Source organism: Parasteatoda tepidariorum, chromosome 7, assembly GCF_043381705.1.
Source record: "Parasteatoda tepidariorum isolate YZ-2023 chromosome 7, CAS_Ptep_4.0, whole genome shotgun sequence".
NCBI classification, from domain to species: Eukaryota; Metazoa; Arthropoda; class Arachnida; order Araneae; family Theridiidae; genus Parasteatoda; species Parasteatoda tepidariorum.
Window position 1 is genome coordinate 43,049,273 of NC_092210.1, and position 53,135 is coordinate 43,102,407.

Below are 53,135 nucleotides of genomic sequence, written 5' to 3' on the forward strand. Positions count from 1 at the left end.
TATCTATCTATCTATCTATCTATCTATCTATCTATCTATCTATCTATCTATCTATCTATCTATCTATCTATCTATCTATCTATCTATCTATCTATCTATCTATCTATCTATCTATCTATCTATCTATCTATCTATCTATCTATCTATCTATCTATCTATCTATCTATCTATCTATCTATCTATCTATCTATCTATCTATCTATCTATCTATCTATCTATCTATCTATCTATCTATCTATCTATCTATCTATCTATCTATCTATCTATCTATCTATCTATCTATCTATCTATCTATCTATCTATCTATCTATCTATCTATCTATCTATCTATCTATCTATCTATCTATCTATCTATCTATCTATCTATCTATCTATCTATCTATCTATCTATCTATCTATCTATCTATCTATCTATCTATCTATCTATCTATCTATCTATCTATCTATCTATCTATCTATCTATCTATCTATCTATCTATCTATCTATCTATCTATCTATCTATCTATCTATCTATCTATCTATCTATCTATCTATCTATCTATCTATCTATCTATCTATCTATCTATCTATCTATCTATCTATCTATCTATCTATCTATCTATCTATCTATCTATCTATCTATCTATCTATCTATCTATCTATCTATCTATCTATCTATCTATCTATCTATCTATCTATCTATCTATCTATCTATCTATCTATCTATCTATCTATCTATCTATCTATCTATCTATCTATCTATCTATCTATCTATCTATCTATCTATCTATCTATCTATCTATCTATCTATCTATCTATCTATCTATCTATCTATCTATCTATCTATCTATCTATCTATCTATCTATCTATCTATCTATCTATCTATCTATCTATCTATCTATCTATCTATCTATCTATCTATCTATCTATCTATCTATCTATCTATCTATCTATCTATCTATCTATCTATCTATCTATCTATCTATCTATCTATCTATCTATCTATCTATCTATCTATCTATCTATCTATCTATCTATCTATCTATCTATCTATCTATCTATCTATCTATCTATCTATCTATCTATCTATCTATCTATCTATCTATCTATCTATCTATCTATCTATCTATCTATCTATCTATCTATCTATCTATCTATCTATCTATCTATCTATCTATCTATCTATCTATCTATCTATCTATCTATCTATCTATCTATCTATCTATCTATCTATCTATCTATCTATCTATCTATCTATCTATCTATCTATCTATCTATCTATCTATCTATCTATCTATCTATCTATCTATCTATCTATCTATCTATCTATCTATCTATCTATCTATCTATCTATCTATCTATCTATCTATCTATCTATCTATCTATCTATCTATCTATCTATCTATCTATCTATCTATCTATCTATCTATCTATCTATCTATCTATCTATCTATCTATCTATCTATCTATCTATCTATCTATCTATCTATCTATCTATCTATCTATCTATCTATCTATCTATCTATCTATCTATCTATCTATCTATCTATCTATCTATCTATCTATCTATCTATCTATCTATCTATCTATCTATCTATCTATCTATCTATCTATCTATCTATCTATCTATCTATCTATCTATCTATCTATCTATCTATCTATCTATCTATCTATCTATCTATCTATCTATCTATCTATCTATCTATCTATCTATCTATCTATCTATCTATCTATCTATCTATCTATCTATCTATCTATCTATCTATCTATCTATCTATCTATCTATCTATCTATCTATCTATCTATCTATCTATCTATCTATCTATCTATCTATCTATCTATCTATCTATCTATCTATCTATCTATCTATCTATCTATCTATCTATCTATCTATCTATCTATCTATATATATATATATATATATATATATATATATATATAATATACACAGAGAGATAGTCTTTTTTTACAGAATTTTGCTAGAAGAATATCTCAAATAAACATGCTCCAAAAAATATTTAGCGATAATTTGAACTGAAAGTGGAAAAAGGGTACAAAGTCAAGAAAACCTCGTACAATAAATCTTTTAACTTTTCTCTGGAAAATTCAGTATTTTTTCGCAAGTGTAAAATATCAAGCAAATCTATTGCATCAAATTTTGCTGTGACATTAACAATAATGAGTTGCAGTAACAACAGTGGAAAAGATAGTTGTAATATTTATCCATATCTTAATATATTTGCTTATTCATCTTAGTTTGCAAAGAAACTTTATAGACTTTGTTAGCAGCATTAATTTCAACATAAAAAAACTCAATTAACTTCCTAAAATAAATGCTTTTAAATTAACTATTTTGTAATAAACAATAGCAACCTTTTTTTAGCAATAATTTAACATACATATTCATTCCACGATATTCTGCCATACGATAACAAAAAAAAACACTTATTAAATTCTTAGAAAATATAGGTTTTTGTTGACTTTATTACTTTATTTGATACAAAAGAAAGGAAGAAATAAAATTTAATACTGATTTCAAAATGCAGCAGCACTTTTACAAAATTTTGAAATCTTGTTTTCGAGTTATACATTAAAACGAAAAATAAATAGATGCCGAAAACTTTTCCTGTTTGAAAAATAAAATCTGAAATTAGAAATTTCTCTGTCTAAGCTCGGCTTTAAGTGTTTCACTTTTTCTTTTTGTTATTTATAATAGCTTAAAGTAAAATGATGTTTTTTTAAAAGATTATAAAGATACGAAAAACTTTCTCCCAAATTTTATATCAGAACGCGCAAATTAAGCAAGAAAGATCACTTCTACAATTTCAAAAAAAATTCAAAGCAAGTTTTCGTTCTAAATCAGTCTATAATTCTGTAAATTAAGGACAAATATTACTTAAAGCACGGGAAAGTTTTTTAAAAATAATTATATAATTTCTATTTTAATATGCTAAAGTATTAGGGTCTATTAAACGCGAATTAGGAACTCATTCACGAATAGGCCCTAATAAGTATTATTTGAAAATTAGAAATACATATGTATTTGAACAGAAGAAAAGGTAAAGATTAAGAACATTTTATAATATTAAAGAAATCCTTTATGTCCCAATCTTTATATTGAAGCTTAACTATTAATCAACGAGGGAATTAACTATTTATATGACAACGAAAGGTTTCGAATCATATCCGCATTGACGCTATGACAACGCATATAATATTGAAATATTGGTACTTAATTCATATTTAAGGGCACAAGCTGATGACTGGATTTCGGAATTTATTGCATCATAATATGATTATAGGGCTTGAAAATTTAATCAATGATGTAACATTAACTTATCATTTAATTTTGTTAAATACCCTAATAATTATTATATTACAATAAGTAAATATTCATAATAATAAAAATAAGGTTAAAACTTTATTTTGGATTTTTTTTATCTACTTAAAAAATTTTAAAAAGTCAGGTAACATAAAAAAAAAAAATTGTATATATATGAATAGTTTAAGTTGAGCTAGAATCAAGATTAAATTATTTTAAGGTAATTAGATTGTCACAAATTCCTCTCCAAAAAGTTGATAACTTTGTGTCACAGAAAACTATTTAAAATTTTCTTAGAAAGTCCATTATCCTATTAACTAAGAATTAAGTAGATGTATTTCGTGAAAGTTCGTTGCATCTCAAAAATTGATATCGCAAAAAAGCCTTAACTAACACGAAGTTATTATCGAAATACATAATTTCAAAACTTAGTCAAATTTAACTCAATATAGCTTAGTTAAAAAATTTATTCCAAATTATTTTACATGTGAAATTAAAAGAAACTCCCTTAGACATTAAACTACACTGGTGGGCAAAAATTAAGGACGAAATGGTTTTTCGAATGTAAGTTTGAACAGCAGTGTTGAAAATCGATAAAAATCATACCATAGGATACTCAATGTAAAAATATGGGAAAGTAAACAACTTGCAAAAAAAAATGTAATCTACAGAAATAATGAGGAACTTTATTGAAATATGGGCTTTAAACACAATTGTACAAATGACCAAAAAGTCAATGTTATGCGTGATTGGTAAGGAAATTCTAGCCCTTAATATGAGATATGATCACCTCAGACTGCTATGCGGGATTGATATCGTCAGCCCATGCTAAAGACCAGGTTGTTAAGAAGGTCGTGAGGATTTGCTGCCCATTCCTGTGGTAGTGCTTATCGCAACTGCGGAATTGTTGCTGGCGGCTGGGGAAGCGGTGCCACGCGTCTAGCTGGTGTCCCACACGTGTTCAATTGGGTTAAAATCTGGAGACCTCACTGGCTATTCCATGCAAGCCATATCTTCACTCTGTGTGACAGAAACTGTAAGATGAGTTGTAACATTATCGTCCATAAAGATGAACTCAGAATCCATAGCACCTCTAAAAAGACGCACTTGAAGATGGAGAATCTTGGTACAATAGCGGGCACCAGTAATTGAACCACCTTGGAAGATATGTAGATCAGTACAGGTACTAAGCATAACGCCCCATACAAGAACTCCACCTCCTCCAAATCTGTCTATTTCCATAAAGTTAGATGGGTTATTGCGTATTCCTCGCTCTCTCCAAATGTGTATGCGTCCAGTATCACTGGTCAGACTAAATCTGCTTTCATCCGTAAAGAGTGCTCGGCCCCATTGCGCGTCTGTCCAGTTTTTGTGTTCCCGGCACCACATTAAACGGCGTCTCCGGAGGGGCGTTAATGGAACACTACGTACTGGCCGTAGTGCAAATAGATCACCCTTGTTCAATCTCCTGACCACGAAAAAATGAGATATCTGGCATCCAGTACTTTGCTGTGAATCCCTAGCGATTTCTCCTGCTGTCAGCCGTCTATCCCTTCTAGCCTGTAAGACTATATACCGGTCATCCGCTGCTGTAGTTGTGCGAGATCGACCTCAACTATATCTCCGGACAGCTGTTCCTGGCCTATGAAATATGTTCCAAGCTCCTGAAATGATACTGTGGGCGATTCCGAACTCCGCAACCACACTGGTCACATTTCAACCTTTTTCCAACTTCCCAATGATTCGACCTCGCGTAAACCCATCCAGATATCGTCATCTGTGTTGTCTGTTGGCCATATCACACAATGACAACAAATTCACTTCTGTTAAGCTGATATATACCGTGCAAATATCATTCACATAAATACTGACCTTCCACCGCCAACTCGTTTAATTTCCTTACAATACACCCCTCAGTACGTCATCGTGCATATACGCAAATTTCCTACTTTACCTCACCATGATTGGTCTTCTTAGTGACCGATCCCTCCGTTGTAACTGCCTGTTTTGTTGTTATGCTAGCTCTTCCATTTCGTTCTTAATTTCTGCACACCAGTGTATTCCATTTATTGCTTTATCGATTAGTTTTATGTCCCGCAGTAGATTGACCGATCGTTAAGACACGGTTCCCAGCAGATCACAGAAGTCAAGCATCACTGGCTACGGTCAGTGTGCTGGTGGGTGACCACTTGGATCAGTCTGCGTAGGGACCGAGGGTGTGTGATATTGGTCCTCGTTAAACTGTTCTACCGTAAAGTGCTCGACTTCGAGTGCAGGTCGTCGGGTTACCGAAGAGGGGGTGCCATCCCCTCTGCAGAGGATCAAAATTGTGATAGCATGTATTTGGATCATCCTCAGGGATGTTTCCCAGACAGTCGCCCATTGTGCAGGTCTAGTGCGACGTAAATGAACAACAACAATTAGTTTCAGAGCAATAATAGTCTCCATAATGGCAACATAATATTAGTAAAATTCTCCGAATGTAAAAGAGGAATGAAAATACAAACCCAGAGTTATAAAGTAAAATTTATGAGCATTTCATACAATGAGAAATTGGAGTATTTACTTTACCATTTTATTGAAAATACAAGACGCATACCATAAACTTCATTAATTAATAAACTCAAGTGAAACATTTTATCACAATATTTAACAAACATTTTTGCACGAAGGCTACACTGACATCCCCACGAAGTCCCAAGAGTCAAATCCTATACAGCAAAGGTCTTCTTCAGAGCGGAAGGAGCTGAGAAATAGAAAAACTGCATTATTTTTTCGTTTTGGGAACTAAATAGTTTGATCTTTTTAGCGTCTTTACTGATAAGGCATTTTGAGTAATTTAACTCATTTTACCAACCAACATTCCATAGTTTTGAAATTTATACAAATTTTTATTCTTAAATTAACCAATGTGAGAAATATCTATGGCGCAAGAAAAGAACACCTCTCATTGTTAGTTTATATAACGATTTTTATTAATGTTTGATTTCATTATGTACATCAGTTATTTTGTTTCTTCTAATTAATGTTTTGAAGGACGTAGTAACATTGTACATTTTAAAATATAATATATAGTAGCGGGACCGATGCCCAGCATATCAGTTGGTACCACATGCTGAATTGGTAACGCTTGCAAACTGGTTTCGATCCGCGATTCGTAATTTGGAAAATTCTGTATAATATGATAGCTAATCGTTAAAGAGGGACGTTAGCGATGGTTAAATGTTCTCGTCAATTCGAACTCCAAACATAATATTTCCTGATTGAAAACTTCATTCTCTTCCAATGAATACAAATATGAGTAATTGGAATAATTTCAAGAGCTGCAAAAATAGGCGCCCATTTTCAAGACTTGCTTGACGTGAAGTCTTACAAGTCTTGAAAATATGCGCCTATTTTTGAAAGGCTTGAAACATGTCGATTGTTTTTTCATATCTGTATGTTTTTGAAGTAAATGAAGTTTTCAATCAGGTAATATCTTACAGCTTCAGTTTCTTGGGATTATTTATTTAACCAAATATAATAATCAATCAATAATAATTGCTGCTTATTATTTTTAATAAACAGATCATGGGTTAGAATCCCCTTACCGTCGAGCTAATCTAGGGAGATTTTCGTGGTTTTCCTTTCCATGTAACACAAATGCGGGTTAGTTCCACCAAAAAGTCCTCCCCGAAGATTAGTTAGTCTCCCAATGCTTGATCCGGAATTTTTCTTGTCTCTTCTAGATTGAGTTCAAAATAACAAGGCTACGGAATTGAACATCGATAGTCGTAAACTCGGAATAGGGTCAGTTGTTCAACACATAGAGTCGATATAGTATCTCTATGGTTCAACACCGGTTATAAAATAAAATGAAATCTGATTGATTAAGAGATGTGTGTACCATTGCCGGGTATACTCTACATTGATAATTTTTAAGGTTAAATGCCACTGCCCGGTGATACACCTAGCCATCAAAAATATTTTTTAAGGTTAAGTGCCATTGCCCAGTATACCTTACACTAATAGTTTTTAACGAAAGTACCTCTGCCCGATATACCATTGCCCGGTAGTATTCTCTACACAGATGTATTTAAGGTGAAGAGCCAATGCTTGGTTTGCTCTATACTGGTGTTATTTTAAAGTAAAACGCCGCTATTAAGTATACCCAACGCTGATTTTTAAATGTTAAATATCATTGTCCCTGAAATTCTCTGATAGCTGTTGAGATAAGGGGTTGTCTTTGCAGCCCCGAATTCGCTTACTGCGATATTTTTACGGACCTTTTAGCGGGACAGGTAACCGCTAATTTTGAGGGATGAGCAGATTTTTTTTTTCGAATCTAATGGATAGTAAAATGATTAATTGATACGTTGCATTTATATAACGAAAGTTCATCGACCCATTTAGGAATATAATAAATTTAAACTAGTTAAAGCTTAAAGCGATTGACTCGGTTTTCTGCGTAACATTGTTTTTAATTACTTAAATTTAGACAGTAGTGTTTATCTTCTATGAGAGATCAATTTTTATTTTGCTGCAAATGATTGTTACAAATACTTATGTTACAAATTTCACATGTATGGCCCTAGAAAATGAAATGCACACTTCTCCCTCCAATTTTAAATTCCAATTCTCATCTCAATTCAAATCTAAGTTCCCGAATCATAACTCATTCTATTCACTCACAGTTTTTTTTTATCCATCCATTGATTTATTCACTTGTTCAATTACTTTATCAGTCCCTACACTTAATGTGCTATAAAATCACGTCGCCTTAAGGAAACACATTGAGCCGACTTTTGTTTTTCCATCAAATCAGTCATTACAGTAAATAATTTTTTAGAAAATGCTCCCCGATTTGGATAGGATTGATTGAAAAGAGAAATATAGCCATTAAAAAACGAATTATAATAGTGTTCAAAGCAAATCCAATTTAAAAATAAATAATACGAGTTTTGATGAAAATACATAATTAAATAGCCGTATCATTTTCAAAGACGTAAAGCCAGTGCATTTGCAATATCTCACAAGTCATTTATTATTCGCATATCAGTATGCTAAATAAATTTTCAGTTTCCTTTTTGGAAGAGAGAAAAATAGTTACCCCTTAGTGTAACCCGAAGTTATCGCTAACGAAATTTGGCTTTCTTTTCCAATAACAGCAGCACGTACTAGAATTTCTTCTTTCCAGCAACTACTGTAACGACGACACAGAAGAAAAAGCAGATTATCAGATAAGGGATGGCTTTTTGCCAAACCAGATACGGCAAGGGGCAGGAAATTGAAATATTCTTTCCTCTACATTTTTTTTTTTTCTTCATCGAGAGAAATATGATTTTTGTTCATGCGAACTTTGATCCAGTTTTGAGAAGGAGAAAAAACTGTTTTAGTTTCCACAAAGGGAATTTCTCAAGCAAAAGATTAGTCAAGTGGAAGCTTCAAATATATTTTAAAAACCTTAAAATGCTTTTATATCTTATCAAGGATTCCATACAAAAATAAGTACTTCTACAACTTCGTAATTGTCCATAACACTTACCAATGAATTTTCAACTAGCTTCACATTTTGATTCCTAATTCTCAAAGTAAAAAAAAGAAAATAAGAATAAATACCGACAGGTTTACGCAGAGCTAGCCGATCTATCCTAACTCCATTAAAGGGATAATGTGACTTTAAAAGAAAGTGGGAAAATCAAATTAGAATTTCCAAACTCGACCCACAGGTTCGAATTTTTAATTCTCATCGATTTCATTCAGATTTATAAAAACACATTTTAAAAGCGTAACTATAGATAATTCAAATAGCTTTCAAAATGCTAGTTCAAGAAAATCGTCTTTACACGAACACTATTCACGTGCTTTTATCTGTGATCACCTGACATAAAAATTAAGAAATAATAATTAAAAAAAACGTGTAATTAACTTATAGTGAAACTCATTTTTAATTAAGTATCGCTATGAGCTATCAGAAAACAGATATAATTTAAATAAAAGATAACCCACAGTGCTGACATAAAATATCCTAAGTGGTAGACGGATCATGGGTTAGAGTCCCACTGCCGCCAGGCTAATTGTGGGAGGTTTTCGTAGTTTACTTCTCCATGTAATGCAAATGCGGATTAATTTCCTCAAAACCTCCTCCACGAAGGCGAATTTCTCCAAATACTTGATATATAAGAGTTCCCTTGTCTTCTGGATTGGGTTCAAATTTGCAAGGCTACAGAGTAGAACATTGGTAGTTGTAAACTCAAAATTGGGTTGACTGTTCTACGACGCTTATAAAAAAAATTTTAAAAAAATATATTAAAAAACGCTGTTTAGAGTGACGTGGGGGTCATTAAAAGTTGCAAACCCGCTTCGCGGGTCGCCTGGCCATCTGCGGTGACCAAACTCTGGTCAGGAGAAAATGCTCTACACTCCACAGTGATCCCTCTGTGCTTCGAAACTGTATGTGTGCTAAATTTCATCGCAATAGGATTCATGGGTTAAGAGACAAACTTTGAATATTGCAAATAGAAGTGAAACAAAATGTCTGAGAGGTGATTTCTTATTTGAAATATCCAAAAACAGCAGACACTATTAATTCTTTAAATTTTTATCTGATTTGCTTCAAAGTTTAACTGCTTAACATATTGGGCACGGCATGGCACAATGAATGCCTCAGCTCATAAATTCAATAAGACAGTGTGACTCTCCTGTGCCACACTATAATATTGAACACATAGACATTTAAAATCCACAGTATGTGCCAACTACTTACATTAACTGCTAAAAAAAAATTTGCTCCTATACCCACGCTTAATATGTTATACAACATGGATGTAAAATCCATTGAAATAAGGATTATTTTTCTTTTGTTAACAGAACGTCAACACGTTGAACAATAAATGCGATATAAGTCTGTGCTTAACATTTAATTAATTAAAAACAAGAAAAAAGTAACAGAAATTACATTAGTTGTATATAGGTTTTTAAGTGATTCAGATGAAAATTAAAGGAGTAACAGCATCTGAATTTTTATTACACGAGTTTTGAACATGCGTCATCTATTGAATTATATATTAATAAAAATAAGAGCTTTGAAAATTACACAGTGATGTTCTCTCTATCTTCCATGTAAAATCATCTAGCAAGATTGTGCTGAAATTACCTTAATGTACTCTATTTCTTTTGTGGGAAATTTATCAATCAAAACAAAGATAAAACTATCTCTTAGAGGGTTAAAACATATTTTTTCATATGATTTATCTTATTTTTTTAATTTGTCCACCTGCCATCATTCATAAGTAATACACTAATTAAAATATAAAATAATGTAGGGCAGTGATTTTTGTTTCGTTTTGTGGCCCCTTCTAAAAATGCAATAGAATTGCCAAACCTCTAGTGTTAAAAAAAAAAAAAAAAAAAAAAAAAAAAAAAAAAAAAAAAAAAAAGAATTTTTTTTTTTTTTTTTGACAAAAGAGGTCAATTTATTTCTAACACAACACAACACATCTAGTATTGGTAATCGAAATGAACTGCAGGTGATGCATAACAGAACTCTTTACCAATAGCAACATTAAGCATGCTTTCACCATTAGCATGTGGATAGTTATAGGAGGAAGATAATTTCTCTCTTGATACTCAAATCGATTAAAATTTTCGATGCAGGGAATCTATATGGAACTCAACACTACACTAAACACAGTGCTTAATTTAAACACCATGGAAATTTTAAAACATATTTTTGATAATCTAATGGCGAAAAATAATATGGAAGTGGAAAACATCATAATACATTCCCATACATCTGTACTGAGGAGGGGGAAGGAGGGCAGTTCCAGACATGGAACCAATCTTCTCCCCAGATGGTGTTGTAGTGGGAGGAGTTATCGACCATGCCAACCTTCATCTATCAAAAGGTACCTCGTGATTAAATCAAGTTAGCATGTCTTATATACCAGTGAATTGATGCTTAATATTCATAGTGGTAGTTACGCCACAATACTCCCCCACCCGAGTTTCATCCGGGATAGAATTCGATGAACGGATACCACTAGTTGCTGTATTTGTGAAAGATCGGGAGAGTTGGTTTTAAGGTCACCGGGTTTTTTAATGCTGAATGTGAGAGCTGTATTAACTTCACAGTCGCTCCTGTGTTGCCATTAGCAGTCGAGTGTATGCAGGCAGACGTTGTGTTTAATCGAGACGAGACTGAGTAGCAACAGAGTGAGGAGGTGGATAATGATGCAGTCCCAAGTAGCAAGTCAACTGTTCAATGTGGATCATTCATCAAAGTAGGCGTTACCAGATCGAAGTGGGCGTTACTGTTAAGAAGGCGTGATCATATCACATCAGGGTCACCAATGTATGGGGAGGAGTTATCGACCATGCCAACCTTCATCTATCAAAAGGTACCTCGTAATTGAATCAAGTTAGCGTGTCGTATATACCAGTGAATTGATGTTTAATATTCGTAGTGGTAGTTACGCCACAGTGTATTCTAGTGTTGCTTTTGTGAATAGAGAAATCTTTAAAAATACCTTCTTGAGATTGATCACAGCAGGGCTCGAGAAGTTTTCTTCTTCCTGATAATTTCAAAGAAAAAGTAATAGTCATTTTGACATATCAAGTTGCTTGATTGGAATACATTGCTTCTATTTGAGAAATAGTAACCAAAAGTCAATTGAAGATGCATCAGATGTTCATTCACATTCGTTTTAATGTTTCCATCAATTTCTAGCTGAGAGATTAAATCCAGATGCTGAACTTTTTCAGAATGGCTTAAAATCTATCATGTCAAATGAAAATGCAGACACCTATGCCTTATAACGACAGATTTAATTTACAAAAATAAGTATGCAAGTTCTGGAATCCATGGAATATTGAAAATACAACAGAACAAATGAAATACAGGATCAAGAAAGGACAAATTAGCATTTTTGAATTAGAAAAATAATTGTTGATATATGAACATAAATTTATTACTTAGTAATTTTTTTATGTAATGAAAAATTCTACCATTGCAATATTTCCTCTAAAGGGTCTGAGCCCTTGCAAGCCACCAAATAAAATACAATGGTATTAGAAATCTGAATTTGTTTAAATAAAAATGTAACCCTAAGCAGCGAACTGCAAAAGATTTTATGAAACATACTTTTAATCCACACACGATATTCAAGGCAAACAATGATAACTTGTTTAAACTTATTTTAAGCTTAAGACAATGAATAAGTGCAACAAATGCATTTTACTTCAATTTAATTGAGTCAATAGAAAAAAAGTAATTTATATTCATTATTTAACGCTCTTAGTATGCTTTAAATTAAGACAAGGGATGCTCAGCCATTTTTGGATAGAAGTTACAAAAGCTTAAAATACAGTGTCTGAAGCCAAGATAAATATAATTATAAGAATGCAGGGAAAATTTAGATTCTGTTTGAAAGTAATATGAGTAAGTTAAAGAAAATAAATAATCTTTGAGTGCAGATAATAAAATTAATGTAAATAAATCTAAACAAATATACGAATTAATTTAAAAGCAAATTATAGTAAATATATAAGATTACGAAATTTCACATTTATCATAAAAGTTTTCACTGTTATTCAGAAAACAAATTTTGTTACAAATACAGTCTTAGATAAATGTGATGATTGTTGTAGAAAATTTGGAATTATAATTTAATTTCTTTTTTATTTATCTCATCAGCTGGTGAAATTTTTTTCTTTTCTTCATTTACTTTATTTAAAACCATTTAATAAATAGAACTTTCATGTCACACTCCGATACTTTGAGAAAGGTTGTGAACTAGATCAGTAACTTACTGAGACAGAGCATGGCTGAAAAAAATTTCCTTTTTTTTTCCATTTCATATATTTTTTATTTCAGACAGTTCAGGGACCAAGTTAAAGGCTACATTGTACACCCATGATTGATACAATAAGTTTTTTTACGAAAACTAAAAATTATGTTGATCAAATTATTGTTTATATTTATTGGGGTAAAAATAACACTATATAGACCAGGGTGGCTAATTTAAATACAGATTCACTTAATTACACAAATTTACTTACATTTTGTAAATTTTTTTATTTGGGGTTTTTAAAAAACATATAAGAAAAATTTAACTAGGTATAAGAAAAATTAAACTTAAAATTTAACATTAAGAGCATAAAATGAAGTTAGGCCTGAAAACATCCTTAGCAGACAATCTGTCCACCATGGAAGTTTTTAGATATAACTGAAAACTGCTTGAGAGAACTTTGATAATATAGTTGCTCCTCTTTTATTTGTGCATATGGTTGACAAGAGTGTTATTATTTGGTTTATTTTCCCATTAGTGCAATAATACCAGTTTATAAAAATTCTACTGCTTGATGATAAATCCAGGCTTGAAACAACGTAGAAACAAAAAACAAGACAAGATATTATGTAGATATTTTTAAAAAAATATTCTCAGTTAGGCTTCATATTAGAGGAAACTAAAACAAAATGTTGTTGCTATGTAAAACAGATTGCAAATTTATTCAGTATGTAGAAAATAAGCCTAACAAATTTAAATTCTAGATAACTACGAATCTCAAGATCAAATACATTTGAATGATATTTTGAATGAATGGAATAAAAGAAAAGATGAACACAGGGACAAAGGTATGCAGTTTGGTGAAGATGTCCTTGAAATATCTGGATTTCATTTAAAATGCATAGTTTTTAAGAAATTTATCATGTTCTGATCCCTGTCAGCAAATTAAGATTGCAAAATTGATACATAAACAAAAATATCAATGTATTTCTGACCACTCAAATTACCAAAAACATATGCTGTTAATATAGTTTCAGCCAAAAAAATAAATTGTTTGCTAGACCCTAAACCTATTAGAGGTATACTGATAGATCTCTTTTTCTTTGTAAGAAAAGTGATGTCACAACAGATAGTTAGTTTTTTACCCAGAAATTTGTAGACTTTTTGCAGGCAAAAGGAGATTCTACTGTCAGTACAAGGCAGCTAAATAGAAGAGAGCCCATCAAATAGCAATGTAGCTAAATAGCACTAAGGATATGTTAACCCTCTGACAGTTCATCCCGCGATTTCCAAGGGCAACTCAATTGTAGCAAAATCTGCTCATCCCGGGGGCATGTGTTTTTCTTCCTTTATTGATGAGCGCATCCCGTTTATTCCCCGTTTAAGCAGTATTAGACGTTTAATTTACGTTTTGACCAACAGATGTCGTTAGTAAATTGCCGTATTTAAAGGCGTGTAGCGTTACCGTGCAAACTTCACATTTTGCCGCTATTTTCTTATCAGAAATGGCTGCTAGAAAAAGTTCAGCGGTTGTCAGAGTGTATATTCCTGATTCAGATTCTGAAAGCAATTTTAGTGTGCTGTATGCTGTTCAAGAAAAGATGCAAATGGCAAAAATATTCGCAAGGAAACACGAATCTGGTTTAAAGACTGTGGAGTTGGACTTTGCCTTGAACCCTGCTTCGAACTCTATCATACTAAACTACATTTCTAAGGTATTTTTTTCTCAGTGCCTTATGTATTCTTAAATTTTATACATTTTACTTTTTTATATTATGCAATAAATAGAAATTAACAGTAATTTAATTGAAATTTATTTTAAAAATAATTATTTAGGTGATAATTTCTGAAATTAGTTTTTTTGGCAACTTAATTTCACATGATAAAAACCTACACAAAAAATATTTTCTAGAAAGAAAAAAATGCACTTTTCAATTCTCCAATATATATAGATTTGAAATATGCAATTAAAAAAAATATGCAATTTTTAAAGCGATTTTGGTCCAAAAATTGAGCAGTCAGAGGGTTAAACTAAATTTCCCAGATTCACATTGTGACAAACTAGCTAAACACTAAAGACAATAAAAAGTCAAGAATAAGCAAATAAATAATATTTTGTTTGATCATTGTTTATATCTAGAGTGGAAAATTTAGACACTGAAAAGATAAAACTCAAATTTACAAATTAAATAAAACTATTAAAATTTATTAATTGTTTTATTAATAATAATAAAAAATTCCTGATTGGTAGAATTATATATTTGAATTTACATATTTGTACAAATTGAGTATACAACCTTAAACATTTTTTAACATTCAAACAATATAAATGGAATGAACATTTCATTAGTTCTTTCAAATCACCATTATAATCAACTCTGCAAATACTTAAAAGCAACCATTCCAGCAACTATTGCAGTCATCCCAGCAGTTATAGCACTTAATTTCAAAGCCTAATAAATAAAAAATTTATGAGGTTATTCAATTTTAAGATAAATTTCTTAAAAGTTGATTTGCATTTTTAAAACATCCTATGAAAATTTAAGATAAGAAAAATTTTAAAGTAAGTCAACTTATTTAAAGTCAGTTTATTTTTTAAGAATCAAATTTAATAAAAATATAATAGTGATATTCTGAGCCATAAAAAGGGAAAATTAAGAATTGTGACAGGGAGAACGATTAGACTTTTCTCCCGAGAGGGGAAATTGAACAAGAATTTTTTTTATTTTCTATTCTTTTTAGATTGGTAGAGGAGTGTTTAGGTTGTGCTTGCATGGAAAAATCGTGTTCATGATTGTTACTTTTGCATTATTAAATTTGTTGTGTAACTAAAAAAGTAGCATCAATAATCCGTTTTAATTATAAACACATCAAAATCCTTATTGGCGTAGTCTTGCAGATTTATTATTTGGAATTTTATTAACAGGAAAGTCAATCTGACAGAATGTTTGATTTGATGAATACGATAAGAGCACCATTTCTGTTATATTACTCTTTATTTGTTTAATTTCCAATTTGTTAGAAAATTCATTTTCGGAAATACATGAACTTTAACTGATAATTTAAACATTGTTTTATCAGAAATATTTTGTTCTGATAGGAATAAATTGTAGAATATATCATTGATATTCTGTTTAGTATTTGCTAGAATATATATGTCATATATTCAATAGTGCATAAATAAGAATAGAGCAATGATATTTTTTATTGCATTTTTTTTTGTTCCATAAGAAAAAAATTTTAATCATTTTGTGTTATATTTTGAAACAATTTAAAATGGTTAACACATTTCTGTGTTTAAATGAGAAGCATATCAAAGTCAAATCGAAAAGAATACAATGTTATACTTTAGCACGCCAGTGCATATAAATTAAGGTACACCAGTATATTGAAGTATTATGTGCTCGTCAGTGCATCTAGTTAGTTTAAAAGAAATGCTAGCACATCAGTGCAGTTAAATTAATATACATTAGTACGCCATAGTGTTGTGCACATCACTGCATTTAGTTAGATTTAACAAAGTATTAAATTACTTTTGATTTGAAACATGCCAATGTAAGTAAAGTTAGAAGTGTTTTTTAGAATAAGATAATTTATGCACATCAGAGTATTAAGTTTAAGATGTATCTAGTATTACATTTATGTACATCAGTACATTAAGTGAAATTGATTTTTTCCCCATCAATTGTGAAATTATATAACTACATCAGTAGTTTTGTTAGCATCCAACATTGTTTATAAACATGTTATTTTATTAGTGTTCTAAATGGTTTTGATAAACATGAAATTGTTATCAATACTAACAATAATGATCTATAATAATTGAAGACGAAGTTATAGACTGTTTATATGAGTGATCTGATTCAAGTAAATGAACTCATTGTTTATTTTGAAATCGTGACAACCTTGGGTTAAATAGTAATTCGTGTAATTTTCCTTGCTGAGGACATTTACAATTTTGTGTATTCTGAAAGATTATTCTAATAGCAAGATTATTCGGAATATTTTATTATATATTCCTAAATTTGATTGACAGATAAATTATATTTTGACGCCAATTTACTTTAGATAAGATTTTTTTTTTCTCAAGTACAAGAAACATTCATACATGTTCTAAATAATAGAATTGCATCAAATTATTTTTCATTAAAATAATAGTAATTTTTTTTTAAAGAGAAAAAAAAGGAGAAGCATTTACTGAATATAATATATTTTAGAAGAAAAAAAAGTTTTTTTATGCAATTTTAATATTAGTATTCATAATTTGATTTTCAAATAATAGAAAAGGTCATTAATTTTGATGAAATTTATTCTTATTGAATTTTTATCATATTAATTTAGTTATTTTTTAGTTGATTTATATAATGAAATGGAAATTTGATTAATTATTACTAATATTTGGTATATTGTCATATTATCATACAATATTTTATGAAATTTTGGAAGAACATTTTTTAATATTGAACGTGGCTTATTTAGGGTGTACACCTAAAGCATTAGCCATTGAGTTGGGTCATGATATTTCTGATAATGTGAAAATTAGCAATTCATGTGAATTACTTTAATTCACAAATTAAAGTAATTTCCGATCATAACCCACTCACCTATTTGACAAGCAGTGCCCCACATACTGCAGAGCTAACAAGATGGGCACTAGCACTTCAAAGATATGTGTGTTTTATTAAATTTGTAGTGTTACTAAAAAGGTATCTTCAATGATCCGTTTTAATTATAAAGACAACAAAATCCTTATTATAATATAAAAATATTTTTAAATTTATGTTAGCAATTTACAACAACTTAAATCAAGATCTTCTATACTTTAATAAAACTTTAGTTTTCAGACATCATTGAAATTTTTTTTTAATAATTAATTCTTTAACTGAGTAAAAGCATTTTGAAACATCCATTGCATGGATTCACAATATTTTATTAAATTAAAATTCTTCTTTATTATTAATTTATTAAGTAGCACACCTTTATTGGTATTTTCATGATTTTAAATAAACTATCCTGTTTTGCATTCATGGAATTTAAAAGCCGCTATCATGATTCGTGTTCAAGTGAATTAAAAATTATATACATCTGAATTAATATTCATGCAATTTTAAAATGAAACATAGAGATTAGTATTCATGCAATTTTAAAATCAATCATCGAGATTTGCATTAAGGCAATTTTAAAATTATTGAAATTTATTGAAATATTATTAAAATTAAGCTTTGTATTTGCGTGATTTAAAAATCGCACATAGAGATTCCTATTCACACAATTTAAATAAATAATAAAATCTCACATCGATATTTTTATTGAAACGTAAATAACATTCTGTGATAAATGCTTTCTACATATGCTTTTTTCTTGATTAAATGGTATTTTTTTAAATATTAAAAAAGGGTTTTTATGTATGACATTTTTAGATTTATATTTTCAGCTTTTTTAATTTTTTACCAAACTCATCCCTATGTCATGAAACAATATAAACATTTTTAAAAAAATCTGCAATTTTCAAATAAGTTTCACCAAAATGAGGTGCTGATGAAAGGATTGAAACTAGTTACTAAAGTTAATTAGTGCATGCAAAAAAAAAAAATATTAACTGAGATTTTATGTTTACAGAAAGTTTTTCATTTTATCTAAGTCTGTTTCTGGATATTTATGATTATGGATATTTATTATTTGTGATGAATAGAAATTTTTTACAGGTAATTTAAAATAAAAATTTATATTAATTGTTAAGTAACAAAGAACAGCTTCTATTGCATAGTGATTTTTTTTTAAAAATAAGTAAGTTTAATTTGAATATAAGTAAGCCTCAATCTTTTAACTGCCCCATATAAGAGAAAAGTTATAATTTTGACTGTAATTTTTTTTATACATTACAACTCAAACATGTATGGCACCAACTTAAAGAGTGATATATGTAGAAACTATTTATGGCAGAACAATAAAAGCTTTAAGATTCAAATTTGTGAAATAAAGTTTTTAAGTGTCAATTACACGTCTACCCTTATGATCACTTTTTCAACATTTTTAAAAAAATTAACAACTTAGACGCAAAGTAATGGCCCCTATATGCTTAGTGTGTAGATGAATTAATTTATTATTATAAATATAAAAAGGCAAAACTTACTTTTGAAAAAGAATTAACTTTTTTGGGTTCACTCTGAGGAAACATTCTTTTGTACATGGCTCTTTGAGATTCTTCTTCTTTTCGTTTTTGATTCTTTAATTTAATAAGCTCCGATTGTAATACCTAAAAATATTTGCAAATAATGATATTGTTGCAAAATCCACCTCATACTTTAACATAAAATAAAAACTATAATTTAATAATTGAAAATATAACATGAGAAAAATCACTGTGAAAAACCAGGAAATATTTATTTTAAAGGAAGCTAATAATATGGAATTAAAGAAACAAATTGAAATGTTATAGACCTGCTTTTACATGCATAAATATTTACTTTATCCCAAATAGATAAAAACTTTTTTTTTTCAAATTTATAAAAAGCTTGAAACAAATAGAAAAACAAGTAATAACTTCTAAAGACAGCAATTAATGATTTTATTATAGTGTCAAAAGTAAGAAAATTAAGTAAATATTTAAAACCCATCAACAAATTATTTACAGAAAATAAAATTAGTGTGAATATTTATTTATATACTTTTGAGCCACTAGAACTATAATGAGAATTTCAAACAGGAAATCCAAAATTAAAAACAGAAAAGTTTGGACCTACATTGTTTAGTATGCCAAAGCCCAGTGCAGACCATATAAAAGAAATAAAACTTTTGAAAATAATACAATAGGTATGAATTTTTTTTCTTCATGACACTTCTTTTTTATCTATGCCTAATGAAAAAAAAAGGATTTTCACTGGGCTATTGAAAAGATAATGCACCAGAGAAAAATTTTGATGTAAGAAAACAAACTAATTGTAAAATATAATAGTTAATATAATAGTTAATAGCAAAATATAATAGTTTTGAGTTGTAACATAAAATTTTAGCAAAACTCTTACACTAAAAATTTCTGGTACAATCTCACAGATAACTTTTTTCCCTTATATTATTCAGTGGAGGAATAGTGACAACAAACAAACAGTGGTGGCAAACATTTAATAGAAATTCATCAAAGCCATGATGTTATTTAAAGAATTTAAAGAGTGGATTGTTGGTGACTGCTGCTATTTGCAATTTGAGAATGGAAAAGACTTTATCAAAATATCAAAAAACATTTCGCCATGGCATAGTAATATTTTATACGTAGATACAAAAATAAAATTTCATAGTAATCTTACTTTTGTATCCGGTTCCATACTTATTGCAACTTTTAAGCAATTTATGGCTTCATCTGTTGATCCTTGAGCTCCCAAAATCTGTAAATTGGAGAGAGAAAAATATTTTAACATAACTTAATACATTAGCATAATGTAAAGAATAATGTGCCATTACTATAATGGACAAACAGTCAAATAAAAAGACTTTTTACACAACATATAAAAATTCCGAATTTCATAAAAAAAGTACAAGATTGCCCCTAGAAAAAAAAATAGTGACTATCTTATTGAGTTGGAATAAAAAATACAGATTTGATACATGATTGTAGAAAACATTTTGTAAGTCATCTTTATTATTCCATGGAGTATTATGAACAATATCAATTTATCTAAACAATAAAGCATATTTGTTTTACATGAATTATACATATAAATAAAGCTTGAATGCCAATGGTTAAAGCACTGAATTATCTGTCGGCAGTTTCAGTTCAAAGACTACAAATAGTTTGAAAAGTATTAGGAAATAAAGGGGATCTCAACAATGCTGACCACATTTCCACTATTCATGTCATTAATCTAGATATAGGGAAGCCTCTGGCTAAAAATTCGATGCTACTGGATTATTTTATTTTTATGTTATCTAAATTATTAAATTTTATTATAATTTAGTTGTTCCATCAAATTACAGTTTATTAAAGCAGATACAAACTTTATGTTCATTATGAGTAAAAATCATATTCTAATGAATAGGGACACTCTTATATTGGAATAATTAATGTACATTGGTTTTCAAAACAATTTCATATTACCTTTATAAAAATATATAATTTAAAACTACAAAAAGAATACAGTTTTATCAAGTAAAATGCATTTACTATTTTTGTAAAAAGTTAATTTTGCTGAATGAATGGTAACACCTGTTATTATGGTTGAAACTGTTATATCAGCTAGAATATTAAATTTCTCCAGAAGTTTTTTTTCTTTTTTAATACATAATATGCATAAAAATCCAGCTTTTTATAGTTACTAAGTTTGTTTGTTTTTCTCAGAAATCTTAAAAACAATTTACCAATTCCCATAGTTTATCTACATTGAAAGACAATAAATAATTTAAAACTCTATTTTAATAGTTTCAATTCATGTTGTCTAAATGCATAACAGTTAGCAACAATACATTAGATAGGATTAGATTTGTAGAAAGATGCTTTGAAGACTTTGCCTAAATGTTTCAAATAAGTAAGTGCCAATAGTTTATCAGTAAACATTTATAAAGTAAAATTTGCTTTCTAACAAATTATGTCATAATAATAACATTATAATAAATTAACTGCCTCTGAAAATATTATTAACGCTTTCGTAAGAAAAGCTGATATTTTAAGTTCCTTTTTTTAAGTATATAACTCAGATCAAAAGTGTATAGCATAGTTTTAAAAATTGGTTTATGTAGAAACTAATTATTAACTCATAACATATTAAAAGTTCCACAAATTTGAGAAATAAATTTTTAAAAAGTTCATTGTATAATTACAATTTAAGCCAATTTTTCAGGAAAGTTAAAAGTTCTTTCTAACTGCTATTTTTTTTAGAAAAATGCACAACTGCAAGGAAGTACAACATTCATTCAATTACAAATTAAAGGAACTCACTGGGCCCATCAAAATTCCAAAAACTAACATGATTTATTTCAGTTTTAATCTATGGAAAAGTGTGTTTTATTTGAATGCCAATAAACCATATTGCCAAATTATTCAGAAGATCAAGAATCCTGCATTTCCTCCTCTTTTTTCCAAAAAATCTTTTTACCTTTATATTCTTTTTTGTAACTTGTGATTTTTTTTAAAGGCGATAAAAAAGTTGTCTTTTCTGTTCCTTGGCATCTTTAAAAAGAGGCCCCCCTCTTTTACTCGCAATTGTATAATCAAATTATTCAATGAGGGTTGAAAGTAGGAAGAACCAGAAGAAGACTTCTCTTTTAAAGAAAGACTGGATGCATTTCTTAAAAAATAACACACACACATGTTAGAGTGCACTGTATTTCTCTAATTAGTTTTTTAGGAGCCGGGGGTGTTTTGAACTATGCCTAAAAGTCACAAAATAGTCATGTTACTACTACTACACCAAGAAAGAAAAAATGTTAAGAGATTACGAAACTGCAAAACAGAAACTTAGATATCAACTGCATCAAACATTTAAAAAAAGAAAGAAAAAAAAGAAAAACTGCATTTGTTACACTACAATTGCCAGTCATATTGCTGGATAAAGTAGTCAGGTAAGAAATGTTATGTTGGCTGTGATTATTATTTTTTTAAATCAACTGTATCTTTCTTGCAAGTCTATATGATTAGGCTGTCTTTGATCTAACAGTTTTATAACAATGAAGATTGCAAGCTTTAACTTATTTAAAATCACTATACATAATGATAGATAATAATATATTCAAATAGAATTTAAAAAATAAATTATTTTCAAAGAAAACACAGTCACTAAATTAGCAAGCTAGAAACATTGCTAGAGCAAAATTTTAACAATTTCATACACAAATTGTCACTAAGATATAGAAATAAAATAGAGTAAGATAGAAATTAAAACAATACACCTAAAGAAATACATACACCTAAAGAAATACATACACCTAAAAATTTACAATGTTACACCTAAAACAATAGGAAAAAACAAGATATTAAAAGCAGAAATAAAATTACTCTGATCAATATTAAAAATTAATTCAATTAAACATTTAATATTTGTCCAGGAAAATTTTTATTGCATGATCTGAGAACATAATATCTGATAAAAATATTCTATTTAAAATAATACAACAATTATTTTTCTATACTATTAAAAAAAGATTTAAAAGTTGATAAAATTATTTCAGACAGAAGTTGCAAATACTGAAAGAAAGTATAGCTTGTAGCATAATATAGTTTCAAACTTTAAAAGTTTTACCTTAGCTTTTCTAAACAATGCTTTGACATTTTTTGGTTGAATGTTTAAAACAGACTCCACGGCTTTAAGAGCAGCTTGATAGGCACCCAACTACAGGAGAGGAAAAAACATTGTTATAGAAAAGACTAAATAATGCAGTAGGAAAAAAAAACTAGTTTGAAACATAAAACTAACATTGGAAAGAAGTAATAGAATTACAGTAAACACATTTTTTACAGCAAAAATTTTAAGAATAAGGCCAGACATTAAGGCCTTTAAAACTGAGAAATTTTTACACTACATGAGGCCATATATTTTACATAGGATAAATTTTAAAGTGTATATATATATATATATATATATCNATATATATATATATATCACAGTAATTTTAATTAATAGATAGACTTAAATTAATGTGTAATAAAAACTAATTTTTTCCCAGTTGAACAAACATTTAAAAAATTGAACTTTCTTATGCACAAGGTAAAATTTTCTGCAATGCATAGATTGAAACAAAAATAGACACTTATAATTCAGATCAGCTATTAGATAGTGATACATTTTACTTAACATGTTTTCACATATCAGTTACACATTGTATTAGTTATCAGTATTAGTTATGAAAATTTTATAAATTTAACTTTTCTTGCATTAACAGATCTGTTTAATATAATACCTTAAGATGAGATGCTGCCATATTATTATATACTTTGACGATCATATCAACAACTTTTTGTGATTCCTCAGGGGTAGATCCAGAACTCTGAAATGAAAGGAAAAAAACATAGAAAATAGGTATGCCACTAGGGATAAATTATTAAATATATTAAATAAAAAATTACTAAAAGAGCAAAACACAGAGAGCAGATCTTAGATATAATAATGGCATACCTTTAGCAAAGTTACATTTTTTTTTAATGAAATATGAAGTTTATTTTACAATTCTATTCACTAATTATCTAACACATAATTATAGTTAAAAAATAATAAATATCTATATACATAAAAGTCTAACGTAAACCTGGAAAAAGGGCTGAGTCTTTTTTTTCCTTCTTTTTTTTGGGGGGGGGGCAACAACAATGACTTAATTAACCATAAAAATACAGTATAGCAGAAATATTATTTGAAATTCAGTATGAAATTTAAGACTCTTAAATATTTAAAATTGTTAATTTCCTTTTTAAAAAAAAAAGTAAAAAGACAACTATCAAATAACATGCATATTCAGATAATCAACTAAAATGATATTTAAATAAAAACAATTTTTTTTGGTTACGTAATAAATGTAAATAAACAATTACAATTCATATTTCGATTGTAATAATTGAATTATAAAATGTTTAAATAGTAACACGCCATTCAAATTAATTCCTGTTACAAAAAAAGTAAAATTTGATTTTTAAAAAATAAAAAAGAGAATTATCAACTCACATCTCTTACTCCTTCTAAGTATTCAGCGGACCTGAAAAAAAAATTTCAGATTATAAGTATTTTCAGGAAGCATAAAATTTCAATGCAGAAGTGTGAAAGCAAAATTACCTTCCATAACAAAATATGGCTTCAAGATATTCACTTCTTTCATAGAAGAAGTTACCACGAGCTCGCTTTTCATCACTGAAAAAGTAAACATATTTAGGAAATAGAAAAATAAAAAATTGCATTAAACATAACTAAACACTTTTATATCTGAATATTTATAATCTGCTGAATTAGTTATTAGTACAGCATAAATTATTGCATAGCTCTAAGCAATTGAAAATAAAAAAAACTCCGAAGACTTTTTATTATTTTATTGAAAAAATCACTATGCATAATATACACAAAGAACCTTTTTTTTAACAGAAAGTATAGAAATTTATTTAAGTAAACATCGAGAAAATGAGGTGATTAGTTGACAGAAGGTCATGGTGAAAGAGCCCTTTTCTCCGATAATAATGTCTTCATCTACATGAAAAAAACAGTGTTTTCTGTGGAGTAAAGGTAACTTGTTATTACAGTCAACTGAACATAATGAACCCTGTGATCCAAACACAAACAAACGTTATTACGTAATGTTTCTTTATTGTGAGAACACAAAACTATAGCAAATATTTAAAAAATTTGGATTTTTGAGCAAAATAAGACGTTCAGTTTTTTTTATTTCACAATTTTTCATTATGAATTTCAGACCTGTGATTGTTGAATGAAGAAATTATCCCGAAATTTTTCTTCTCAACGTGTAGTTTTTTTTATTTTTTCAGCACTTAATTTTTTTTCTTTGTGTACATAGAAGATAAATAAATAAAAGACTCATTTTCATGCACAAAAGTAACATTTATAAATTTTTAAGAGAGAACAATATTACATATACCTCTTTTTTTGCTCATTGCAAGACATCATGGCATAAAAAAAAGGATTTTAGAAACTCTGGAATTGGATTATAAAAAAAAATGTCCATTTCCGACAAAATTATACGCATTGGTACATTTAAAAGGAGTTAATTAAATGTACTTTTCAATATTCATGTGTAGTGATAAATAATATCGAGATTTTAAAAAATATGGGAAAATCAGTAGGGATAACTGTGGAAAAATTAATAGAAATAAAGTATGAAATAATCACATCAAATAATGAATAATCAGGTGCCTGATCTGAATTTCTTGTATATTATCGGAATCTTAAAAAATCATGTGAAAAGCAGGAGATTGTGAAAACAGATAACTGCAAAAAAAATTAAAGAAACAAAATCGGGATTTAAAGAAACCATGTAGATATCGGTAACAAAAAGTTGATCGAAAAAACAATGGTATCCTAACGTCAAAAAATGACTGATAAATGCTGTTTTTTTAAGTGCATACTTTGAGCCGTGTCTATTTTCTTAAATACTGAATTATTTCCACTTTATTAAATGCATTTTTAAACTATATCTATTTTCATAACGTAAATGTCTTACTGCACTCAATAAAAAGCTCACCGACAATATATTTTTTTTTACGATTTGAATAAAGTAAATATGAAATAGAAAAAATTTGACTGATTAAATACAAAATAAGATGTAACTAAAAGTGCATATATAAGGAAATTCAGAATATGAAAATCACATATTTACCCTAGATTTAGTCTCTCAGATACACTTAAGCTATTATGATCTACAGGTTGAACATCCTTCAGATGAACTTCATATTCTAATTCACTTTCAGGTGGAATTTCAGGAGATCTACAAGAATAAATACATGTAGTTATAAATTTTACTTACATATTCATGCTATTGAGCTTGGACAATGACAAAACTGGAGGAAAATTGTATCGCAATATTTGAGAGAAAGATTTTGAGGAGTATACTTGGTGATGTAAATGAAAACAATAACTGGTGAAGGAGATTTAACTTTGAACTGTACAAGATTTATAAACAACCTAATATTATTAAATACATCAAAATAAATAGAATGAATTGGATCGACCACATGATTCGAATGAGTGACGACAACACAGTAAAAAAGATATTGCTTTTTAGACCCACTGGAAAAAGAGCGGCGGTTGAGATGGGCCGACTCAGTGGAGTCTGATTTTCTCGCAATTAATGAAAAGAATTGGAGATCAAAGATAAATCGGAAGACTTCATGGAGAAATCTTCAGAGGAAGACATTGGCTCACATTGGGCTGTCTGGCCAACTATGATGATGATTCATGCTATTGAATTTATTAAGATATAAATACGTAGTTTAAATTAAGTTATCCACATTAAAAAAACCAAGAGTTGGGTCTCTATTCTCAGTGGCGGCTGGGAGCAAAACCCGACATAGCTTCAAATAGATGGGTACTGTGAAGTTAAGTTTTAGTAGGCAATGCTAACCACATCATACCACTGGTCTCTAAACTGTGGAGACTTAGCATCCCAGACCACCTTTATGGCTTAACCAAAGATGGAATTTCAATTTTTATTATACATAGAAAAAAAAGATGGAAATTGTCTTACAAAAGAGATCTTGTGTTAAAAGGCATTTAACGTTTTAGATAGTAAATATTCTCAGCATTTTTAGAATAATAATCAGTCAACTAGACCTAAACAAAATTAACATGTGAAGTGTAGACTTCCAGACTCTTATTTGAAAAATAGAGATCTGGCTGTTGGCAAGCTGCAAATAATCTTTCAATGCAAATAAAAAGAAAATCATTAAATTGCAATTTAAAAAAAGTGAGCATGTAATAAAATTTTAAATCTGCAAACAATTAATAACCAATGATAAATATTAATACAAAAAACAAAATAAGTTGTGATAAATAAATACAAAATTTTTGCTACAATGGTTGAAATAAGAGAATAATGGGAAGTTACTATTAAGCATAAAAACAAACATTATTATGTACAGTGCGCAAAAAAAAAGATATCACCCTGAATAAATTTTGTTCTAATGATCGGATTTTCGGGTACTAGGTGTCAATCTTAATGGTTCCTAAGGGTGAGTTCAAAAATGCTAATTAATTTACAAAATCAGACACAAAAACGCACTTCTTCTGAATAAACTTTTTTTTTTTACATAATTGGATTCCTGACCCACAAAATGAGGGGTGTAGACAAAATTTCGAAAAATTTTAATCAAAAATTAGGGTGCTAGGAAGTCATATAAATATATATTTAGCATCATTTCAAAAAGAGGCCAAGAACTATCGCCATAGCAAGAGGAGAAATTTAATATCTACTTTAACTGCGTAATTGACAAGACAGAAGTAATTTCTTGCTAAGCAACCAAGCTGAGAGAATAAGAGAATGAAATAAAAACAGGAGCTATTCATCATTTTTGTGTCAACTCAATTTGGCAAGGCCCTTTTTTTTTTTAAATAGTTAATAGAAAAATATATTGATGTATTTAGGCAACAGATTTGTTTTTAGTTGATTTCTGCCCAAAAAGAAAATATTGCTTTCCTTTTTACCTCCTTTAAAAATTAAATTTGAATTGATTTATAAATTATTTATAATTTTCCAAGATTTTAGTACTTAAACACATGAACTTTTTATAAGGCATTATTTATACTTTTCAAGATGTTTCCAACTTCTTTAAATATTTACTTCTTTAATTTCATACTAAAACCAAATTTGCATTATTTTAATTACATACAGAGTTGAAGAGCAAATCACAAAAAATATCAGATTATAATGCACATTCACAAGATTTTATATAATTAAGAATATTTCTTTTCTTTTTTTTATAATTGAAGAAATTAGTGAGTGTTATCATGACATTTTAGAAAGATTGAAACATGTATGTTTTAGAATATTATATTATTCACTTTATAAAATATTGTTTCATTCTACCAAATATGTGGCTTTCTTCAGATAAAGATGATTTGCTAATAGCATCCTGATGTTTTTATACATTCTAAAAAGGATTTTCATAAGTTCACCATAAAATTTCGCTCCACATGTTCAACAGTTACAATCACAAATTATTGCTACGATAATTTCTTTGCTTTATTCCTTTTATTACAAACTTATTTTATGATTTTTTACCATCATTACATACATCTGATATCTTTCAGTTTTTTTTTTTAAACAGAATTTGTAAGGTCCTTAAGAAATTGTAACAGTGGCAGCAAAACTCAGAACATAAATGTATTTTAATATGTTTATATTCACCACATTATTAAATAATCAATTTCAATAAATAACTTCAAATCTTAAGTCTGAAATTTTAAATTAAACTTTTGAAATTTTAAAGTCAAAGAAAACTTTTTCATTGCAATATAAGTGCTGCAGTTTTTTAAATATTTTAAAGACCGCATGAACCCTGTTGAAATAATAATTTACAGATGTTTGCTCTTTCAGCAAAAGATTTTGATCAAAATAATGATCAAGAGAGATCCAAATATAACATACTTGATGGTAAAAATTTCATTGGCTTCAAAAAATATGAAGAAAATAAACGTCCATTCTTAAGACTCTCATGATGTGAATGAAGAAAAAAGTGATATGTAACAGGAATATGAAGTTGCCAGCCAGAAAGCATAAATTAAAGTGGAAAATAAAACTGGAAAAATCGCAGTACCCCAAGAGTGAAATAGAAAGTAAAAACTTAAATATAAAAAAAAACTAGAAAAACCACAATAACCGGAAAAGGCTAATCAAGGCAAAATGCATTTCCACATGCCATGGAGAGATAGTGAGAAAACAATATCATTAACAAGGGAATCGGCTCTCGTATGAATAAAATAAGATTCCCGGGTATAAAGAAGAGCTGATGTGACAGGGGTATATAGAATTTTGGCACTATCGAGATTAAATTTATTCCCAAGATGCAAAGAATGTATAGTAATAGATTTATCACATTCTTGAAAAAGGACTTATCTACTGTGTTCTTTTAGTCTAAATTTTAAAGCCCATCTGGTTTATACAATATATCCAAGGTTGCACTGGCAAGGAATTCATTCTCTGTTTCACTCTCGGCTACCATGGTTTCTATAGTTTTTTTTTTCATTGGCAACACTATATTTTTTATTGCAAATCAGTTTTGTTTTCTTCATTCACATCTGCCAAGTCTTAAAAATCGGTGCCTATTTTTGAGAGAGCTAAACATTTTCTTTGAGAGTACTAAACATTTCCTTTAAACGTTGTTATTCTCAGGGTTCGAAGACTTATAACTAAAAATTTTGAGTGCTCAAAACATGTAGACTTTTATTTATATTTTCATATTTTTTTTAGGATAATGAAATTTTTATCTTCCCGGATTCCTTCCTGGGGATTAGTCCTTTGGTGACACAGTATATTAAATTAAAATACTTAACGTGATATTAAAATTAGTTTTACATAAGATAATGGTTATGGCTCTTAGATTGAAAAAAATATAATATATAATCTGCCAAAACTTTCAAAAAATTCAAATCAGTACATTTTCATCTATTCATTTATTTATTCCGCACTCCTCTTTATTATTCATCACTTATCTTTCTTGCAGCTCTTAACAAAATAAAGGAATATGTTTAATTTCTAATAATTTTAATAAGTATATGTAATTGTTTCTAACTGTTTCAAGCAATTAAATGTTACGTCCAAACAGATTTAAATTCTGGGGTTGATTAAATCATTGTCACGTTTCAATTCAGTATAAATGAGATATTAACATTCTTGACTTTTTACGGCAAAATAAAAGAACAATTTCTATTGATAATTTCTAAAAACAGAATATTAAAACTATTTGCTGAACATATTAATTACAACTATAAAATAATTTGTTATCCAAAAATCCCTTAATATTAAGGAAATTCTAAAATTAGAAAAAGAATAATTTTTTGAAATGATAATTCTAAAAATAGCACTGTTTTTAATCTTTTTACAATTTTCTATTTTTAGTATTTGCTGTTTAACAAAAAAAGGCATATCGAGCATTTTCCTGATATAATAATATTTTTTTGAATGGTGCTAAAGTTGAGAAATAATATTAACAACTTCTTAAAGCCAAATTTTCCAACATAATATTTTTTAAAAGAGCAACTTTCAAAAAATTAGTCAACAAGAATCGGTTTGAAAGTCAAAATAAAATTGTGTGTCTATAATTTTTTATTCATTTAAAAGACAAAGCAAACTGTTCTATTTTTTTGCTATGCACATATATGCATTTACTTTTCATTACTCAAATAAATAAGAAACAATAAAAAAGACAATTAATAATTTACCTTCATTTTTTGAAAAAATAGTATGCTTAATAAATAGTCAGCTGTTTCACATCAAATAATTTTAAACACCAGAATGTTTTTTATTTCTTAACAAGATTTAATTCCTAGCTATCTGGCAAAACAAGGTTGTCACTACGAACTGAAGAAAAAAAAATTCCCTGTGTTTTCCCTGTACATATTATACACAATATATTTAAAGGAAAAACACAATCGCTGTGCTCTCGTGTGAGCTGTATAGGGCTAACTATACTAGTGTTAATTGTTGGAAATCTTGCTTAGTTATATTGCTTGTTTAATAAGTTAATAATTTTTTTCAATGAATGGATTCAAGGTTTAATAAAATTATCAATATGAAGTACAGTTATTCAAATAAATTTCCTAATTACAGTGAAACCTTCAGGAAAGACCATCTCCACTTACGACCACTTTTGGGAGGCACGGAATTTTTTCCAGAACTTTCAGGAACTTGAAGAAAACTTTCAGGAAAAATCATTAACTTTTCTGCACCAAATGCAGAAAAGGTTAAATAAGGAAGCACAAAAATTTATCAAAACAAAAATCCTTACAAAACAAATAAGTGATTTAAAATGTATTCAAAATACAGTAGAACTTGGGTAATTCAAATTTGTGGATAATTCAAAGTTTTTTGTTGGTGTTTCTTGTGTTTTCAGCTAATACTACAAAATCTTGGTTATTTCGAAGTCCAACTTCTTTAATTTGAAGGTTTTACCCTTTCAAAACTGACAAGTGGCCAGATTATTTTCAGCTATTGAGGAAAATTCTTAAGGGAAAAGAAGGGGCTCTTATCTGTTCTAGGAAACAGATCAGGGGAAAAATGGGGACGTAAACCTCCTGTACCTGTCCTTGGATACGGGTGGTCCCCCCCTTCTTTTGGGACGCATGGTAGTCTCCCCAATGCAATAAATCGTCGATGACCCGCGTTGCAGTTCCTTCGAAATCAGGACTGTAGTCTATAACACTTGAGTTGTCAACTAAGTTCTTCATCATGCTTTTAGTTTTTGTGGTGCAAGTTCAGTGCAAGCATGTTGTTGAGTAAGCCCCCGGTCCCGTATAAAACTTTATCTTTCAATGAAAAAATTGCTATAATTCGTGAGGTAAAAAAGGGTGTAAAGAAGAAATGTATCATCGCAAAAGAGTATGGAATAGCCTACAGAATACCATTCTAACAGGACAGCATGAGGATGACGGCGAATCTTATTGTAGAATGGCTGCTAGATCTCCATTGCACATATCAAAGAAAAAACATCTTGTTTATTGATAACTGCATGGCTCATAAGCCGATACCCACTATGGAAAATGTCACAGTTTTATCCCCCGCCAAACCTGACCTTAATGGTGCAACCAATGGATCAAGGCATCATTAAAAATCTGAAGCATTTCTACAGATGTCGTTAAACACCTCCTTACTGAATCTTCCCAAAAGCTTCCCATTACCTTCCTCAACACATCGACAATGTGTTTAAATGCATGGTCCAAAGTGAGCCAATAAACAATAGCAAATTGTTTCTGGAAGGCAGGATTCATCAAAAGTCTATTCAGAAGCCTATCAGAAGCAGTTAATGAAGATTTTGATAAAGAAAATTTACCTCCTCCAGTTGCATGGGAAGATAGCATATCATTTGATGATTACGCTGACATGGATGAAAACATAGACATTTGTGGAGAGTTATCTGATACAAATATTCTATCTGCTCTTAACAAAGTTCTAAACAATAAGAACATTGCAACAGAGAACGAAGAAGATATTAAAGATGAGGAAGAAGAACAGAGACAGATTCCAACTTAGAGTTAGGAGGTCTTTCATCTAGCAGAATATCTAACATGAATGAAGCTGTGTTTTGAGCAGTAAACATTCTTGAAGATTTTGTTAAAAAAAAAATAAAGTAAGCTCTTCAAAGCAATCTGAAATATCTAAATATTTTAAAAAAACTGTAGTTTTCGATCTAAAATTAAAAAAAGATACTTTTTTTCACAATTTTCGCAGTGATTGATTATTTTATAACATTTAAAAAAAAAATTTGAAATAATTCAAAGTTTGGATAATTTGAAGTTTTGCAGTGGCCCCTTGCACTTCAAATTATCCAAGTTATTAGAACTCTTTTTGACGATACAACCTCATGTTGCAGTCAGAGTGCAATGAAGACAATGATATCAATGATTTACTTTTAGAGTGGAAAGTTAAATTAGAAAAAAAAAGTTATTTTTGAAAAAACAAACCTTTTCTCATTTTTTACAGCTAATTTTTATGCTATTAATATAAATTCAAACTTGAACAAAAAACATAATTGTTTGTTTATTTATTTAAAATATCTTTGTCATTCATAATTTGTAAGTTTGTTTTTACACATAATTATAGCAGTTAGGATATTGTTTGCTGACACTAAATTTTATTCATAGATCCGTCTTTTCATGACGCCAATAGAAGTGGCATTTCTGCACCAAGAAAATGATACTGACTAAACTTAAATAGCTTGCTAAAAATCATGTACCTTCAATGACAATTTTGAATTCAATGGAGGAAACCTCTGTAAATGACCATTTCATGGTGTGGCTCCTGAGAAGTTTCACTGTACAGGCTATTTTAGTGTGTTATAAAAGTTTTGGTATGTCTATATTCTAATCCATGCAGCTCAACATCAATTAAAATAATATTTTTGAATTTCCGACCTTATTCATTCAAAACTGAAAAATAAACTTGGAGTGCAGAGGGCTTAAAAACTAGAGTTTTAATTTATAGTTGACATATTTCGGGAAAAGGGGGGGGGGATTAAAATTGAAGTAAATGAAAATTGATTTTACAAATAATGAACAAGATGATTGTTAAATGTTTTTTTTTTGTAAGATAATTGTATGATATTGTACATTTAATTTCAATAATCAAAAATTTATCTCAATAATAAATTAACAGAAAATTCTTATCAAAAATTATTTAATATAATAGAATACAATTTTCTACACCCAATTTTTTGTTTTTGGCAGTAATTGTAAAAGCAAAAAAGGAGTTTAATGTCAAAACTATTAAAGAACATAATTCATTGATCATGTGTACTTTTATTTATAATTACTTCATATTTATAATATCTAATAATTATTTTTGACACGAAAATTTTGGATTTTCAACAATTCAAAACTACGTCAAAAAGGAGTGTTTTATAACCTTCATTGAACACTTGACCAAATTTTCAGTTTACAGCTACCAATGTTCAACTCTGTAGCCTTGTAATTTTGAACCTAGTCCAGAAGACAAGGGAACTCCTCGATCAAGTATTGGGAGAAATTTGCCTTCGTGGAAGTCTTTTTTTATGGAACTAACCCGCATTTGCATTACATGGAAAGAAAAACCACGGAAACCTCCCATGGTTAGCCTGACAGCAAAGGGACTCTAACTCATGATTCGTCTACAACTGAGGATATTTTATGTCAGCACTGTGGTCGATGCGATCCGGGTGCGGAATTCAAATTAAAAGCCATTGCCAGGATTCGAACCCGGTTCACCTAATTAGGAGGCAAGGACTCTATCCCCTGAGCCACGACTCTAAAAAGGAGTGTTTGACATGCCGGTTAAAACCATGGTTAAAACTGTCAATTGTCAAAAACATGTGAACCCCGATTGGAAAGGAATTTTGACATTATCAAAATTAAATTTATACACAGGGTTTCAACAATGTGCAGCGATAGATTATTTAGCTAAATTTTCAAGCACATTTAGTTTACCCACTATAGGTGACGATGAATTGGCAAAATAAGTGGTAAATTTCCTAACAACTTTCAATACTGATACATTGCTAATACTAGACTTTGGAAACTATGGGTAACCTAAAGACACAGAATTCTCATATTCCTGCATCCTTTTTCACTGAAAGAGAGTCCCTATTTAAAATATGAATTCTCTACCTTTTTATCCATCTATCAATATTCACATCCATAATAATTCTACCTATTATTAGACAAAACAAAGAATTTCAAAGCAAGAATTAGGTTTCAACAATCAAGGCTTTTAATTATGATTGATCAAATAACTGCATCAACTAAAAGCAACAAAGCAAATTGACACTCAGAATTATTCTTTTTCTTTTCTCTTCTAGCTATAATTAATCAAGAAAAAATACTTTTTTAACTTAGAGTTTAGTTATAATTTTGCTTACATTAATCATCAGGAATGCTATTTTTTTTCTTCTTTTTTTACTGTGCTGGAGAATTAAGTGACAAAGGGTACATATTGTAACATTATTTTCAAACTCTAATGTTTGTGGCATCTTTGGCCTGTTGTAGCACAAAAGCAGAATCACTAACTGATAAGACCATTAACAAACTTAAATTTAGTTAAGGGACTTAAATTTAGTTTTGTTAATAGGAACATATCTGAGAATATCATCAAGCAATGTATCTGAAACATCAAAAAATGCAGGAAAAAAATTTAAAAGAAAATAATCCTAGATATGAAATAAATTGAAAGAATAAAAACTGGAAATAAAAATCAAACAAATCTTTTTTTACCTCCCTAATTTACCATATGCTAGTTTTGGAGGGATTTTAACTTTAGCCACTTCATCTTTTTCCATCAAACAAAATACTAAGTCTAAACCTAGAAAAATTATTAAAATTGTTTATAATAAAATCTAAAACATTTTAGTTCATATTTTTCAAGCAAAATGAAATTTTTTTTTATAAAGACTGGGAAAGATTACCTTGAATAACATCCATATCTCCAACAATAACTTGTAGGTTTTCCTGCTCTTCCACTAACTTATCATTTACAAAACAGCTCAGACGAACAGTAACCCGATCTCCCTTTTCAGGACGTGTTTCATGACCATTACCTTTTTTAATTACCTATATAGCATTAAATCATGGAATTATTTAAAATCAAAATAATCTTCATATTAAATAAATACAGTAAAAGCCTGTCCATTTAGAATTCCACTAATTAGAAAGCTCAAGTTACCAGAATTTTGAAAGTGAAATGTTTCTGATCGACTAAATTTTTTTATCCAACAGTGATGGTGTTCTCACCACACTGTGGTACTCAGGTTTATGTGTACTATCAATCTTGAGAGTTATGTGAACAGTATAGTGCGGCTTTCAGGAGAACTCCTTCAGACACCCGTCTCGTATTGTGGTGGGTACTATGGTTACGAGGAGAAGACACTTCGAATAGGGATGTGGAGTGAATAGTTTTGTCTTAATCTCGAGATAGATCTTCGTGAGTAAACCTATCTATGCCTTCTTTCCTCCATTTCCCCCCCCCCCATTAGAAATGTGCTCTCTCTTGTTACCATAGTAGCAGACAGCCCCAGACTTTTAGTCTGGAGGAGTTCTCCTCAAAGCCGTACTATAGCATTTCCTAATAGGAATGAATGGATTTCAGTGATTTAAAGAGTTTTTGGAGCTCGTTCCAAGATGTTCAGAACATATTATTCGAAAACAGATAAAAGAGTTAAATCAGTTTTAATCTTAAAAGAAAGGTAGAGATACTTCCTCCTTCTCCTTTTGTTATAAGCAAATGATTTTGTGTCTTGAAAACAAACTTTTCATTTTTAAAGCATTTCTGATAAACATTATCTCTTTTAATCGTATGCTTTAATAATTAATGCTACAAATAATTTTTCTTCCCTAAAATATTATTTTTTGTATTAAAGTTTTGTTTAAAGAATTAAGAGGATATTTTATTTATATTTTCTTTTTTTCTTCAACTTTAGTTTTTTGAGGTTGTTAGTAATATTTTTTTATCTCAAATATTTATAATTTCTTAATATCTAATTATCTTAAACATTTCTATTAAGGTTTTTTTCCCTCAGGATATTTCCGTATCATGATCTCGCGCGAACTACAATCACCAAGGTGCCAAATAGATTTTAAACTTGCAAATTTTTTTTAAGAAAACCTGTAGATGTTTTCCCAGGGGTGGCTACGAGTTATACCTTTCAAGTTGGTCCCTTTCTGTGATGTTTTTCTTAATTTCTCGAGGGCCACTGTCTGGAAGTTTCCCAGACTTGGCTATTATTCTGCCACAGATCACGATACAGAAATTTCCCCTTTTCCCCGTATCAATATTACTACTGAGTTTGGATTATTTTTTTTAATATGACTAAACTTATTTCTATGTTAAAAATATTTATTGGATTTCTTTAAAAAAATATTACTATACAACTGCTTAAATTCACTCAATCTAATCACTCTTCACTACATCCCTATACTTTATTGAAAACTTTTTCATCACAATAAAAATTCATGCGAGATATATGTGTAGAAGTAGATAATTTCATTTCAATATTTTGTATAGTAACTATCGAAGAAATTAGAATAATTGAGACTTATACTAAAACTTAGAAACTTTGCTATTTCAAAATTTATGGAATATATCTCTAGTATTGTTATCTGCAACAGAATAATCTCCAAGTCTTACAATTAAAAGGTCTTAAGAAAACATCATAAAAGGGAACCAAATCAAAGTTTATTATAACTCATAACCACCCACAGGCAAATTTCTACTTTTTTTTGTTGTTGTTAAATAGAAAATTTGAAATCTATTTAGTTCCTTAGCGATTGCAGCTATCGCGATAAATCACGCTACGGAAATATCCTCTAAATTTGACTTTACAATGAAATATGCTCACCAATTTCTTAAAATTACCACTACCCATAATATCTAGCCATTCGTCATCATCAGGGGAATTTTCTGTTGATGGAGATGAAATAATAGCTTCAGAAGCTGGTGTTTTCTCGCTGTTTTCTGGAATTATTAATTGGTCAATTTCATTATTTAAAAATAAGGATGGCTTTGATAAATTGAGATCTGAATTTTCATTTTTTTCATCAATATCTTCAGCTTTCTGTAGCTTATTTAATTGAGTAATTTCCTCTTTTTCCATTCTTAAATTATATTTAGAATCAACAGACACATAAAAGATAATTTTTCAAATTTGGATTGTTGTAGCTATACGGATATAAAATTTAGACTAGAAATTAAAAAAAAGATAAAATTTTTTACTTCCACTTTAATGTTTTCAACTATTCTTAGGCTAGGTTTTGAATGTCGCTTTAAACCTTTTAACTCTAAGTCTCGGTGACCGCAAAGTAAAGACAAAAACTTTAATGTCATTTCAGATTCGCAATCACAACAGTACGCCATCTAGCGGAAGCCTGAAAATATCAGGCATTTATTTATTAAGTTTTCATTTAGTTCATTGGCAGAGTCAGACGACATTTTCTATGCAGCAAATAAGAAGCAAAATTTCCCTAAAGAAAAGGATGAAGAACTTGAAAAAACTCTCCAGAACATTAGTAAATCTTTCAGAGACAGAACACGCCAAACATTTGAAGAAAAATTCCTCAATAATTTTAAACTTCTATTATCAACAAACTTGCAACTGATAACTTCGATTTCGGAATCGCATACTGTTACAGATGTGTGCATTACGGTAAAATACATTTTTTCTATCTTCAATTCATTACAAATTAAAGTGAAGTCCGCAGTGCTTTCTTCATTCCAATGAATAAATGTGAATTTAGAACGTACAGAACTGTAATAGTTATAGAATATTCTTCTTTATAGAATAGTATATATTTCTGTATCTATATAATTCGGAAAACTACAATAAATAATCATCCAAATTACTTGAAATAGTATCATTTGTGCTGATTATTAATAAATTTTTATCGTTTTCTTGGTAAGTATTTCTTAGTTTTGAAAGAAGAATTTCAACTAGAATTCAGCTATTCTGTTTTCAAGTTACATATTGAAATTCATATCGAGATCATACAATTATAAAATTTTGCTGTGTGGTATGTTATCTAAAAGTAATGAAGGGATAATCTATGTATATATTATTTGAAAATAAAATTTTCAAACGAAGAACATTTTGTAGTGGTAGATACCCTACAGTAGGGTATCTACCACTACAATTTCATTTGGAATTCTCCGGATTTATAAAGCAGGTAAGTGCTATGATTTTTATAATAAAAAATTTTCTTGTAAATAATTTTTTTTCTTATTTGATGATAGTTCTCTACACAATGGTTTTTTACGTCTAATTAAGAACTATGAGAATAAATAAAAAAAGAAACAATATGAAAGTTTTTTTTTTCAATATGATGAATTTTTAAAATCGTTTTTTTATCCTAAGAATTCTTTATTTTACGTTTTTTAGTTTATAATAATTTTTTTATAAAAATTTTTGACAAAATACTTTTTTTGAGAAATTAAATGGTATAACATTATGGGTTTATGTATACTTCTTGCATATTCTAATGTTTGAAGTAATATGATTCATTCCGTTTTAAATAGCACTAGGTGGAAAGGCTAGACTGCTATAAGGAAATAATTTGAAAAAAAAACATTATTTCATAAATTTATTTAATTATTTATTGTTACACATACGTATTTAGACTTGTGTGTTCATTACAAGGTGCGATTTACTACAAGCTCTGGTGAAGTTGATAGGAAGGAAGGTACTTTATTTACGTCGCACTAGAGTTGCACAATGAGGTATCTTACTCACTCTATGGAATGGCTAGAAGCTTATAAATCTACATTAGTTTAGAAAAGAAACTTACGAAATTGTTAGGAGATATAATTATATAAGAAAAAATATGGGTGGAAATCGATAGGTGGCGCTGTGCGTGAGCTGTCAAGGTGGACACATGTGGCTTCCTCATTGCAGGCACCGATTGTCTGAGTTCAACAAACGCTGAGCTAATGGACATCCACTTCATCTACTGCCTAGCCAATGGAAATGGACGCGCTGCTGTTCGGTAGTATTGGGAAAGATATACAACGAGAAACCAACCAAATTATCAAATATTTCGTTCGGGTGCACCAGAAACTTTCTAAGCATTCCTTCTTCATAGTCAAGATTGAAAGTACTGGGCGGGTGCGAACAATACGAGCACCCATATTCGAAGAGGGTCTGTTGTATACTGTGCACCGATATTCTGGTGCCAGCAGCCGTTGCCGTTGATTGCCTTTGGCACCCGAGCATCTCGATCAATTGCTCACTCTGTAAGGACACAATTGGATTGGGCTTGGTGGTCCGGCTACTTGGCCACCCAAAACTCCTAAATTATCTATTCGTGATTTTTTTTCTGGGGTGCCATTGTAGAGCAATGTGTACAACACGCCTGTATATTCTGAAACGGACTTGGCGGCACGAATCTCTGCTGTTACAATCAGTGAAGCGCCAGGTATCTTCGAAAATATTCGCCAATCTATGTCCCGGAGGAATCATGCGTGCATCCAAACCAACGGGAGCAATTTCTAACACTCCCTGCGATACTTGTAATTTATACATTGTACTCTTTTTTTGAATAATAAAGCGTTTTGCACTACATTTTATTTTGTTGACGACGTTCTCTACCTCCACTCCAAGTTTGTACGAGGCATTCTGTTAAATCCTGCGTAAAAAAATGTGCATTTGTAAATGAACAAATACCTGGAAAAGGCTAAACTAAATTAGTAGTTTAACTGTTACGCATCCGGGATTTCACAAAATCCTAAAATGGAAATATAGGTAGCGGACTCTAATCTCACAGTAAACATGGATGCATTTACTTTTTATTGTTACCCACACATACGCAGACATACGTGCTAATTACAAAGTTCGGCTAATATGCCCTTGTCTAAGTAAAAACAAGTTGTTGTTGTTGTTGTAGTTTATTTACGTTGCACTAGAGCTGCACAATGGGCTATTGGCAATGGTCCGGGAAACATCCCAGAGGATGATCCGAAAATATTCCATCACAATTTTGATCCTCTGCAGAGGGGATGGCAACCCGCTTCGGTAGCCCGACAATCTTAGCTAAGTCGAGCACTTTACGATAGAGCAGTTTAAGAGGACCAATGCCGCACAGCCTCGGTCCCCTCGTAGTCTGATCCAAGTGGTCACCCACCCGCACACTGGCCGCAGCCAGTGATACTTAACTTCGGTGTTCTACTGGGAACCTTGCCTTAACAACCCGTCCAACGCTGGACAAGATATACAGATAGCGCAAGATAGAGAAAGACAGCACAAGCATACATTCTGGGATACGGTGAGATTCGGACCAGCTACCTCCACATAGATACATATTTGTTATGTCTTTCTCTAATTCAAGTAATATGTTTTTCAACTTCACCAGCACGGTTCCCAGTAAAAAACCAAATTTACTCAAGCATCACTGGCTGCGGTCATCAAGCGGGTGGGTGACCACTTTGATCAGCCTGTGTAGAGACCCAGGATGCACGGTATCGGTCCTCGCTAAACTGTTTTACCGTAAAGTGCTCGACTTCGCGTGCAAGTTCTTGGGATACCAGAGCGGGTAAGCCATCCCTTTTGCGAAGGATCAAAATTGTAGTGGTATATCTTCGAATTAGGGATGTTTCCCAGACCGATTCCGATATTTTCCATTACAATAATTTTTTTGTTTTCTGCCTCCTTTCCAGTTTTGTACACGGCATTCTAGTACACGCCGTAATTTTAAATCATGGTAGATACTAACTTAAAGTGTACATCGGAAAAAAAGCAATTTACCCACGAAAAGTGTTTAGTGTCTGTTAAGTGTTTACTAAATAAAATAAAGGTTATAAGTTTGGATTTTTTTTGTTTCATCTCAAACTCTTTTAGTATTTTTAAAATTACCGAATTTTGGTCAAAGTTACTAATTTTTTTCTCAATTACTTCCAAACAGCTCTGTAATAAAAAATAAAAACCATATTTTATTGTTAATTTCACCAAAAAGTCAACACTTTATTCAAGCATGAAAATTACTTTATTTCACGCATATTTCTTAAAATTTTTAATTTTAGAAATAAATCTTGTGTTTTTCTCCATATTTTGAGAAATACTTCAAAAGAAATACCTTACATTGTTAATATTAAGTTTATTTAACGATTGAAACTTCGAATATTGAAAAATGTTATAAAAATAAGCGCTTTAAAAAGTGGCCAATATTAATAATGCTACCACTGGTTTAAATTGTTTCAATCAGAAATGAACCTTGTAATATGCTTACGCTATTTTGAGAGCTGCATCAAAAGAAATACCTGTCATTATTAAAATTAAGTTTATTTAAAACGTTCAATTTCTGACAAAAAGTGGCTAAATGTCTTAAAAAGCGGCCACTGTTAAAAAACACTACCACTGTCCAGTAGAAGATTCTCATTATTTTGCCCTATACTTCAAGACATCAAGGTTAAATAATCTTCGGAGTTCTAATCTATCAACTTATTTGTCTTAGTTGAAATAATTTTTCTTTCCCCTCAAAGTAAAGCTTATGAGGACTTATTAGTTGAAATTTCAACTTTGGAATTGACTTGCATTTCATTTGGATATCAATTCAAATGCAGGATACTTAAATTTTGAAGACGATAATTTTGAAATTTGTTTAGTACAACAGTAATCAAAATTATAGATTACAAGCCCATTGAGTTTATAGTAAGTCTATAATATAAATATGCGATTTCAATCCCATTACTCCCATTTCAGATTATTAAGACTACAAGTAACATTACATGGAATTTTATCTTCCGTTCTCCACTTTAATATTGAAAATATAACTGGAATTACATTTGTTATGAAGAAAATCAAATAAGTGGGAAGAAAATCAGATCACACACGCAAATAAGAAATTCACAATAATAAATAAGTAAATTCACAATAAAAAGTCTTGAGTAAAAAATTCACAACATTTGAATCTCTCTTTTTTTTAAGCGGTTAAGTCTCATGAGTTTGAATAAGCTTCCCTTGAAACACATTTAGATCTTTATAAATGTAACTATCTCTGTCTTTAACATCGAACTTGAAGACACAGTGAAGTTATATAATGCACAGAAATTTTATCATTCTGTTATTTTAACAATGAAAGATAAAATTTTGTTTTCAATTCTTTCTTACAAAAATTAAATATTGTTTCAAATAGTATTTTTCTTGAAATATTGATTTTAGAAAGTTATTTGGGTTTTTCCAAGGTCAAGTGCGCAAAAAGATAAACATGTGACGCGTTTAGATAATCAGTATTTTAAAGAAAATAAAATTTCTTTTTCATTAAAAGCAAGAGAGTCATTTATATTGGACTGAATAGTATCTTATTGTGCTGTCGTTTAGCATAATTTCTGATAATTCATTTATTATTTTATTTTATCAATAGAAAAAATGAAGAAGTTAATATTAATAGCAGTTTTCTTAATAGCAATATGTACTGTTAATTCGAGTAAGTAAAGTTCAGCTTTCTCCATTACATTTTACTTCAATTATTTTTAAAATGTTAGTAAAATATTAAATCTGTTAAAATTTTAAATCTTCGCTTATTTTAATCCAATAAGACATTTTTGTTGATAATTGTGTCATTATGAAGATCGAATTTTCATGACACTTACATATTATTGTTATTTCATTAATGTTATCTTCAATTTTGCATTCTTGGATATTTTTTTTTCTTTTTAGAATGCCTTTTTTAGATACTGTAGGACATTTTTTCAGATTTTGGAGATATTTTTCATCTTTTAGTTCATATTTTCTTTTACATTTTACAGTATTTCTTGTACATTTTTTTTTTTTTTTGGTATTTTATAAATCTAGACAAGAAAATTTTAAATAATTTTACCTTTTCTTTTGTACATCTTTTAATGAATTTATATATAAACTAATAAAAGTATCAATACAGTTTTCCTCTCGTTTGTTGCTTTTGTAATCTATGGATAAGATTAAGGAGTGTCGTTTTAAGACTGAAAGCCTTGTTTATAAGGAATTTTTTTTATTTTAAGGAGTCTTTTTTTTTAATAATTTTAAAGTATGTTTGGGATCATTTAGAATGATCATCAACATCTGCGAATGTTTCCCACTTAAATAAAGCTACCTTTATTTTGTGCTATAACTGAACGCTATAACTGAACGCTAAGAAAACCTAGGAGAATCAAACATATATATTAAGGAAGTCATATAAACCACATATTTACAAGGAGTAACTCCTCACCTCCTGCTGTACCTGGATAGGGAAAAAATATCGAATAAATAAAAAAGGAGGAAATAATGTGTCCTATCGAAATAAAGCCACTTCTGATTATAGATCATATATACGTCATGTTTATATTTCAATTGAAATGTACGACGTTGTGTACTAGTTACCAAACCATAGAGGTCAATATTATCAATAATATGTCAGGTTTCTATGGTGGCAAATTTCAATTCAGCCACAGACTGAAACAGCTTCTTTTTTTTTTTTTTTTTTTCTTTTTTTTTTGTATATGCAGCTTTACTAAAGATAGCAGATAGCCCTTTAAGTTTTCTTGGAGATTGCGGACATGATAAGGGGCTGATGATTCATGATATGTTATCTATCATCAAAAAAAAAAGGAAAAAAAAAACTCCTTGAAGATTTTTCAATTAAAATGAATACATTCTCTTGCTGAAAATTGAAACTTGGGTCAAACAATTCTCCCTTCAAATGCCAGTAAATGAGCTCGTGGCACTTTTTGGTTAGCAAAATATTAAATCTGCTCCGAAAATATCTATCTCCGATTTAACTTTTTGAAACCACTCATTTTGGACGAAAATATTTACACACACATTTGTAAATTTTAAATTTAAAATGTAAATATCTATTCTCTGGTGGTTGCAGCAGACAAACCTCAGTTTTCTCATTGAACATTTAGTGTGTTACTATATAAGTTTTAATACCAACATTTTTTAAAGCTTTATGTCTTAAAAATTAGATATCTGTTGCACATTAATTGTTTAATACATGGGTGCACATTAAAGTTATTGTAGCCCGAATTTTTTAATATGCAATTAAATATTATTAAAAATCAACTTCGTATTTTAATTTGTAATTCAATACTTTTGTTTTGTACAACTTGGTAAAAATCTGATAGTAATATTTAATGTTCCTTCAAACATAAAAGTGTCCTACATAACATTTTGATAAAGTTGCGGCCCGCCATTTGATTTGTGTTTTTAATTGTGGCCCCCGGCCTCATGTAAGTTGGAAACCCTTGGGCTAGATTAACACCTTGGTTTCGAAATTACTTAGTTTTAGTCTTTAATCACCTCAAAGCTCCACCTTCAACTTTTTTTTTAAAAAAATAAATAATTAATTATTGGTTAAGAAAAGATAATAATTGAAAAAATATGCTGGAATAAGAAAGCAAATAACACGTATAATCTGTTAGGAAAATTTAAAATATTGTAACTACAAATGGCATTCAAAGCGTGTATATAAGGGAATTTAGTGAACGACTACGTCAAACTTCATCTATCAAAAGGTACCTCAATATTAAATTAAGTTAACGTGTCTTATATACCAGTAAATTGATATTTTATATTTGTATGTATATAGCCACACTATTCCCTTTCTAGAATTTAATCTTTGATTGAATTCGATGAAGGTATGCTACTAGTTGAATTATTTAATTATGCCGTATATTTAATTAATTCATTTTAGCACTCATTATTTTTTTATTTTTTTGTCGGGAGATTTGTATTTACTTAACCGGATTTTTTAACACTAATTTATGACCAAATCAACTATTTAACGAGAACCATTCATCGGTGTTGGCGAGTACATATCACGTCCGACCGGAGGTCATCATTAATGGGATGTAATTATCGACTATGTCAACCTTCTTCTATATATAGGTACCTTAAGATAGAATCAAGTTAACTTGTCTTATATACTAGTGAATTGGTATTTAATATTTGTAGTGGTAGTTACGCCACATATACAAATTTTCAGATCATATAACCTCGTAATTAAACTATATCACTATAGCTCCCTCCAGTGATCCCTGAGAGTGTTGAGTTTCTTATTCCCATTCAAAATTCGTCTATTCATTTGCAGGTTATTGCCCAACAAGAGAGACCATTGTTTGTATCAGATCAATCAACCGCTGCTGTTCAAATGATGATTGTCCCAGAGGCGAATTATGCTGCAGAGAAAATTGTGGAAACAAATGCAAAACACCTTCCTCAACCCCTACAAATGGCCGAAATGTTGTACCGGTCGAAGGATGCCGAATTGACCCTTTCTGAAGCATATTTAAATTATGGATACTAAGTAATACACTCTCTTAAATAATTTTGAGACTTTTTGTTCAGGAATTAGTATTTTTTTGATTGATTTTCTTTTAATTTCATAATTAGGATTGAATTTTTTAATTTTTTTTTTAATTTCATTTTCTGAAATGTATTAAAAATATTTACTGATTGTTTATTACAAGACATTAATAAAAGTTTTGATTTAATCTATGATCTTTCTTGCATTATTTATAAAATTTTCCTAAATCTACTGTTTTTTTCTTTTTTTTAATTCTAAAAATACATCATTATATTCTAGATTTCTGAAAATGCACATTGAAATAATTTTTGCGTTTTCAGCAAACTTACAAAGTTTTGAAAGACGCAAATATACAGTATGCAAATAATAATTTTTTATAACAAAATGTTAAAAAACATCTAACCCTTAATCTTAATTTTAAAAAAACCCTTCTTTTGAGGAAGGCTCTTGTATAGACAACCGAAACTGTAATATGCCCATTTCTATAATTAATTTTTGCTTAATTCGCGTTGTTTTTCACTTTAGTTTACGTAGCACAAAATATATCCTTGTATTTTTTACATGTTTTCTAGCATCACTGAAACATTCATCAATGCTAATAAAGTCACATAGCAAAACTATAAACCTCTCCAATGGTTTCAACAACTTTTTTACAGTTTTGAGAATTCAGCCAATTCTCAAAAAGTAGCTGTGATATTTTGGTATGTATTCCAAGCGTCCCATGCGGCCCCTTTTCCTCAGATACAGAGTGAAATAAGGTTTACGCTTTTTAAAAGCTGAACTCACTTTATTATGATTCATATCAACCAGGATTAAATTATTTATTCATGAAAATAACTTATATAGGTTACACATTTACCTTAACACAGGATGAATAAATGAAGTATCGATTTATGAGAGGTGTATTATTTAAAAACGCCGTTACGAAAGCTTAGTTGCGTCAAAATTAAACCAAAATTAGTATATGACCTTTCGACATTTCAGTACTGCAATATTTACTCCACTAATAATAAAATTAAAAAATAATGAAATAATAAAAAAAAAATTGAATTTGGAATTAATCATTCCAAGTTTTTCAAATTATCAGTTTTGCTCTAAAACCTTGAATACTGACATAAAAGAAAATTTCATGGCAACCGAAAATTCATAAGACAAAGTATGAAGTTAATTATTTCAAAGTATGAAATAATTAACAAATATTAAAAATTATTTTTTTCATGAAATTATCTTTGGGTAAATGAGTTTTATGACTGGGTGAAATTTTCTTTGAATTGCTTTATTAGTTTTAAAAATATGACTAAAAACGTAAAGAGTGAAATTAAAATTAAGGGGTACGAACTTTGGATCGCTCTCCTGACCAAACTATGGGGACCATATTTCCCAGAATGCGGCTACCCCCTATATTTCGAAGGTTAAGAATCCAAATATGTAAAAAAAAATATATATGTTTATTCGGAGAAAGTACGTTTTTGTGTCTGATTTCGTAACTTAATTAATAGTTAGCACTAATTAATTAGCATATTTGAGATCACCCCCAGGAACCATTAAGATTGACACTTATTTTGTGAATATCCGATCATTAGAACGAAAGTTATTCAGGGTGATATCTTTTTTTTTTTTTTTTGCTGACTGTATAAACTGCAGGAACCAAAATTAGTATATCACGTTTCGTCATTTCAGTACTACAATATTTACCCCACCAATAAGAAAATTGACAAATAATGACGTAATAAAAAAAAACTGAATTTGGAATTAATCATTCCAAGTTTTTCAAACTTTCAGTTTTGGTCTAAAACCTTGCATACTGACATAAAAAAATCTCATGGTATTCGAAAATCCGTAAAACAAATGGTATTTTAAGTTATCAAGGTTACATTTCAATATTTAAATGTAGCTATTCTGCTTTAAACAACAAAATCGATTCTATTCACATTGATTTCTTACTTTTATCTGACTCGAAACAATATCCGATAGCACAGACTTGAACGAAATGTTTATCAAAAGTTGTATAGTCTTAGATTGACGTCACGTGTCAGATAAGTAATCGTTGGAGTAAGGAACGGAAATACTTTTCTGTAACTTTTTTTAACGACCAAGTGATTTGAAATGTTGCCACATAAAGTTACAGACGGAATGTCTATCATATTTCTGCTCATTAATCTACTTTCTATTTTGACCATCATAAGCTGCGACAGTTCCGCGCAAATTCCAGGTGTAAAGACAGGTTAGTGTATTTCCCATTTTATAAAATATATTTTCGATTAAAATTGAAGCAGTGAGATATGGAAATTATAAGAAGTATTACGTTTCTTTTAATCTAGAAAAGTATTATAAGTATTTATTTCACATGAAAAAAATTTACTATAAAAGGAATGAACTTAGTCTGAAAAAGTGATGTTCTGCCTTTTTGTTAGCAGCATTATATTCCTTCAAGCCCGAAAATTATAGGGAAAAAATATTTATTTCACCTGAAAAAACAAACAATATTCTCAAATAAGTAATAAAAAAATTTAAAAATGAAAATAATTGTTCACCTGCTAAAATCTATTGTTTATATATATAGACTTATTAACTTGTCTGGTCTTATAAATCTTAAAATAACCTTACAATATTTGGTCTTATAAAGCAAGTAGATCGAAACACATTTTTTGTTGGTTGATAGACATAAATTAGTAATGTTTAATGTGGATTGAAGATTACTATGGTGTTAATAAAAACTTACTTTTTTTTAATAAAATAATAAGAAGTAGACCCAGTTTAATGGTAAATACTCCGTTTACATTATATTTAAAAAAAAAATTTTTTTCTTCTTCTTCTAAAACATTTTGCCATGATGAATCTAAATCCATGATATCTATGAATCCATCCATGATACAGTGCTTTGTTCTAAGTAGTGACAAAGTTGCTTCATAGTTTGCCTAGTACCGAGATAACAGATTCACATCCGTGATTTTATAATAAATAATAAATATTTCGAGGATAAAAATGTCATAGGCTAATCTTAAAGTCTATATTCTTTGTAAACTGTCACCGCCATTTTGTATTGTGCAAAGTTGATTGGAAAAATACCCAGTACTTTCTAATCACCGCAACAAGAGCCGTGGTGGCTCAGGGGATAGAGCGGTTGCCTTCAAATGAAGTGAACAGGGTTCGAATCCCAGCGATTGCTGATTGATACGAATTCTGCACCCAGCTCGCACAGACTACAGTGCTGACGTAAATCATCCTCATGGGTAGACGGATCATGTATTAGAGTCTCCTTACCGTCAAACTAACCGTGGGATGTTTTCGTGGTTTGCCTCTCCATCTAATGCAAATGTGGGTAAGTTCCATCAAAAAGTATTCCAAGATGGCAAATTTCCCCCGATACTTGATCCAGGAGTTCCCTTGTCTTCTGGATTGAATTCAAAATTACAAGCCTACGGAGTTGAACATTAATAGTCATAAACTCAAAATTCAACGAACTGTTCAACGATCTATATGAAATCCTCATAACACGTTTTAGATTTATAGCAATTATACCAGATACTTTTAAGGTAATAAAAATTTTTGACTTTCATTGCTCATTCAACCTTATTTATCACAGGCTGAACACAATGAGCCCATAAAAATGTTTTTAGACTGATTAAAAAATAAATCATTTACTCCTAAATTATCCGGTCTGCAATCGAATCCCTGGAATAATACAATGCTCATTTCATTAAGTCTAAGCAAATTTAAACCGATTCGTACACTTTTTGTGGACCCTAAACTTATGTGAGCTGAATTTTAATTAACCTGAAAATCATTGATTTCAAAATTCTTACGACTTTACCAATTAGCTTCGTGCATTGCAAAATGACATTGGGAGTTGAAAACTTTTCATTTAGAAACGCAAACGGCACAAACACTGAGGAGGCAAGCAGTAAGAATATGGCATACAGGTACCGAATTCCTCTACGTTTGCGTTATGATGCGCAGAGGTGATGTGAGAACGCTAATACAAAAGTATTTTATTTTATTTTTTAACAGTCGTTGAATAGCTGACCCAATTTTGGGTGTGCAAAAGTATTGGAAAAGTAATGGAATCTGCCTATAGTAAGTCTCTTACTAACCGCTTGATTCCTCAAAGCATCAAGCTTGTTTTGTTATTTTTCTTCTCACCTTCCGCATACTATTTTTTATTTCATTTTTAACAAGGATTCTAAAAGAATGTACTGAGAGCAGTATAAACTCTGTATGAGCTTGCATTGCTTAGCTCCCATTTTTTTGAAAAATTAGATAGATTTAAATCCATTGTGAGTCTTTACGAAAAAAATGAGGTATAAATGAGGTATTTTTCAAAGGTATAAGGGAGGTTGTTATTTGAGATGTTGAAAAGGATGCAAATGAATACCTCAAAATTAACCTCAAATATACCTTAAATATACCTCCAGAGGTATATATTTATCAACCAGAGGTGTTTAATTTTGAATCTGTGGAGAGGTAGATATTTATTACAATTAAGGTGTTTCATTTTCAACCTTAGGTTATTACTTATCAACCTGGAGTATATTTTTTAACACTTGTGAAAGTATTTATTCAACAACCTAAGGTGTTTCATTTAACACTTCAGGCTCTTATAAATCTACATCAGGTGTATTATTTGACAGTTGGAGAGGTAATTTTTTACTAACGTGAGGTGTATTATGTTCAATCTCAAGTATCTAATTTTATGCTTGTAGTGGTATTTATTTATGAACCTATGGTTTGCCGTTTTACACATTAGGTTGTTACAAATCAACCTCAAGTGTATTTTTTGACAGTTGGATAGCTAATAGTTGGATTTTTATGAACGTGAGGTGTTCGATGTTCTACTTTAGGTTGTTATTTTTCAACCTCAGGTATAGATTTATATAGTTGTTGAGGTATTTATTTATCTACCTAAGGTGTGCCATTTTACACTTCTGGTTATTATAAATCAACCTCAAGCGTATTTTTTGACATTTGGAAAGGTTATTTTTTATTAACGTCATATGTTCCCTGTTCTACCTTAGGTTATTATTTCGTAACTTTAAGTATTGTATATTTTTGTATTTTTAGAAGTATTAAATTATCAACCTAAGATGCGACATTTTACACTTCAGGCTTATGTAGCTCAACCTAAAGCTGTTTTTTTTAATAATTATAAAGGTAATAATTCCTAAACGTGAGGTGTTATACGGTCTAACTAGTTTGTTAATCTTTAACTTCACTGTATGAAGAATATCATGCATATAAAGATATTATACATATTATATGAAGAATAATGTATATCATTACAATTTTTCATTAGTAGAGATCTTCATTTATCAACCTGAAGTTTTTAATATTAAATCTTTGACAGTAATTGCTTCTATTGCTATGCTATAAAAGAAAGTTTCAAATGCATAATTCTTCCATAATTTTAATAGGTTGAATTAAATCATCTTGAAATAACACTTCTTCTTCCAAATTCTACAGTTAGGAAAAATTATTTGTGGGAACTCATATATTTAAACGATAGTTGTCTAAAGTGCTTGAACTTTTAAAGCTATAAAGCTGCAAATTTAAATAATTAGTCAGCTGAAATTCGAATTACTTTTATTAAAAACTAAAATTTCATTTTTTTTTCAAACCAACAAAATTATTTTAAATACTGTTTCCGTCTACCTGTTGAAACATGGAAGTATTGGAAAGAAAGAAATAGGAATTAGTAAGAAAGTCATATTTACAGTAATAGTGGCAGGTTTTAAAATATTAGAAATTGTTTTTTACACATGATTTAAATTAACTGGCTGAAATTAATTTTCTTTTTCAGAAAAATGGCCTTCCACTTCTGCCATTTCTATTCAATCCTTGTAGCTAAAAAGCAAGAGAGGTACGACAGCCACAAAATAAAATACACTGAAAACAGTACTACCATTAACAACATTTACAGAAATTCAAATATGTAATTCCAATTTTATTATGAAATTTTAACACTTTTTATTTTCCTATACATCTGGTATCATTATGGTACTTATAAGTTTGATAATTAGATTTTCTTTCTTTTTTTCTTACAAATTTTTAAACTCAATAAACCTAGTCTATATTTTTAAACTTTTTGCCAGACTTCATGAAACTAATAGCTTTTTTATTAGTTTTTGAAGCTGATTCTGAAGAATCAGCATCTGTGCAGTAGGTCAGACTTGTGTTATTGCCAATCACATCATAGTTTCTTAAAAAAATACTTATTCTAATATTTTTTAATCAATGTTATCAACAATCGTTTTATTATTAAGTTATTTATTAAATTAAAATTTTAAAGTTATATACCAATTTTTGTGCGTTTTTCACTCAATCGAATAAAACTAATTACAAGCTGATAAGGAGAATTTGTTTTAAAGCTGTGAGCAATTTTATGTGAGGAAAATGTCTAAGAGAGAAAGATTTGAATTAATATTTTTAAAAGAAGTTGAGTATAATATCTCCTTTATAACTTATAATACCGAGCATAATAAAAGTAATAGTTAGTTGTTACAAACATTTGTTTAAATATGATGAAATTCAAAAAAATGCATATAACTTTCAAACAATTAATGTTTTTATTTGCTACTGATTTTTATTCAATTCAGCATTGAAATTCATAAGAAACAATACTGATTTATTTCTAAAAAATTCAAGATTTTCGAAATTCGCTAATTTTTGAAATAGTGACTGCTGCATAGAAATGCCCATAACCTTAAAACGAATTGTCATATAAATTTGAAATCATGTTTTATTAAATTCTGCTTAATATTCTAATAAGCAATGACGATCTGTTTAGTTAATAATTAACTTGGGTAAATTGCGAAAAAATAACATTTAGTGAAAAATGGCAGTTTTGTGATCAAACATGAAGAAGTGAGCTAGTACAGTTACTAGTTTTGAATTATCAAATATCTGGCAAACTATTGTCATCAACAATTACATAAATTCTGTAGTTTATTATGAAAGATTACTTTTTCTTTTTGGTATAAATTCAGAACTACTTCGCAGGGGAAGGCTTGCTAGCCACTTCTTCTTCGCTGCTGCACATGTACTATTTACAACCTCGATCATCTCAGCAATATCAGGGAACTACTTGTGAATAAGCTCTATAAATATATATATATATATGCTAAAATATTATATATATGAGAATATTATATATATATATATA

General features: G+C 29.5%; 2 protein-coding genes across 4 annotated transcripts in view; one reads left to right on the forward strand and one right to left on the reverse strand.

Annotated features, from left to right (window-relative positions):
- Nucleotides 1-15,268: 15,268 nt before the first annotated feature.
- Nucleotides 15,269-37,984, reverse strand: LOC107455889 (peptidyl-prolyl cis-trans isomerase zonda). The gene is made up of 11 exons (XM_016073614.4): nt 37,567-37,984; nt 35,638-35,782; nt 35,447-35,534; nt 26,370-26,477; nt 24,821-24,895; nt 24,713-24,743; nt 23,958-24,044; nt 23,300-23,389; nt 20,375-20,452; nt 19,204-19,326; nt 15,269-15,523 (listed from the first exon to the last, which is right to left on the reverse strand). Exons 1-11 carry the CDS (start codon nt 37,819-37,821, stop codon nt 15,443-15,445), a joined length of 1,161 nt encoding a protein of 386 aa, XP_015929100.1. The 5' UTR covers nt 37,822-37,984; the 3' UTR covers nt 15,269-15,442.
- Nucleotides 37,985-47,995: 10,011 nt separating this feature from the next.
- Nucleotides 47,996-53,135, forward strand: part of LOC107455883 (uncharacterized protein CG3556) — a 33,799-nt gene continuing 28,659 nt past the window's right edge. Inside the window, exon 1 of one of the 3 annotated variants that reach the window (XM_016073603.3) lies at nt 47,996-48,200. In XM_016073603.3, the coding sequence (XP_015929089.2) occupies nt 48,083-48,200 (118 nt within the window). In that variant the 5' untranslated portion in view covers nt 47,996-48,082. The remainder of the gene's footprint in view (nt 48,201-53,135) is intronic. The other 2 variants (XM_016073605.3, XM_071183347.1) reach the window with 2 other exon arrangements.

Excerpts from the sequence above, each read along its gene's own strand:
- LOC107455889 (XM_016073614.4), bottom strand. The coding sequence starts at position 37,821 with ATGGAAAAAGAGGAAATTACTCAATTAAATAAGCTACAGAAAGCTGAA. Across the intron at positions 35,783-37,566 it reads GTGGTAATTTTAAGAAATTG|GTAATTAAAAAAGGTAATGG; the intron begins GTGAGCATATTT and ends AATGCTATATAG. Across the intron at positions 26,478-35,446 it reads GCATATGGTAAATTAGGGAG|ATCTCCTGAAATTCCACCTG; the intron begins GTAAAAAAAGAT and ends TTATTCTTGTAG.